Source organism: Pholis gunnellus (assembly GCF_910591455.1).
Source record: "Pholis gunnellus genome assembly, chromosome: 10".
NCBI lineage: Eukaryota > Metazoa > Chordata > Actinopteri > Perciformes > Pholidae > Pholis > Pholis gunnellus.
In genome coordinates, this window is record NC_136537.1 from 11,765,645 (window position 1) to 11,824,447 (window position 58,803).

The 58,803-nt window shown below is 43.8% G+C and overlaps 2 protein-coding genes across 3 annotated transcripts; both read right to left on the reverse strand.

Annotated features, from left to right (window-relative positions):
* Nucleotides 1-33,010: 33,010 nt before the first annotated feature.
* Nucleotides 33,011-40,921, reverse strand: reep2 (receptor accessory protein 2; the record flags this gene model as incomplete). Its single annotated transcript, XM_079167795.1, has 8 exons — nucleotides 33,011-33,082; nucleotides 33,519-33,685; nucleotides 35,410-35,590; nucleotides 36,496-36,609; nucleotides 36,718-36,838; nucleotides 37,099-37,175; nucleotides 38,874-38,946; nucleotides 40,890-40,921. 8 exons carry the CDS (start codon nucleotides 40,919-40,921, stop codon nucleotides 33,011-33,013), a joined length of 837 nt encoding a protein of 278 aa, XP_079023921.1.
* A 1,130-nt stretch (nucleotides 40,922-42,051) lies between these two features.
* kdm3b (lysine (K)-specific demethylase 3B) lies at nucleotides 42,052-58,540 on the reverse strand. Of its 2 annotated transcripts, none has more exons than XM_079167578.1 (25): nucleotides 58,110-58,540; nucleotides 53,583-53,750; nucleotides 52,869-52,982; nucleotides 52,372-52,477; nucleotides 51,918-52,042; nucleotides 51,597-51,650; nucleotides 50,721-51,419; nucleotides 49,425-50,613; nucleotides 49,133-49,349; nucleotides 48,790-49,004; nucleotides 48,518-48,670; nucleotides 48,266-48,373; nucleotides 48,008-48,135; nucleotides 47,625-47,922; nucleotides 47,275-47,528; nucleotides 46,903-47,175; nucleotides 46,632-46,803; nucleotides 46,405-46,495; nucleotides 46,085-46,215; nucleotides 45,727-45,846; nucleotides 45,547-45,570; nucleotides 43,892-44,031; nucleotides 43,507-43,683; nucleotides 43,266-43,400; nucleotides 42,052-43,067 (listed from the first exon to the last, which is right to left on the reverse strand). In XM_079167578.1, the coding sequence occupies exons 1-25, from the start codon at nucleotides 58,305-58,307 to the stop codon at nucleotides 42,987-42,989; spliced, it is 5,370 nt and encodes a 1,789-aa protein (XP_079023704.1). In that variant the 5' UTR covers nucleotides 58,308-58,540; the 3' UTR covers nucleotides 42,052-42,986. The 2 variants fall into 2 exon arrangements, with proteins under 2 accessions (XP_079023704.1, XP_079023703.1); XM_079167577.1 differs by having other exon boundaries at nucleotides 47,625-47,925.
* Between the last annotated feature and the right edge of the window lie 263 nt (nucleotides 58,541-58,803).

The window sequence follows — 58,803 nt, forward strand, 5'->3', positions numbered from 1 at the left end:
AGATAAAGTAGTATGTAATGATGAAGTAGCATGTCCCCAACTAATGCATCCTGCTTGCAATACTACGTACTCTGTAAAGGTAGCTCCAGTATGTATTAAAATAATTTAAAACACAGTGTAAGCTATGTGCAAAAAAGAACAGAAATGCAATCAAAGGGGAGGGGTTATAGTTAGCATTATTGTACCTCTGCATCATAAAATTGTCATTTGTTAATTGTAATTAATGCACCACCCAGCAAGTAAACATTCACGATGTTTTTTTAGGGGGGGGGGTTGTTTTGTATGTTTGTTGGGTAAAGGGAATCTGGTCCACACTCCAACATAGCGGGTGGTAATGCACGTTAACGCTGGATGGTTTGTGACCTGTACATGAGGAGCACGTTGGGTCTGGATAACATGCTGAATGCTAACATGCTTGCGGTGACAATCACCAAAGATCTTCTACCTCCTGTGAGGTGTGTGAGGACCTTCTGCTGTTGGAGCCTGTTGCTCCCTGATGTTGAACTCGAGTGGCGCAGAGAGGGTTACGCTCTGAGAATGAGCGAGAACCCGGAGCAGATTGTGGACGACTTCGCTGTTCATCAAACGGGTGAGTAGAACCAGACACTGCTGAACACTCGAGATGGGAACATCAACAATCACTGTGTTGCCTAGCAACATAGCGTCGCGTGTGTGTAAAAACTGCAGGCTCTCCTGTTGCTGTTTGTCGGGTTTGTATTTTTTATGTCCATGTTGTCGGCTTTGGTGATGTTTTATTCCACTGTTAATTTTAAAATAAGTTTCTGGCTATTTAATGTATGCGGCTCAATAATGCTCATAGCTGTTAGCTCTCTTCATTCATTGCCAGTCATTTTTAATACATTTTTCCTCTTTTATGGTTAATTCTTGTCGTTTATTTATAGTTTATAATCAGTGATAACTGACCACAGAGTGTCTCTATTGGACATAAGGTAGTTTTGTTGCTGATATTGATACAGTTGTGTGTACGTTGATAGTTTAATGCAATCAATTAAAAAAAAAAAATACTTTTTAGAGTACAATATTCTAGTACTCAAAAAAAGAAATCACTCAAAAAGGTGTCATAGTGGCTGAGCTGCTTCACAGTGCTCGATGACGAGCCTGTGTGGCATTTGCATGGTTTCTTTCCTCATAATGCTGTTTCCCTCCCACTCTCCAGGAAACATTAGATAGAAATTTGGATGCGAATATGACTGAGAGAGAGTTTTTGTCTATCTAGGATGGCCCTTTGACTGACTGACTGACTGACTGACTGGTGATCTTGTCAGAGTCCCTGGTGACTGTGAAAAGGATTGAGTGGGTAGAGACTATAAATGAATCCTTGACTTTCTTACCCAGTTCGGCGGAAATGCGATTGTGCAATGGTTTCTGAGGCTACGGTGAGAGTGAATCACTGAGAGCTAGTGCTGCAAAAACAGATTTTCATTATCTGTTGGGATACAACAAACTATTTCAAACGCAGAGAAAAATGGTGGCAGGAGCACATAAGTGTTTGAATAAGAGAACATACAGTGGTAAACACATGTTTCACTGAACTAATACAACCATAAACTGAACTGTTATTGTACAGTAAATGAAAACTGACAGCGATAACTTTGACAGCCTAAAGACAAAAAGGGAGATTTGGAGTTTGGAGGCCTCATTGTCTCCTCTCTCGAGTTTCCACAACAATAACGTGCACTCACACTGAGCAATGCACAATTTGAAAGCAGAGAGGTTGAAGGAAAAACAATTTGTGTAAACAGGTGAAGGGAAATGGTGAAATAAATGAAACCTGAAGAGACGAGATTGATAGGTGACAGGATGCTCCTCTACTCCTCTGTCTCTCCCTCTCTGGCACTCAGAGTGTGATGCCCTGAAGCAATGCCCACGGATACACTCTCCTTTTTTTCCCCCCACCCTCTTTGCCTTTATTTAACAATAAAAGCACACCATCTCCGTGACTCGTATGAACTTTGAGCTCTCTCTTTGCTTTTAGAAACTTTTCTCACCTGCACAAATACATCCCAAGCATCCTATCAAAACTGTGCATCACAATAAAAACATTATTTATTTCCTTACAATGACTCCAGAACAGACCCTCGCAGTATCCTGGAGCTTAAAAATGCTGAAATATTCATATACATACATATTTGCTATCTTCACTTCTTTTGCCCATTTTCAAAAAGAAACATTTTTCTGCACTTAGAGTTTGCTATATTTATGAGGAGGGGACGTGTCCCCACGGCAAAGCAGTGACTCATCCCAGGGTCCTGCTGCAGTGAGGAGACGAACCTCAGACCACACACTTAACAACTGCTGCGACATACAGACACACGCAAACACACAGGAGGAAGTCGAGCATTCTGTTGGAGGGAAGAGGTCAGTGTTCTTGGAAAGAGGTAGAGGAACAGTCAGCAACACAGAAGAGGTGAACTGTTTTCAAAGTGATTCAGTAATATGAAATAAAAGGGATTCTTGTTGAAAGCTCAGTGATTAGCCTGGTACGGTGGAGGATTTGCCATTAAATCCATCTGAATAAGTAGTAGAACAGTAACTTCCAACAACAAGCTAACTTTTTTTTTTTTAGTGCTGAGTGAGAGACAACTTTTGCTAAAAAGCACTAAACAAATGTACAGCTGAGGCTGGTGGCCAGGTCATTAGTTTGGCTGGTCATGATTCTGATGTTCTGTGGGTTTTAGTTGTTGAGCCACGATAAAGGCAATATGTTGCCCGCAGAAATGCATTTTACTACCAGGGCAGTTTTTGATCACTTGCAGCCCCTTCCGGTTAGTTGAGGAGTGAGAAGTCAGCAGTCAATGAGGTTATAAAGCAGTCAATAAAATAGTTATTTTCAAAAATTGAAAATCACCGCAACCACGAGAGGTCCATGAGTCATAAAAGACATATGAGATTAGGCCGATGGGTACAATAGTGTGCTAGATTAGCCAAGGATAGACAGACATGTGCATAATACACACACACACACACACGCATGACCAAACACATGATCTCCCCCACAGGTAGTATGAAAATGCAAAACAGACTTTGAGGGCACTATAGATTATCCATTCTAGAGGATCTGGTCTGACAGCTGCTGGTTATAAGAAAACAAAAACGTGCCAAAAAACCCCAAATTGAGCACAACGTCATGGTGGTCTTGGAGGAAAAGTCAGGGAATCACTTAAGTCTTTAGGATTCATCGTCTGGGAAACCATAAATGTCTGAACAAAATGTAATGGCAATCCATCCAATAGTTGTTGAGATTTAAGTCTGGACCACAGTGGTGGACCAACCGACAGACAATGCCATCCGTAGGGCTTGGCTAAAAATGCACTAAGATTGCAGACATTTTTAGGAGAAAGCAAACAAAAGTATCACGCCATCTACATTCTTACTGTGTGTACATCTGTCACTATTATGAACAGATTTACATGAAGGTCGTGCCATCACACACAGACCAGCCTTAGCCAGTTCAGTGGCTACACACGCCACAATTGTGCAGCAGTGAATATTGTAGGTATGCAAAAAAGCATGACAGGCAGCCATTTTCATTTCCTATTTTCATCTCCCTGCTAATCTTCTCTCCTCTTTGCACGCAAGCTGCAGAATACCTTTACCGTACTGTAAATGGAATACAGTTTACCATCAATCTCCCCGCCTCTGTCCCCCTCCTCTCCTGTTTCCCACAGAAAGGTTTAACACATAATGACCGCACAGTCGTATACTCGCACAAATGACATCTAATGCATTCAGCTCTGATAATGTGCGCCATGGCATGTTGCATTTCCATACTGCTGCTTAGTACATCACCGTCACAAGAAGTCATTATGGTAATACGGCACCTGAGGGAAGAGAGACGGAAAGAGGGAAAGAGTTGCTAGAGAGATGGAGAAAAAGGGAGCGACGAGTGGAAGAGGTAGATGTGTCTTCAGATAGGAGAAGGGTAAACAGGTGAACTGGTGAAAATGGTGTGCAAGACAAGGTTATGCGATTGTTTTGCAGTGCTTTGCAGGCTGATGATTGTGAACTATATCTTCTTTCAGTACCTTATGAACTGAGAGAATATATAAGAACCTTCATGCACAGTTTGCTGCTGCTTCCTCCGAGTTGAGCATGTTTCAGTTGGACATAGACTGAAACAAATCCATTCTCCTTGATTTGGGCACGGCTGTAGGACTCAAGTGTGTTCTTGGTTGTCTCGAGATGTTTTTCCTATTATTTCTGACTTGTCTTGGTCTCGTATTTGTGCTGTCTCCATCTTGGCCAAACAAAGACAAAAGACCAACCCAGTGTTTAGGTTTGCCCAGCCTCGCTGGCAGCTTTCATGGCAGGCTGGAGATGCTGCTCTGCTGTCAGTCAGCTGTCAGTTCCCCATATAGACACACACATTTCTTTAGAGTAATATTACACGCACTGTTCTCCACTGTCACTTGTGCTTTCTTTCTGTAGTGTTCTATGCATGTAACAGCCAGGCATCCCCATTTAAAATGTTTCCAGTTTCATGCACAAATATGTCAGAAGTAATACTTAAATAGTAGGTTTGTAACATTTTGCAAGAAACTTTAATCGCAATTTTAGTAATAATCCTAAATAGTAAAAAGAGTTTTTTCTTGTCTTGACTTGGTCAGAACTTGAACTTGAAAGTGATTAAAATATTACTTCAGCGGTCTTGACAAATAAGCTGATTTAACAATTTTTGGATTCAAATTTTAGGATTTATTATCTGTTATTTGATTTCATGCAGTTATTCTTAAAGGTGCTATATTCAGCATTCAGAAAATAATATAGTAATGTCTACCTTCTAGCGGCTAAATGCATCGTTATGCTAATTGGCTGTTTTTTTAAGCTTTTTACACTGATGAGAACTGCACCTCTGTGGTGATTCTTTATGGATTTGTCACTATGACTAGCAACTTTCATACACAATTAATTATATCATTCATCCATAAAATTGTTGATTATAGCCACATTACTGTATTTACATCGTACTTCTGATCGTATCTGTTACTGATTATTCCCATCATATCGGTGTATGTTAACATGTCTCCAGAGCTGATCTCTTTTTTTTGGAACTTGGCAAAGTTTTTAATTTCCTTGATGCAACTTGCTAGTGAAATACATTTATATAGAATAAAGAAAATAGAAAACCAAGGAAACTTTACATGTGTGTCATATATGCAACACTGTTTTCTTCAGGTTCAGAAAGGCTTTTCACAACTTGCTCATGAAGGGCAGCTTACGACACCTTTAAGAGAAAATACAACTTTATCACCTATGTTGCAACATCACTCTTCATGCCAGTAACTCACTCTTAATCCTTCGCTCGACATCTTTCTTTCACTCGCGCTCTCAGTTCACCATTATCACAGTCTCACCGTTCCTCTCTCGCTCTCTTTCTGTTTCTATCTCTCTCCTCCATCCCTCTCTCTCAGTCAATAACACACAGTGGCAGTTTATGTAACGTGCCAAATTCCAAACTCAACTCAACTCTCCTTGATCTGCAGCCTTTTCCTTCTTCTAAATGACTCACTTCTGTTCCAACATTTCAGCCTGAGTGAGAGACACAGCGGGGGGGGGGGGGGGGGGGGGGGGGGGGGGCAGACAGACCATGACATGAGAGGAGAGGAGAGGAAACGCAGGTTTAATTATTCATACCTACTGCAGCAAAAAGAGAGAGAGCGAGGGAGAGAGAGACACAGGGAAAAAGATGGAAAGAGAGGGCAAGAGAGAGAGAGAGATTGACCCAAATGGGGAGGTATTCCTAGGGCAGTAGTGCACTCTGGGAGCCAAAGTTGTGCCACCCCAGGGCCATGGGTGTGAGGGAACTCCACCATTAGCTGCCAGAGGACCTCAGAGAGGAACGTAGAGTGAGGGAGGGAGGGAGAGAGATATTCATGAATTCTATGAAAACTAGCCCATTAGTTTTTTTTCTGCTTCCTTAACGCACTTTTGCTGTTATCTTTGAATTCGTTTTTTTTACTTTCCCTCGAGTCTACCACACCCTGTGAACATGAATAATGCGGAGACGGGGAGTTTTGTCCGTGATGCTCACTCGGAACCACATCCTCCAAGGTGTGTGTGTGTGTGTCGGTCGGTGTGTAAATGTGTGTGTAAAACGCACTTGTGAACAAGGGTGAGAGCGAACCAGAGGACCCAACTCGTTGTTGTCCCACCCTGGAGTTGTTTCATCCCAGAGTTGGCGTGTCGCTACAGGGCTTAGTGCTGAGAGAGTGCAGGGCCTCCCCATTCGACGCTGGTGCTCCCCTGAGACCAGCTCTCTTTCATCTACCCGTCTCCTCGGGGTGCCCAACAACAAACCACCGATGGAGGAAGCAGGGAAAGAAACATAGAAGAAGAAAAGTTTTGGCCAGGGGGGCACGACAGCAAAGTGTATACATTCCCAGCTAGAGGTCAACCTGTTCTTTTTATCTTAGTTTGGCTGGTTTGTTCGAGACCCGAGTGTCAACTAAAACTTTTCCCCCCTATCTTACCAGAGGTCATGGATTTGAAACAGAGGTTTTATGTACACATCCAAAAACAAAATCTTCATTTTATCACTGATCCTTTCGCTGCAAGCACAGCAACTGCCTGGACGAGGATGTTGAAACTGTAACTTCTTAATATTTCAGAACGTGGGCCAGTGTGGCGGTAGCCCAGCTGATCAGCCGTGATGTCACTTTATTGATGGTGGGAGTGAGGGAGGATGGGATTGGGAGGAGAAGGGAGGGAGTTTTTACGTAGTTGAGTTGTGGCAGGTGTTGGACAATGACGGGAACAAAAGAAAGATTCGAACATTCACTTCAAAAACTCCTTTCCCCTTTCTATTCTGTGTGAGCCGTGCCTCATCCACCGCTGAGTCTTTATTCCTCTCCCTCCTTCCTCTCTTAATTGCTGCTCGACGAATCCCTTGTTCTTTCTTCTCATCCCCCCTGTGTTCTTCTTGTCTCCCTCCTCAGCTCCCTATGTCCCCGTCTGTCTCCTTTCTTTCATTTTAATGTTGTCCTCTTAAAAACTCTTTCCCCCTCCTCGTTTCCTCTGTTCTAACTCTCTCTGCTCCCTCTCTCATCTCCTTCATCCTTCTCTCCTTGGCTCTGCGTTCCTCTGCAATGAGACTCGTGGTTTTTTTTTTTGACGCAGGGACTAAACTTCCGATAAAATCAATGTTTAATTCAGATGACTGCAGGCCATTGACAGAAAAAGTGGAAGCCTTTCATCTATAAAAGGGCTGAGAAAAGAGAGGGATCGAGAGAGATGGAGGGAGAGGACTGACAGGATTAATGGAATTGTCATCAGTTGTATCTTTAGCAATGAGAAGGAACCATCAGCCCTCTGAGAGCGAGTATGTAAATGATTTCTGCTTTCACCTGCTGTTCATTCTCCCGCCTGTCTTCCTGTATCCATCTGTATCATCATCCCTCTTTCACATTTTTATTGTACTCTTCATGTCTTTCACAAATGTCTTCTCCTCCTTTTTACATGTTACAGATTTCGATTATCAGTCTTTATACAATACCGATCAAATGTTGCTGCGAAAGCTTATAATGAATATAAAAACTGACGGCAGAGTAAAGCTGCAACGCTCATATATGAAATATGGACCAACACAAGTAAGGTGAGCCATTTGCAGAAGGTTAGTCACACACATACAGAATCACCCACAACTGCCTGCACGTGCATGTGTTTGTATGAACGACGTCACGTGTATGTGGACATCAACCCTGCTGGCTCTGTGTTCAAATGTCAGACCTCTAACCTTTTGAAAACAACCCGAGGTGGTGCCAGTCGCCGACTACCACGCGCAGGAGACAAGATATAGACGTTAAAAAAAAGATAAAAGATAAAATGCCAACACTCAATCCTTCTATCTGCTGTACAACAGATTGAAGTGTCATGCGGAGAGAGGAGAGAATCTGTTCCCGTACAGGTGGTGAACAGAAGGGGAAGGCTGAGGGGAGGACAGGGTGGAGAGAGGGAGGTGAGGTGAGCGAGGAGAGGGAGGAGGGCTGTTACTCCCATTACATAATGAATGAGGTGAGAAGCCACATATTTGCTGTGCGGAGGCTTTATTCATTTCATTCTGCTGTTCGTTGGAGCCCCTGAACACGGCACCTTTATACATACAAACCTGTCTTACTATGCTTGTGGGGGACATTGCAGGCCTATAATAAGCTCAACTAGTCATAACTCCAACCTTAACTGGAATGCCAGCAATAAACTCGGTTGAGATTGGTGATTTTATCCTATTTTCCTTTCTACAACATGATTAATGAATACTGTACCCGCACGCAAGTCACACAGCTCATGTGTCTGCCTTACTGGATGCGAGCAGACACGCACGTGTATGTGCATGCTGCCGATATGTATGTGTGTGTCTCTGTGTGTGTATTCATGCACATGCAGTTGTGTCAGTACAAGTGATGAGCTAACAGGCTGCTCAAAGAATGACAGGTGACCACCCGACAAAGATAGAAATGTCAAGCTGAACTGGGTGATTGGGGGGGTTGTCAGGAGAGGCGGTGGGGAAAGGCAGGAAGCCTGCAGTGATGAGTACATCACCGCAGCCCCTGTCACTTCCTATTAGTACCCAATACACACAAACTGTGATTGTAATTAATTCATCAGGCTGGTTTGGAATGTGTGTTTTTAAGTGTTTGTGGGTCTGTGCACGTGGCAGTGCATGTACCACCAGTGTGTGTGCATGAACATATATGTTCACACATGTATGCGTGTGTGTGTGTGTGTGTGTGTGTGTGTGTGTGTGTGTGTGTGTGTGTGTGTGTGTGTGTGTGTGTGAGAGAAGGACATGAGCATCATTGTAAAGAATGAGAGCTGACAGGATCAGTGAAGGCATGCTGTGGGTTAGACCAATGGGATGCTGCTACTGTGACACCATTACTCTTCTATACGTTCTGTCATGACCACGTATGAAGCATGGATCACCAACTGGACAGCTTATAGCATCTACTGAGCATTTACCAAAAAGAGCATTCCGGTGAGTTTTTTTTTTTTTTAAATCTTACGAGCAGAAGTCTTCAGTCGGACCTGAGCCCAACCAACTGTTTTCCAAGCATTTACCCCGCTGACGTGTCCTTGAGTAAGACACTAAACACAGAGCCAACACCTCTGCTCCCAAACTGATCCTGTGCACACATTAAATACATATACCGGTTATTGGAACTTTTTACTCAGATGTTACAGTCATTATCTACATTTGTATTTAAAATGTAGGAACCTCTTGGCTGTTTTTTGCGTATCCCTAGATGAGAGATGCGGTTTTTATTGTGGTAGCTGGAGAATTGCTTTTGTTTTGCTATTGTGTTGTAGTTCGGCCATAGGAGATATTGAAAATAATTGTCAAGGGACTGCATTGTTTCTTAGCTCTGCAGGCCAGGATGGACCCCAAAATGAGATAGGGACTACATGCGAAAGGCTTTTTGCCCTTTTAGCGTTTTAATTTACATTTACACGTGCATTTTGGGCACACATTCGTTTCTAGGAAGACTTATGGGGAATGCTGATATTTAAAGCCCTAACAATACGAACTAATACAAGAGTTAGGTGCACACAAAGGTGACATGCCTTTTTTCAAGAACTGGCGGACACAATATGATATCATGGATGAGTGTGTCGCTCTGTAACAAAACAAAACCTCTGTGTCAGATCCAGGTCTGCCCAAAAACCTGTGGGTGGTGCTTCACGAGTGAGGCCCACTAATCTGAGAGCGGGCTCTGACCCAGATCTCACTGAGTGGGAACCACCCTGACCATCTGTGGGTCTCCACACCCTCCTGGCACCACACGCTGCACACACACGCTCGCACAATAACTGTAACACTAGAGACATGGCAGAAGAAAGACGGACAAGGAGGGAGAAGATAGAAAAACGTAAGGAAAAGATGGGAAGACAGAAATATGAGCATGTGAGAGAGGAAAGAAGAAAAGAAAGAAAATGTAATTTCCGTAGGCATTTATCTGGTTTTGTTTAACGGAAGGTCATTATTATATAGGCACCTGCTTAATGACAAAGATGGCACAAACCGGCTTTCAATACCATTTTCTGGCTCTTTTTCTTCCTCTGGCAGGGAGGTGTCGGTCTGGAAGGCGGCATTGCAGGGCAGGCGGGCGGCACGGTCGAGTCGACCTTCTGCGGTGGCTGGGTGGGAGGGCAGGAGGACACCCTGCGCCCTGGCCCAGGCCTGCCGAGAGGCCATCTGGACGGGGGAAACACATGCAGAGTACCTGGCCAGACCTGGAGCTCAATTCTGACTCACACAATTGCTCACGCACACACACACACACTTATACACCGACACATGCATATACACATACAACACGTGTCGCATGATTTGGAAAAGACACATAGTTACTCTCACGCGCACATATTCGAAAACTGGCATGTGTTACAGCAGTCAAACAGGGATGTATATCTGCGGGTGCTTATATGACACACACAATTATCTTTGAACAGTATATGTATAATCATGAATACATCAGTAGACTATATTCAGCCTGAAACTCCCACTCAAACCCACACATGCCTTCCACACAGCACTCGTGGGTCTGTGGTGATGCTAACGTTAAGCCCCTCTGATTCTGCCTGCCGATGAGTGTTTCACATTTGGTAAAACAGATTCTGCCTGTGCTGCTTTGGAGAGTGTTACATTTGGTTAAAAGCCATTATTATGGTAATGTGAGGGTGCTTGAGATAATGGCAAGATGAGAGCAGCTCGACTGCCTCTGACATAACAACCCTACTCTATCCATCTCTTCAGTGTCTTCTCTCTCGCTCGCTCTATACTATTTCTCTATACCTCGCAGTTTCTCTTCCTGACTCACCTCTCTTGCTGATCGTGAAGCTGTTGTTCCCCCCCCCCCCCCCCCCCCCCCCTGCTTGCAGTGGAGCTATTTTGTCATTAAAATCAAACATTATTGTAAGAGCTTTTGCTGTGGCCACATTTCAACAGTGTTAAAGAGATTGCCTTTCATCCGTTACCGTTTATTTGTGGTATTGCTGAATATGATATGGTATCCAGCTTCAGTGTGTTGCTGTTAAGCCTGGGTGCTACCTGTGACATGAGCAGCTAACAGAGTTAGGAGAGGGTGGATGGCAGAATCACTATCGGCGGCAGAAAACAGAGGATCAGAGAAAAGAAAAGGAAGCGACCGAATAAGTCTCTGGCAACACATTTTTCAGGTCACTGGCATTGAAAAAGCGGGAGGCGATGGTGATGATGACAGATAGAAAGAAGGACAGGAAGAAATGGAGTAAGAAAGTCAAAGAGAGAATGAGGGGAGATTGAGAGCAATGTAATGCCATGCACAACGAATTTCCCTTAATATGATTTTGTGTTCTGTGTCTATTCAAGTCAGCCCTGATTTGGTTGTGTGTTATAATCGCATCAGAGCAGGGATTTGCTCTGGCTTTTTCACCGCTGTTGTGTTGTTTTTTTTCCTCTTATATGAGTTGGCATCATCCTTCATGACACAAATCCCCTCTGATAAATTAAAAATGATTGATTCAGAGTCAAAGATGGAAACTGCACCGCGGGGAGCGAGCAAGTCTCCCCACTTGTGTCCACACACAAGTGCACGTTTTAAGTGCATGCATGTGCACGATGGCTGCGCTGTAACAACGAGTGCAAATCTGCGGTTCATGCAAGCGTGTGAGTGCTGTCGCTGGAGTGAATGCCTGAGTACAGTATGCATGTACATTTGTGGGTACTGCAAGACGCAAGGGTTGGCTTATAACATTGGATTCCTGACACTTTTAAAGAATGCGAGGAGATGGCAGATATCCGATGTGTGAACCTCAAAGGCATCAGCGTGCATGTAATGCTCTAAGCTGCGTATCTTGCCAACATCAACTAAAAGCGTGAAATTCTGGACCCGAAAGTGTGAAAATCCACCAAGAACACGGAGTGAGCTGTGAATACCGACATTAGCGCCATTACATACATTTATCCACCAACATACAATATGTAGGCTTAATTAAGTGAGCATATATAAGTCTACTTTGTCTTACATTCACTTACTGCTCCTAAAACAGATACACACTCTTTTTGACACACACACACCCTCATTGTGGGCTCTGGCTCTCCCAATTAAGCGGAGGAGTGTTGTGGAGCATCGGTGTCGGGGGATTCTGCTTTCTTCTCCTCTGTCAGGTCCCATCACAAAGGCTCCTCATTAGTGTCAACCTCAGCTGTGCCACCACTCTCTCCTTCCCTCTTCCTCTCTCCCTCTCCCCTATCTCTTTGACTTTTCCTCTTTCTCTCTCCACATCTCCATCTCTCCGTCTTCCCCCTATTTGACTTATTCACATTGCATTTATTGTTCAATGCCTTTCCCCGAAAGCCGCTGCTGATCACTCTGTTGTCACTCCTGTTGCGTCCGGAATTGCTTCGTCTGCCTCGCACTCTCGTACTAGTGAATCGCATCTCTCCCACAGGTGCCTCAGCTGCCGGCAGCGTTGCACTCTCGCGGTGAGAGCTGTTTGTCACGTTGACAACAAACAGATGTGTTTTCACGCCACTTTAATGGCAATGAGCGGAGAGACATTTCAACAAGGGTTGCCAAGTTAGTCTGATCATTAGACCAGCAGAAAGAACGGAAAGAAACTTGATTTGTGACTCGACATGCAGTATCACGTATAACGATGTTAATGATCAACGTGCTGCAGACGCGACTGCGGCAACAACATGTAAACAAGGCAACAGGGGAGTTGGCGTGAAAGCGCAGAGTTCAGAGATCACTAGATGCACGATGAGGACGAGATGTGGAGGAAAGGCAGCGAGATAAAACAGATGATTGTTGTTTGTTTGTTGTTGCCGTTTTTCCCCTGAGCAACAGTTCCCTCTACCCTTTTACACCCTGCTGTTACCCCTTTCTTCCATCCTTTCATTTCCTTACACCCTTTTTTCCTCCCTGTAGTCCCTCTTTGTCTTTATCTCCCTGCGTGTGAGAGTTTCTCAATTTATTCTGTAATTAAGAAATTGCGCTTTGATTTCAAGGAAGGGTTATGGGTGCCATATTGAGATGCAGCATAAGATCCTCCTCTCACTGAGTTCCACTCCCAAAGTCCCAAGTCCCAGTATGAACCTCTCTCTCTCTGTTGCTCGCTCACTCTCTCGCTCTCTTTTTTCTGCACAATTTGGTATCAAAGACATGATAATTAGGCTGAACAGAAGTTCATCTGGCTTCTATTATTTCTCTTTAATTAATAGTGTATAATAATGACATAGAGTTATTACAGTGCAGTGTGTGTGTGTGTGTGTGTGTGTGTGTGTGTGTGTGTGTGTGTGTGTGTGTGTGTGTGTGTGTGTGTGTGTGTGTGTGTGTGTATGTGTGTGTATGAGAGAGAGAGTGAACTTGTGCCTGTGCGCTTGTGCATGAATATCTTTTAGAGCACACATAACTTTAAACCCTGAGATGCTGCACAGATAAAAGGCGCCAAGTGTCAAAAGCTTGCAAACTTTTCTCTCCTCTCCTCTCCTCTTCTCTCCTCTCCTCTCCTCTTTCTCCTTTCTCCTCTCTCAGCTCTCCTCTCCTCTCACCTCTCTCCTCTCCTCTCCTCTTCCCTCTCCTCCCCTGTGCAGCATGTCTCTCTTCACAGCATTTGCGGAGACCTAATGAGGACATTTCTGTCACGCTCCTCAATCACAAGCGCAGCTGCCAGCCCTCGCCAGCTATAAGTCCCAGGTATCTGAGACTTCACTCCTTTTCCCCCCAGATGAAAAACAACAAATAAATAAATAAACAAATAAAAGCACATTTAATGCAGCGCAATGATGTGAAGAAGAAGAGGAAGGGGGAGTATGAGAGGGAAGACTTAAAAGGAGACACAGTGGGAACAGAGCAAGGCTGAATTCACTAATCTCCGAGGAGGCATAAAGTGAACATGCCAACCACCTTCGGCTCCAAGGAAATAGTCCATTGGTTTGGTGATAAATAGGATTTAAGTTAGGGTGACAGCTCTTCTGTATGTATGTGTGTGTGCATGTGAGCTTGAATGTAAGTGCGCGTTCTGTGTGTTTTTGTGTGCCTAAGCACATTCGACTGATATGCAGCAATGGGCATCCTTCCAGCGAGCCCCGGATGCTTTGCTCTGCGCTCGCTGTGACTTATCTCTCAGAAACAAAGATGGATGTGTCAGTGCGCTTATTAAAACATGCTTTTAGTTCTGGCCGCCACTCTTCAGGAGGAAATCGCTTTCTGGCGGCGATTGACAGAACAGAAAAGAGAAAACAACATCCTCATTTAGGCCCAATATCTCGGACATGATTGCTCGCTTTAAGCTGGGTGTTTCTATTGAGGATTTTTAATTGTTGTTTGCTTCTTTTGCTCATAGCTCCATATTCATCGGCCAGGCAGCCATGCTTTAATTACCTACAATACTTGTCCCCCTATTTCAAACAATTGCATGATTAAATGGGCGCTCTGCAGTGTGTGCTTTTTCCTTCCTGCGTACTCCAAAACACCACAGTTAAGTCAACAATTTTCCGTCGGTTGGCTTGTTTGTTAAACTGTTGAGCTTTTATTTTTAAAGCCACAGTGCACAAACCCACAAAGGCTTCGCTTGTTCGGTGGCAGAGTGGCAGCCTGGTTTTGTTAACGCATCCCGTTCAGATTCAATCCAGCTTCTCCTCTATCACATTATCGCACAGACATGATGGTGTCAGCTTACAGAGGAAATGAAAAGATTGTTGTTGACAAATCAATGCTGACAAGAGTAGCTGAAGAGATCCCTCCAGCTTCACACAGGATTAGCTGTGTGCCATCTTAAAGACGAGCACAGTGGCCCATGTGTTGCTATTTCCATCAGAGATGGAAACAAAGGCAGGGGGGAGAGGAAGGCTTGTTTTAAATCTTGGCGAGATGATGGGCTTTCTTCATTCAGTATTAGCAGATTAGACATGTTTTATGAGCCAATCACTCCGGATGATATGCGCTTGTGTGTAAACGCAGGAACACAGCGGGGCAAAGAAATAGGGGGTTTGGTTCACTTATAGATTCATAATTAAAGATGGAAAACAATATGGAATGAGAAATGTTGTCATCTGTTATGAATGTAGCTTTACAATAATGTATCTGCCTCAGCTTCATCTTCTGCGGGGCCTTTGAAGAGACTGTCATCTGAATTGAAGTTTTCTGTACGTTTGATCTTAAACGGATACTTTATTCATGAACCGCATGGCTAAAATGCCATTTGCGCACATATAGCTGTCAGTCTTGTCAGTTCTTAGCTTTTACATGCATCTGTTATGTTCCAGAAAAAACCAGGGGGAAAAAACTGAATCTTCTATTTGACCAAAGTATACTCCACTCTGTGAGATGGCAGTTGCCCGCCAGCTACGACAAAGCCACACTTTCAGTCATGCAACAGTAATTCTTTGCTTTCTTTCTCCATGTTTCCCGATTTCCTTCTGATGTCTTGCCAGAGTAATCGAGGTAATCTCTGGGAAGAGAAGAAAGGGAAGGAGAGGAAGAGTGTAGAGAAGGAGGCAGAGAGGGCCTGCCAGCACGTCAGATCAGGGCTTACATAAGTTCAGCTAAAACTCCTGGGATTCACCTCTCTCTCACGCTCCATCGACAGCCGAGGACTTTCGGTTGGTGCTCAGGTTTTGTGTCGAATTGAATGCAAAGATGTCACAAAGGTGTGTATGGAACTCCTGCAAACACCCATCACCCTGATCATTCACCAATGTCAGAACATACGAGACACCTGATGTGCAAAATGTTACTGTCTCTTATCTTCAGTTGTCCCACCTTGCCTTCTCCCCAACACAACAGTACAAACAAGCCAGAAGAAATGTTCTGCCACGCAAGGCTAATCAATTAATTCCAGATTGATGGAAGTCCTGTTGGTAATGAATCCGTCAAACAGTAAATCACTGATGGCTTTCAATACTGAATGCTTTGATTTGTTTACAAGACGGTATCCTTTGAAGCTGCATGCGATGAAAATGTACCCTGAATATAGAATTCAAATGATTCAATTTACACATAACAAATGGTCAATGTAAAAACTGTTGGACAACACAGACGGTACTATTTTCTGGTCTCGAGAAATCATGTCAGAAATCATGATTGGATGAGAATGGAGCTCATCAGTCTTTGTAGGTTGTACAAAGATGCTGGTGCTGACAAAAAGTTTGCACATCAGGGAAGCTGTGCCAAAGTACTTTCAGAACTTTCTCTCAGAGGCTTTGTCCACTAGAAGGTGCTGGTCTGGAGCCGAGATTGACAGTAACATGGTGGCTGCTTTCAGTATCTATACCGCCCGACTTATTTGGTGAAGACAATTTGCTTGTGCTGTTAGGTTTGACAGACCTTGGCAGTGATCTTTAGAAACACCACCGCAGAGGCACTCTTCTACTCTCTTTCTCTCTGCCACTCACACACTTACATACGCTTGTGTATCTACAAGGACCCTTTATATTCACTCCAGGCATAGACCCTATCACCGCAGCAGTAACCTAAACCATCCTGTTCTTACCTACTCGCAAACTCTAAACACTCCCTTGAAGTGAGGGATGACTTCACTTTGAAGTCTAAAACTCTTGGTGCTCACAAAGTTAGATTTACAAGAAAACTCACGCACATTATGCACACATGGCTTCATCAGGTCACCGCCATTATCAGCTCATAATCAATTTTGTCAGCCTTTAATGTGGCTCTGAGTTTGAGACAGGGCGAGCCGTGGTGGGTGCAATCTGCTGCCCATGTTAGAAACGCCTCTGTCTGCTTCCTGCCATATCCAGAGGGGACAGCCTCTACAAGCCAGTTCTGGCCTGTCCTGTGCCCTCATGTGCCACCCTGCCTAGTCGTGTGGACATCTGCCATTCTGACTGGTGTCAGCGCACGTTGCCTCTCTTTGGCTAACGGCTTCTGACACCCCTTCACCCCGGGGCGGGCATGCTGCGCTGAGTGGTGGGCATCTCGTTTGTGTAGCGCATCTACAAACCAGCAGACACATTGACCTATTCTTTTGGCTTTAGCATCAATGTCAGACAGCGGCCCGCCGCTTGTTCACTCCAAACACCTCCAGATAGACCCGGATGCCAGATAACCCCTTCAACTGAGAAACATCAAAGAGACAAATAAGCGTGCCGGCAAACATGTCTACCAGGGGAACGGTGGAGTTAACCCTTTCAGCGGAGCACCTCTGGGACAACTTCAAACACTTAAGGATGCCAGGGGCAGGAACAGCTAGTGATTACCACAGCAACTGCCTACAGTGGTTGCTATAGAGACAGCTAAGGATCCGAAAGAAAGTGTAAGTATGCAACTCAGGCCTCTTCCTAGATGGTGCAGTTCTGGCACTCAAGTACCGAATACAAACTTTTTGTAGAAGTGCTTTCAGCACAAGTTTCTTCAAAACTTTGAGGCAGTGGAAAATATTGTGGGATGCTTATGCACATCAGCACATCAGGCTCCTACAGGCCGGTATTAAATGACTCTACTGTTGACCAACAACAGTATGGATCCTTTGTGTGCTATATATCCTAGACATATTGTTATATAAGTGTTAGCTTGGGGGCATCTTTCTCTCTTGACGGTCTGCCCGTCCTGCTTTCATGCTTACCCTGAGCGCACATTTTGTATCAAACGACATAGCATGCTTCTACTTCTGTGCACGCCGCTATGAAGACATGGTTTTAATGCTTCTGCGCTCTGAAGCTATCCCTTGGTGTAAACTCACAGTAAGATGAGGAAAATGTGCTACAGTTGCACTGCTCGTCCTGCGCTGCTCACGTCTTCCACAAAAATGTGACACAGTCAAGAGACTGAAAATAGCTTTGGGTCATTGAATATTCCCACTAGTTTCAAGACTATCAAGCCCGGGCCTGTAGCTTCTATATTAGACCATTGTATACACATTATAAAAGAAAAGGGGCCAAAGTGTATTTGTATGAGTCCCAGGTATGGCAAGTTATGATTACCTATGGTGGGATAATTCTCAGCTTCATAAAGATGGTGGGTGCAGAGCAACGTCCAGAGGAGCGTGAGTGTGTGTACATGCACTTATATTGTGAGCGTGTACGCACGCATGTATGCATCGATGTGTGTGTGCGTGTGTGTGTGTGTGTGTGAGAGCTTGGAGGGCATCGTCGCACCAAAAGATCCATTTAGAGGTAATGTGGTCTTTCTTTCTAAAGGTGAGAAGGAGGGAGGGAGGTAACGGTGTACGGAGAGAGAGATGAGAGAATGTGTGGACTTGAAAGCCTCTGGGCCTTTAAGAGATTACTGCCTTATTGCTTTGAGACTATCCATCTGACATCAGCTGTGTAGCGCTAAGAACAGCTGACCACACATACACACAGACCCAGCAATAAAGATAGCAACACAAAACTCAGTGAAAACAGGCATAAAGCAATGACGCACAAAGTGATAGTCAAAGGAAACAAAGCAAGAAGAAAGAAACATGAGAACGGGTGATAAAAGAATACCGAAGGATACGAGAACTGGGGCTGTTGGTGCATGGTGGGATTGATATGAAAAAGAAAGTAAACCAAGAAGAAAAGCGACAAGTTAAGGAGAGCGGGAGGTTCAGGCAGGTGGGTGGAGAAAAGGTCTTTCCTCAGACCACTGCAGAGTTCAGAAACCTCCATTCAAGACCAGAGGGTGGGGGGCCCGCGTGGGAGACACACTTAAGGGAAAACCCATGAAGAGAAAGAGCGGCGGGACCGAAAGATGCAGGAACTGAAGTCAGAAGTAAGTGAAAGATTGTGTTGGTGGAAAAGACGAGGAAAAGAAATGGGGGAAAAAAGGACAACAGGAAGAGGGCGTGGAGAAATGAGTTGAAGAGACAGAGAGAGGGAGAGCGGTAGTCCCGTTCATCGCCCCCTCAGCTCAGCGACACTGTCATCCGGAGAGAGGAGAGCCTGGTTGCCGGTAGCCACCCACAGAGCAACAGTAACCAGGGGAGCCCTGCTTCTGCCTGCCTGCCTCCCACTCTACATCCAATAACAGCCAGTACCTTTCCTCCCACCACACTGCTACTTACAGACTCTATGAATTACCTCACCCACACACCCACACACACACACACACACATCACACTGTATCACTCCACACACAGGCACACGGCTGATTAGTCAATAATAGTGAGAATGAGTTCCGGAACAAATGGTGTGAAAACTTTGAAATGACCCTCCATGGGGGTTTCCTCTGGCATTTTACAGAGCGGGTGTCACGTTGACATGTTGATTCATGTGTCATGTTTTGGTTTGCGGTTCTGTTAGTTTCAGCACACTGGACAGCTCCACGGCCTCACGCGCTGAGATTAGATTGTGAAAATGTACACGGGACGATACGGTAGATATGAATTAGTGATGATAGGATTGGTAGTTTTCTGGTATGAGTGTCTTTTCCCTAACAAAGAGAGCCCTCAACAAATGCGTCTCACGTAGATTCATGTAAGCCGATTCACAACGCAGAGCAGTCTCGACTCATTGCATCGTTTAAATGGACTCAAAGCTGTTTCTTTGTTTTGAAGCTGTGTTTCTGAATAATGTTACGTGATGCAAATGAGTCATAGCTCAACTTATGTTGACCTTAACAGTGATTTGCTCTGAAAGAAAAGAACAATTGGATTCAAACAAGACTAGTCTACAGCTCGTGGCTCTGTGAAGCATCTTCTTCGTTATAAAGTTAACATGACATTTAGCGGGTATAAAGTTTGCCGTGTTCATTTCTTGAGATGTAATGGCAATCCATAAAAAAGATGTTGGACCAACCGACTGACAACTATTGCCATCATAGAGCTACACCACTAGCATGGATACAAATGATAACGCTAAAAGAATTATAAGTGATAGAACAAAAAGGTTTGATGAGACGACGCAAACCGGTCTGATAGCTATTCGTCAATGCGTGCATTGAAATCAAAACAGTAACTCAAGGTCCTCATAGCTTCTACCAGCAAAGCGTCTCGCGCTTTTTACATTGTTTTTGAACACATTAGCAAAGGGAGAGAAGCAAATGGAATATGATTTTACTGAGTGGATAGAAATTACTCGCTGCCTACAAATGTAAGTGGCTCAGGCCTTTTGAACTGCCGAACACACAGTAGAAGTACAGGCTTCTAAATGTGGTTGGTTCATAAAAAAAAAAAAAAAAGGCTTTTCAGGTGCAACCATTCCATGTCCACACACGCGTCAGCTCTCGCCCATAATATGTACTGTAAGCTTCACAGGAAGACAACAGAACTCAAGCCTTGTCTGTGCCCTCGGGTTGTAGAGTACAGCGGTGAGAGGAAGTGAGGGAGTGAAAACATACAACTGATAAAGATTTAAAGCAAAGGGCACGGAGGGAGAACGAGGGAGAAAGAGGCCGAGAGCGAGTGAGAAACCCAGAGGCCGACCCAAATGGATTGGGTGAACGTAACCCCTTAAAGCACACGCGGAAACAGAGAGGGAGACACAGTGATGCACAGAGAGGTATCCAGAAACAGTGAGTGGGTGGAGGTTAGCCCTTGGGCTTTCCCCAGAAACCAGCAGCCTCATTACGAAAGCAAACACACACACACACACACACATGCACACACACACACAAGTACACAAAGATGTTGAAGGGGCTTCCCCCCCCCCCATGCTGTAACAGCTGTGAGGCCTGGGATCACAGTGAGAAGTCAGAGCAAACGACAACACCTATAGCAGCCGAAAGCAGGTAGAAGATAAAAGATGTATTACTCACTGGCCCTAACGCTGAGTAAACTGATGCAGTACAAATGTGTACTGTCGACAAACACTTTTGGTAAACAGACTGTAATATTGTTTTCTGTAGGTCGTACGACATACTGCAGGAAGTGAGACTGGGTTCTGACTTCCCAGGAGTTTTTGTTGGTATGGCTGCTTTGAGCAAATAGGAAGGCAGGATTACATGGAAGCAAAACCCATTAATGTCAGATTATGTATGTAATATTTATGAAGCCATATCAAGAGGGTCGTGTTTCATTATTCAAGGCGGCAGTTGTAGCCTGTGTGCGCGTGTGTGTGTGTGTGTGTGTGTGTGTGTGTGTGTGTGTGTGGAGTCGGCTCTCGCTAACAGCAGCAGCGGATGTGGGTGGAAATGGGCTTTCCCGATGCCGTGGAACAGTGAAATGTCTGTTACTCTTATGTAAACATGGACTCAAAGGATCTTTACTGTACAGCACACACACACACACACACACACACACACACACACACACACACACACACACACACCCGGGTGCATGTTGACAAATAATGAAATGCCCTGCCTTAAATGAAGCCGACTGGAATACTCGATCACACAAATATACACACACCAATCAATATGTGCAAACAACAAACATGGAGAAGTTCAAACACTGGGCACTTGGGTAAATTCACAGTCAAAAACTACGCACATGCACACATACCAAAACCGCCAAATAGTATGTATCACCCTTAAGAATTAAGAATAACAAGCAAAAACAGGCAACTAACAGAAATAACAGGCTAAAAAAGTTGTTACCTAAACTCTGCTGGTGCATCGAATTTAATGAGCAACAATAGCAAAGGAAAGAAGAAGAAGACATGGTCGTATATTAATGGATACAGCCGGGATCTGATCTACTGTGAAAGGCAGGCCTGTAATGAAAAACACATCACTGCTACTTTTTTACACCTTAAACCAAAATTAATTACTCTGTGACAAAGTCTCAACAAGAGCTGCATGTCAGGAGCTTCACAAGGCCTTCAATCACAACACAGTGCAGCCAGCACAGAAACAAACTGAGGAGAGGTTTAACTAGATGAGAAAGTGAAATGATGAAGAATGTCTGCCGTTACTGTTGAACACGATCCGGGCTGCCGTCAAATATAATTCATTAGTTCCGATGATTACTTTGCATACTGCATTAGCTACTGCAGCAGTCTGGTCTCCTGAAAATTACCTTCCAGTTGAACAAAACCGCTTCGTCAATTACGTACATTACTAGAAAAGTATTTTCTACGGGATTCGTTTTTTACGTATCACAGATGTATTCCTAATGAGTCCACCTAAGTCTGCGTAAGGAGGAGGAGGAGACCATCCAGGAGACCCCTGTTCGTGTCCCTTGTGTGACATCCCTCCCCTTCCCGTGCACGGGGCGTCCCCGTTGCTTTGTGTCTGATTTTCTGTTGCAGGAGCTAAATGGTTGGTCATCAGCTGCATGAGCCACAGGCGGCGTGTGCTCTATCCATAAATACCTCTTTCTTTCGGGAAGCCTCGCTCTCTCTGGGGGAGATCCATTCTTCCCACCGGCACGAGACAGTTTTGGGGGGTTTTTTGGGTTCTGTTTTGTCATACACACTGCCACACACTCATATATGCACATAAGGAGTAGCTGATTTCTACACGCTGCGTTGTTTTTACTTGTGTTTTTTGCAAATAAATAGCTTTTCTTAGCAGCCAGCTCCTTTGGTCTCCCTGCTTTGTTGCTGCCTCTGAGACAACCAAAATTCAAAGTTTTTTGTCATTTTAATAATCCAAAACTGTGATGTAGTTTTGTTGCATTTTTGTTTTGTTTTGTGTTACTATAAGCGCATGTTTAAAAGTGTAACTGTAATCCGGGAGAAAATATGTTTCCCTTCAAACGTAATTGAGGATTTAGTTTAGTTGTATGGGAACGTAACAGGGTTGGCCACAGTCCCTGTAGACCATTAGTGGCTTCATGAGCAGCAAGATGAAGGGAAAGACTTTCCATTGTCTCCAGAGTGAAATCTGACATCCTACTTTTAAAGCGGCTATAATCATATACCACCTTTTGAATTGACGTGGCAGACTTGTTTGCAACCTGTTGCTTATTTACACATCCAGCAGTTACTCTGAACAAAGCTCGGTAGTTGTATAATTGCAGAGGTGGAATTTATGGAATTTAGATACAAATTATTTCTATGTCAGTATGAGTAACATCCTCAAGTTTAAATTACAGTATACAATAATTTTACAATTACATTTTATTTCATTCCTGTCAGTGTATACGATGTAATACTTACCTTGTAGCAGCAGATGAGGTTTATTTGTACTCAATGTTTTTTACACACATTTTGTTGTTTTTAAGGGCTGGTTATATAATATTATATATTATATAATAATGAAAGCAATGCTCTAGGGTTATTATTATTATTGTTTAGGTTTTTTGTTGAAGTTCGATCATACCATTACTCCTACTGTACACAATGTATTGCCATTATTGTCACCTGCCTATACAAGATACACAAATCTGAAGATTTGGGATTTTAAGGTGAAACAAAACCAATTTTGTCAAAATAAACTGACCCACCTTATCTAAATGTAGATTTCCTGCATTCTATTTGAATCATCTAATGTAAACATGTGATGCATGTTCTCCTCGTGCCAGCTTGGAAATAAAATGACCAGAAATGAACTTAACTTCTTGCTCTGTTTGAAGGGCTAACGCTGTAGCAAATGTAAGGTTGGCCGTGTTCTTTTCTAGAGATTTGATACTCATTTGTAATGTAGTTTTGCCGTTTTGTCAGCTTTGAGCTTTCTAATAACACACACACACACACACACACACACGCACACAGGTGTTAATGCTACCATTTGGCTGCCCTGTTCTCTGGATCAGTATGATTCATTTGTTCTGTTGTCTCTCTTCTTTATTATTGATGAACGCTGCAGTACTTTCTCAGTTCCTGGTGCGCTGTACATCGAGCTTGGTTTGTGTCTGTGCTTCTTAAATGCAAATTGAATGTCCCCATAGTAATAACAGCCTTATTAAAGTACAGATTATTTGAATGTTAATTAAATTCTGCTTTATGTTACATTATTATGTATTTATTCTCCAATCAAGCTGCAGTAGGCTTTATCTCTCTTTGTACACCGAAATCATCTGCCACCTCACCAACCTGACTATCATTCCCTCGTTCCCCCTCCTTTTCTTAACCTTGTCTATTTTTCTCCGCCTCCTCCAGTCTTTCTTCCCTCTCTCTTCATATTTCTCTCGTTTCTGTCTTTTCAGCACATTAAAGCTCAGCGGATGCCCAAAGATCTCGTGACTCCCCCCCCCGTGTCTGTTTATGTGTGTGTCTGCATGTGTATTGGCCTGGCATGGGGAAACGAAACAAATTGGTTTGTTTTCACTCCTCTGCTCCGCAGCCAGAGAGGTCTTCTAGACAACTGTCAGGACAAGCCTGTGTCGCTCATGCATGCCTCAGCAGGATATCTTCATTCACTCTCCGTGTGTTCAGACTACTACAAGCGCATCCAGAGTGGGTGTGCCTGTGTGTGTGTGTGTGTGTGTGTGTGTGTGTGTGTGTGTGTGTGTGTGTGTGTGTGTGTGTGTGTGTGTGTGTGTGTGTGTGTGTGTGAGGGAGGGGAGGTACGGGGAGCCATGAAACGTGCATTAAAAACAAGAGCTGTAGCATAATCATTGCGTCGTAGATTTCAGAAAGGGAATAATCACTATCAGAGTTTAATTACACATTACACAGCCATAATCTTTACAGTAATAACAATAAACGTTTAACTGGTTATAAAACAGTATGAATTTAATACTGAGTCTGTGTGGGGGAGACTGTCAGACCCCTGTTGCAGCAAAGTGAGATTTTCTAAAAGGAGTCTGGTGCTCAGAATCACTACCACTTTTGTCTACAGGGACTGCAACACGAAACAAAAGTTCTTGGTAGCAGCTTTGAGTTAAACAAGGTTAACTTTGTGAGCACAGATAATCTGTATCATCATAGCAATATATTAAAAGGTTTTTAAAAAAAAAAAGAATTTGAATAAACTGTCTTTGCTGCTCTTCTCTCTACAGGCAGGGGGAAATAATCTGCAAGACTCAAGCAGCAAGGAGGAACACAGTATGTTAACAACTCAACTATTTGAGCTTTAAATGTTATTACAAAAATCCAAAAAAATCAATTCTACAAGCCATAATTCCAAGGATCAGTAAAAATAAATCTCTTGTTTCTCAGTTCCCGTTAAGACGGTGGGAGCTGAATTATGAACCAGCAGAGAAAAATATTGTTTTACTAATTGAATGTAACACCCAGATTCTTGCAATGACGAGTTAAAGAGTGCCAGAATGTGCCATTATGGAAAGACTGTACATTATATAGTTTTGATACTGAACGTGTGGATCCATATCATATCAAAAGAGGACTGCTGCTTCTCAGCTGTATTTCTAAATTGCTCCGAGCATAAAGAAAGAAATGGGAACCTCAGCGTGGCCCCTTGTTAAACCTCCCCATGTGTACAACATTCAGCAGCAAGGGAGAGGATCTCCTCTTGTCTGCGCACACACACATTAGATTACCCCCCCCCCCCCATCCACCCTCCACCCATGGCCAACCTGCCCAACCCACCTCCCCAAATCTGTGTCGGTTATGTAAAACGTGGCACGAGGAGTATGGGAAAGGTCCCTGGAGAGCAACGTTGTCATCATACATTAAACAGCACCCCAGGTCTGACTAAACACCCGCTCATTAATAAACAATGAGGAGAGTGGTTAAATATAGATCCTCCCTCCACCCTGGTTCTCCCGTTCTGACAGGAGCTCCTCCATAAGGAGAGCAGAGGAGCAGGCCTGCCCCGCTCTGCTCCGCGCTGGGCTCCTTCATGTTGGGTTCAGCACCATGGAGAGCGCCACTGTGACGGCAGCGCGTGTGTGTGCGCGCGCGTGCGTGTGTGCGTGTGTGTACGTGTGTGTGTGTGTGTGTGTGTGTGTGTGTGTTGACAGCTCACCAGGTGTCCTCTCAGTATGAGTTCCTCCGTAAACAAGAGCGGTAAACACAAACCCCGGTGACGGTAATGATGTCAAACCCACATCTCACCTTATCTCCCCTCTTCCAGCTCTCTCATTGCTCACTCCATCCATCCTTTTCCTAATCAATCAGTTCTTTCCAGCTCCTTTTTCACTCTGTCCTCTATTCTATCTGCATCTAGCACTCTCGCTTGACCTCTCTTTCACCACACCTTTGACACATTTGCCTGCCTTCCTTTCTCCCTCTTTCAGCCCATATGGTACGTCGACGGCTCACTCTTTTTCTATCGCCCAACATTTCAATGCTTCCCTCACCTTGGAGCTCCAGTAAACACTTTAGTTTCCACCATCCACCTATTTCTTATTTCCGAAGGACCTCTATCCATTCTTCTGTCTGCTTTAAGCTGCAGGACTATTTTTTACTCTTTACCCTAAAGGGCAGATGGATTTCTTTTCATGAGCCATGAAGAACAAGAGAGATGAGGAGAATCTGAAACCCCAAGGAGCGATGGAGGGGATAGGATAGAAGAAGCAGGTGATGCGTAGAAAGTAGCAGATACTTTGGCAACCTTCAGCTCTTTGCCAGAAGGAATGAGAGACATGGGCAGTCCATGCAGAACAGACGCATTTTTGAAGATACATATTGTGGAATTTGTGTCTCAGAATATGAAAAGACTAAAATCAGACACTGCTACTGCATGGGAACCTTTTGATAATCCCCCTTTTACATTTAGAGTGAAATAGTTGTATTTTAAACGCGAATGAATCCATTTGTGTGTCTCGTTCAAAAACAGAAAAATGGAGATAAATACAAGTCAAGGAGAAGAGACAGAGGACAGAGAACTCTGACAGGATTAAGTCCCAGGCCAGCAGTGCCAGATGTAGTGCCAAAGGTGAGAGACTAAATCATTCCAGGCCGTCTATCAGTGGACACATGATTAAAATATTAAGTTTGGCCCCAAGTCACCTGAAATGTCTTCAAATCATATCACCACAAACTAACAACGAGCTGGTAAATGTTTGCTAAGTGCAGATAAATGTATCACTAAATAAAAACGGGTTGCACCAAACATTTTATTTCTTATGTAGATATTAGTTTCTGCAGAATATTTACACCCACTTACTGCAAGGTGTAACTGTAGCTGAAAGACTAATGTTAGCTTCCTACTATATAAGATAGGTCATAAAAATGTGGTCCACACATCTGATCTGACAATTGATCAAAATGCTTTTTAACAATGATTACATTTCACAAGAATAACACAATTGGCCTGAACGTCAAATTACAAAAATAAATAAAATGAATAACATTAATAAAATGTTATGCTAACAATCTTAGGCTAACCCTAAATAGGATCGGTTGATTTGAATATTTCCTACTCATTCTAAACTGCACAAATACTACCAACTCTGAAATATTTATTTCTGTTTCGTAAAACAAAGATTGTCTGATTTTTGACAGTTAGTTTACGTGTGATTACCCATTGGATAGATATTTGATTGCTTTTGGATGGTGCAACAGGATTTAACCAAAGTTTTTATTAATTTAATGTTATTTGATTGTTATTATAAAAAGTAAAAGCTTTTTATGGTGCACCCTAATTAGCAAGTAGTTATCAATAATCAATAAACTTAGTACAGATTAACAAATGTGCAAACCAATCCACTTTATAAATGTAGGTGGTTGAGCTTAATTATGAAAAAAAATATTGAAATAAACAAATATGGATTTGACAGCAGAAATAAAGCACAGTAGAGAAATTTTTCATGTGTAAGAGTTCAAACGCTCTTGTTCATCGCTGCCTTCTAAAGGCACAAAATATTCTGGGCAAGTTAATCAGATGCTGCTGTGGACTCCTGGAGGCTGTGAAGGTCAACAGCTCCACCCCTGGTTGTCAGCCAGCTGTCAGTCTGCCCAATCAGGTGGAGTGGATGAGGGAGGGTGGGGTACGATTTTAGGGCTGGTAGCCAAAAATGGTTACGATATTGCTCCCATCCACAACAGCAATACCAAGAAGTCACAGAGAGATGTGAGCAATGGTCCTTTAGCTGCGAAAAAAAAGACCGCGAGGAGGCTGAGAGGAAGATATTAAAAAAGAGAAACGGCGAAGGAGAGCGAGGGAGGACGGGAGGGTGAGATGTAGGGGTGAAGGTGGAGAAGCAAAGTTGTGAGCGGAGGAGAAAGGGAGCGAGGTATGTTGGAGGAGAGGGTGGTGGATGATGCAGGAAGGTGAGCCAATCATCCTGCTCACTTGACCCTTCCAATTACCACGGCGACGGTTAATTAGCGCAGAGGTAAGCTCCGGTAATTACCCATTGTGTCTCGGACAAGAGGCTACACACACACACACACACGCACACACACACACACACATGAGCTCGCACAACGCACTTGCAAACATGTTGCTATGGATACCTGCAATCCTTTCTATCACTGTGCTGGAGAAACAGATACAAAGTAGATGGAAATAGATAAAAGAGATGAGAGGAAATAATAAGAGAAACAAGAAACCGGGAGAGAGCAAACAAAAGCTCTACAAAGGCAAAGGGAGTAGGAACGATGTTTAGTTCAGAGAGGGCGGCTGGCTTTGTTTTGTCGGCCACGTTGTCGAAGACGCACTTTAACAACAAGCTCTGTCTAGGAATGTCAGTTAAGAAGAAAAGCTCCAAATGCATTAGCACGAAAAACTGTTGAGTCTAAAGCACGGATATCTTCTCAGGGAGATGAGCAAACAAAAGTGCATCAAGATGTTTCCCGATAGCAGGAAAAGGATGGATGAAAGTGACACTACAACACCACATGTCCATTATGAATTTTGAACTATTAACTATTCAACCCTTTTGTAGGATCTGACGTACTGACCCCAGCTACAACACGGAGCAAACACACACACACACACACACACACACACACACACACACACCTGAACACACAATACGTGCACACAATTACACACATGCACCTGTAACACCATGTGGACCTCCAACCAAAACGGACAGATAGGTCCCGACACTCTGACCCGGCTCCTTGCCCCTGCCAACACCTTCAACCCCCTAAAACATTGATATTGTATGTCCTGAAACACACGTGTGCACACACACACACACACACTCAAACACACGCGTACACACAGAAATGTCTCCCCCGTTTAGCTGACATGTTACATAAGCTGTCTAAAACTATATTTCTCAAAGGTTGAGTGTAGTAGGAACAGAAGCCTCCTTACACCTCAGTAGTGATGTGGCCAAGTAGCCTCTGACAGGCCAGTTTACGGGGCCATGTTTGGATTAAAAGACATCACCTTACTTGTGATACCTGCGAGGAGAATAAAGTGTGTCATGAGCACAAACTGACTGTGAAAAAGGTTGCAAGTGGAAATCAATGTGTTCTCTCCAATGAATGCTTATTTAGTGAAAGTAAAATGTCAATTTCCTGCAAAGATCTGACCAATTTGTTTTACATTTTCAATTAAAAGAGGCACCATATTGAGCCAACTGTACTCCACGGAGTGCGGCTGCCCCCTTCAGCTCAAAGCTGTCTCTGGGTTTTGTTGTCACCGTGTGCATATTATAACTCATTATCCTGCTCTCTCTTTCTTTGTTGGGCGGACAGCTCCACCAGGTGTTGAAAGCTCGTGTTACATCTGTTCCGCTCCCTAAAAATGTCACCCGATATTTCTTTTTTTTCATGAAATTATTATAAATTATGAAGCACAATTTTCAAATATTGCCAAATTAAAAAGTCCAGTTGTGGTTTCATTTGATTTCTCTAAACGTCTTTGTAACACAGACATGAAAGTGAATGTTAACATATACCTGCTTTGAATCATTCACATCATTGGTGATCGTTTGCTGCCCTCGCTCCCACATTATAAAGCAGGTTCACAGGGTCAGCTCTGACCTCAGTGTTTTGAATGATTCGTTCATTTTTCGTCGCCTTTTCTCGACATTACTTTTTTATGACTTTTTTCAACATACTATGACTTTTTTAAGAGTTTTTTGACATACTATACTAAGACTTTTTTATGACTTTATTTGTTGTGGTTTTCTTTCCCATTGATGATCAGCTTCTTTGGCTTTATGACTTATGGTGAAACTCAATACCTAACGGCTGGCTCAGTAACTGTAATCTATCTGACTCGTGGTCAGACCACACAGAGTCTCACTATTAGCAACTCAGTAACACCCACAGAACACAAGAGAGATTGAATTTTCTTCAGTTCACGCAGATTTATTTGCATCACAAAGTATACAAGTAAACCGAGCTGTCAACTAACACCCCCGCCCCCCCTCTGAACTTTCACCTAGACAAGTTACACTGTGTACCTCGGCCAAGTCATAACAGAGTTTTTTTTGGATTAACCACAGCCTCCTTCCCCACTCGTCTTGTCCCGTTTCCGCCTCTGGCCGCCCGTCACAGCGACCGGCTCCCGGTCTTGCCCTGCATTAGAAGTCTTGCACTACTTGTTTATCTACGTCATCCACCTCCATCTTCACCCGGGCTCCAAGGCCGCTACACTAGACTCTCTGTCTCAGTGACGTGAAAAACATGACAATGATACAGGCCGTTATCACAGGATGAATGTGAATATACATTTAAAATGATGGATATGATTGATTTTACACAAATGTATTTCAAGACACAAATACATTTTTCTCCCACACTGACATTTTCAACACACAATAATATGACTTTTATCCACATACTATACTATGACTTTTGTATTACTTTTTTCGGCATACTATGATTTGACTTTTTTCAATATACTAAGACTTATTTCGACATTCTATATTTTTTCGACATACTATGACTTTTTTGGGACCTGCTCTACTCTGTGAGCTACATGGACGCCCCCTGACATAAATAAAACCCATCTTTCTCTCTCTCTCTCACACACACCCACACCCCCACACCCACACCCACACCCACACCCACACACACACACTAGGTTGACGTTCGTCCACCCTACAGATAGTCACAAAGGGTTGTCCTTGATTTCCACTGTACAACAAGCAGTAACACTGTGATTGAATTTCCTTTATTAGTAGTTTTAAAAGATACACGACCTTGTTAGATACCATTGTCCCAGCACACATACTGCAATGCTTTTTGACAAGGAGCTTTGAGAATTGGCACAAACAATATACAAATGAACAATCCTGTATACAATACTGATTTCAAACAGAGAAAAAAAATAAACAATAAATATCAAAAATTGGCATGAACACAAGAATAAAATGCAGGCCTGTATCTTGATGAAAGAAAAGAATATATACGTTTCCTTTACATACCGTATTCTTTTTATTCAAAGCAAATGTTAACTTAAAAAAAAAAAGGCCATTTTCAACTTTTGGCCCAAAAATACTTGATAGCCAGTCTGAGTAGAGCATAGAGCAATATTTGAATATACAAACATCCGTTTAAACTCAGTCTAGAGGTTCCTTACTTTGTGTTTGAGGGGAGTTACAATTAACGACAAAAGGCAGAAAATAAAACATGTTAAAAATGCAAAAATAATTTCTTGTCTGAGCTTCTTCCAGTTTAAGAACATAAAATGTGTCAAGACAAAGAATCGTTTTGTTTTTTTAAAGCACACAAATGATTAATAAAGTCAATGGATTCAAGCCCAGAGAATGAATAAGGCAAGCAAGCTCATATTGTATATACAGTCAAGGTTACTATTTACACTTGGTTTAGTAACTCTGCCAAGAGTTGAGGTGGGGTTTGTCTCCCTCTACTGGTTCAAACTAGAGCCACACTACAGACAGCAGGAATGAGTGCAGAAGTAGTATCATGCTTTTAAATTGCTCATTAAAAGGACTCAGCAGAAACTACACCCAATGCAGTGGATGGCAACCAAAAGAGCCATTACCAAAACAAACGTCCAGTGTCTTTACGAAACACCCTGAGCCTGGTCTGACACTTCCTCCACATCTGGAATAACAGCACATCTCCTGATGTTGGTTTTGGTTTAATTAGTTCCATATTGCTTTGCTATCTCCTGGCTTCTGAGATTTCTAAATATAGCAAAGAGGCAGACTCTTACCACAGGAGTGAGAATGTGCAAAGCTTCTCCTTGACCTTCTAACGTTGAACACAAACAATATACAGACGTCACTACCATGGTGAAAGCAGATATGTTGCCTCAAAAGCACCGGCGACTCTTCTATGACTACTGTAGTTATTGGGAGTTACAGAATTACCTTAAGAGGCCCGGCTATGCACGATCATACTTATTACTAATCACATGACCAAAAGACAGAAGTGTAATAAATAAGAGAGTGAAGTCTAGATGAAGGATAACTCAGCCAACACTAAACAAACCATTCCCATCACCAGTAATGTAAATGATGTGAAAGTCAAATTAAAGCAGTCAGGAAGAAGAATGGCTGTAAATGAGACCTGAACTTAGCAGAGCCAGACTCAGAGGAATACAGACTTAATGAGGCCTAAGATGCAGTCAAAGAGTTTAAAATGAAGGTAAAATAGAAAACCAAGACAGGTTTGATCACAAGTCATCCTGTTAAACTACACAGGTGCACACATGGTGGTGATATTACGAGACTATTATGTCTGAAAGAGTAATGAGGATGTCTACAACTATTGGACAATGCTTGAAACGTTCAACCTTCAGGCACAATACAATTAAAGCCAACTGTTTTGGTGATGTTGTCCGTGCTCTGGAGAAGACTTCTGAGGATTGCTACCATCGGGTCCAGATGAAAACCCAGACTTGTAGCGTGCACACAACATGTGTTAATTGGAATCATGCAGGAGTAGGCCGGAGGACACAAAAGGACTTGAATCTAGAACTAAGAGTGAAAAATGTAATATTTCACTGGAGATCATTTAACCAACAACAGCCTAAATTGAGACTGTCCCAATGTCAGCAACAGGATGTGAATCAATGAGACTGGGAAACTGCAACATGGCCAGCTTACGATGTCACATACATATAGGTCTAGGGGTTAAAGGACAAATGAGCATTCATGGATGTATCACTAACCAGTAGTAGACTAAAAAAAAAACATCCAAGAAACATCCCCGACTGCTGAATCTAGGATGATCCTACAGTAAGTAAAGAGGCAAAATGTGCATCAACCCAGTAACTGTAAAAGAAGCAACCCAACATAAGGGTGCCCAAATACTGCTAAAAACTAAAACCTGCACTTTGCTCTAAAAAAACAGCAAGAGTGACACAACTTCAGTGCGTCTGTGTTTGTGAGGAAACAGAGGAAGAAGGGCCTGCAGGATGTGTGTGTGGAGAGAGTGTAGGCCGGTGGACAGCAGGCCTCACGGTGGCGTCTCTGCGATAGTAGTCGTGGCCTTTTTCTTGGTCGGCTTCTTCACCGTCTTTGTTTGTGTCTTGAAGAGGGAGGACAGGGACGGGAAGGAGGAGACGTTAAAGACAGATTGATACAGTTCATTAAAACAACAGAAGAAAAGTAGAGAGACAACAGTGAATTATGGAGAAGAGGTCCAAAAGGTCTGACTCAAATATCGACTTTTTTTGAAGGCCTTGCATGGAGAGTTGTATCATACAGTTATGACAGATCTGAAAATAACCCTGATGATGTCATCCCGGTTATATCGACTTAAGGTGAGGTCATATTACATTTCCTCTCAACACAACGTCCCCACACTCTGTCCCCAAAATGGACAAGATATCACGTTCCTGATGCGCATAATAAATAAATGTATTGATCACAAACTAAAGTCTATAAAGAGTGTATAGAGTGACCGTGCAGTTTGTAGTCTAGCATTGTGTGTGTGTGTGTGTGTGTGTGTTCGTTGGCCCTACCTCTGTCTTAGCAGCAGCAGGTTTCTTGGTGGCCTTGACGGTGGTACTACGTCTGGGGGGTTTTTCTGCTGCATCCTCATCAGAGTGTTCAGTCCTTGTGTCCGATTGGTCAGAGCCGTGTTGCGATGACGCGTCGTCAACAAGGGACGCGGCCGCCGAAGAGCGGGCTGCAGGATTGGACAAAAATGTATGATTAACCCGACAGCTGAGAAAGCAGAGCGATTGAGCCAGTAGCAGCCAAACGTAACTCAGCTGACTTTATCCTGTGAACAACATTAAAAACACACCAAGGATGAAACTCCTGAAGCAACTGTTAGTTGTCATTTATAACGTGTATTTGCAGACCAACACCACTGCAGTCACAGCCCCGTTTTTAAAGTTAATTTGTCGGTAAAGGAGTATCTTCTGCCCAGCCACCATACCAGAATGTGAAATGTCCTGGGTTTATAACAGTTTAGACAGGATCATCATAGGGACAGACTGCTTACAGCAACAGACAACCAGACTCCGGTGCTGGAGCATTTCACTAAGATTTAAAGCCCCTGATTCAAACGTTAACCACGCACAGCAGTGGTACGCAGCCTTGGTTGTGTTGTAAGGAGTCACAAGACTAATCTGAGGAGTCATAGGATGATTAACGGCATCAGAAAAAACTAAATTCTGACTTTTTTTATTATCATTTTCTTGTGCAACAGACAGTTTTATCCCTTAAGGCTACTTAAAAAATAATTAAATTAAACAATCTGGCGAGGGAAAAATCATTTGTAGGTTGATATATACTGAATTAGAGCTCGATAGCGAGGCACAACTAGACAAGGCTTAAGAGCAGTGCATGGTACAGCTGCAATTGTTTCAGCACTAGTGCACAGTCTGAGAGAGAAGGGCAATGACCACTGGCACTACATCATCTCATTCAAGAACGTTTTGAAGAGAAATAAATGAGGAAAACATGAGTCTATGGCCAATATTTTGTTGTTCAGTACAGTTAAGAGCATTAATATGACAGCAGTTCTAATTAAAAACCAATGTATTCATTGTGTTTTGTAAATGTATGTGGACAGGACACTTCAACATGTTTAAATCATGTAAAGGAGTATTAGCATTGACAGTTTTGCATGTTAAGTTTGGAAAATGAAAAAATATTTTTCTTGCTGGTTAATGCTGTGGTGGCTTAGCAGGAAGATAGTTATTTAATCAGTCTACTCCATTTATTGAATGAAGACTGTGAGATGTGATTGAAAGCTCTGAATCATAGTAAGTCCACCTTTGAGTTCGGATTCTCTTTAACATATACTGCATTGTACACAAAGGATTATCAAAAGGAACATCTGTGCACAAATCACCCTGAAAACTGGATTTGAACTCTCGCTGTTTGACGCATTCACTTCAGTGTGTTGTTCAATCTTCCGTCCAGACTGGATTTTGAAGTTGCCCGAGGTTTCTTTGTAGGTTTAAATTAAAATGTGCCACTTCGTTCATTGTTTCACTGCCTCTGTGTGTCTCTCTCTGTATTCACAGCTCGTCAGGCCCACACAGGCAGCAAACCGGCAGTTTAGTGAGACACAAAGAGCCCTCCTTCCAAGCTTCTCCTCCCACTGGAATCACATGCTCCCCCCCCCCCCCCCCCCTCCACACACACACACTCTGCATCTCCTCCTCTTCCCTGCCATCCGACAGCGCCTTAAATCACATGACTCTACTTGGCCCGACTAGCCCCAGTCCTGCTCTGATAAAAAGTTAAACAAAGGAAGTCCTCTGAGTGGCACCCCTGCCTAATCAGCACACTGGACACACAGTATGTACACAAGTATCCTGATGCGTACGACTCCATGGCTCTCCATGTGAAGCTGTTATTAAAGCAGTGTGGGTCGTGCGCGTGGAGAGGCCTTACTCTGCCGTGCAGCGGTGCTCTTGGTCCGGGGCAGCGTGCTAGACCCTGAGCTCAACTCGTCCATGGGGTCCCGTCTCATGCGGGCGTCTGAAGTGTGCAGAGACAGCTCGTCCTCGGCGTTGATCAGAGTCAGGTCCTGCATGCTGAAACTCCGCAGCTTGTCCGAGAGCACGCCCTGCCCCTGGGCATCACAGCAAAACCAAACACAGGCACGTCAGATAGGCGACAGCATGAGAATAATTATCCCTCACCTCTGCGTCACGCACTCCTTACAAAAGAACTATTAAATGAATGAGTGAATTCTTATGTTTGGTGATACACAGATGGATTAAGTCGATGGGACAGGATGTAATGGCAAATATACTGGGAAGCCACGGTTCCCGTTTTATTTATTGTACAGCCACAGTATCGCTTGTAAATAAGAAGCAATATTGAAAATATTGGCTTTTATAATTTGATGCAGATTACTGATTTAATTGTTGTGCATAAACAATAAATGTCTGCTTAAATGTCATTTAACGGAGCGGTTAGTGTGATCTGTTTATGTGGCAAATACTTGAACACTGGAATATAAACAGAAATGTGGAAGACTTGCATGATAATATTGAGCAGAGCATCAAATAGTATTGTGTAAATGGGACAATGTAAGTGTGAACAATGGCTTTAATATTTCTATTATTTGGAGACCAGCATGCTTGGCATCAGATATCATTTGGTCTAGTCGTAATTCCATGTTTGAAACTAGCGAGGGACATCAGAAACCAAGCCTAATAGACTTTGGGGAATCCAAGTTATGTCAAGTAGACATATGTAAATACAGCTGTGCACTCACCCCAAACATATGGAGAACGCATTGGGATGTGATCTCTAGTCTGCATTATGGTACGGATACAAGGCATCTTTGAACAAACTCTAGTCCTTCCTTATAAATGTGTGTACAGCAGCGCAAACCTCCCAGAGAACTGAGGTCATTTTGCTCTACCAAACAACTCAAAGCTTTGAAGCTCTATTTGAAAAACTTGTTACCATTAAAAATGAATCAATTAATTTGATAAAGGTTTATAGATCATGACGCATACAGCTCACCTTGGAGGCTGCGGTGACAGCAGCAGTAGCAGCCAGGTTGAGACCCCTCTTCCCAAACTTCATCATGGTCTCATAGCTCCTGTCTTTGGCCTGCGCTATGTACTCATCTATCTCCTAGAGCACATGACGAGTGGGGGGGAGGGGGACAACCATGTAAGCAATTGGTAAAAAGAGGGAAAAAAGGACAATCGGAATATTTCAATGTGGATGTTATGTTCCTACCTTCTCTTTGTTGGATAGCGTTGGGTGGACAAACTTGCGGTAGAGGACACTGGAGCCCTTGGTGTACGGGGACAGGAGCCAGATCACAAAGGCAATCTTTAGCTCAAAGTAGAATGGAAACCTGCGTAATGAAACAGAGTTATACCATCAGCAGAGAGGAAAAGAAAGCGCTTTAAAAATGAGTCAGACACCTGGATCCTACAGAGAAAGACTCAACAAAGAGACGGTAACAAGATGCTTCAATAAGAGTCACTGTACTAAAAATATCAAGAGAACTAGCACAAAATACACACATGAATGTGTCTATTGATATTATATAAGCTCACTTATTACAAGCTAGTTGGGCATGAGGGTCACTAGCATGAGCAGCTCCTGACTCACCATGAAAGGAGCAGGTCTGTGGCGGTCTCTGCTGTAGTGAACAACGCAAACACTATCCAGTACATCATCCATTTCACCTGGACACACACACACACACACACAAGTGAGGAGAGAAATAACATCACAATAACCCCTCAGCATCCAGTGTACACATGCTGAGACAAGTGGAGCCAAACAGACAGGGCAATGCAACATATGTTTTATCACATCAGATCACATCAGTATGCAGAGTAAACGTCCCGGAGACAAAGGAAACGTAGGGCGTCATCGACAACTCAATGAACCGCTATGAACCAGGCACTAAGAGGGAAAGAATACCAAACGCCTTCGATTTAGCAGAAAGACATGATCAATAATCTAACATACATTGGTATATCAAATGTGAAACATTTAGAGAAAAGCACACTGCATGGTCACGGGCATGAAGCCATATGAACACATAATGATGAGTCATTTGACTCATACAAAAAAAAAAAAAAGGAGCCAAACAAGAGGAGAGGGGAATGAAAACATCACTTCTAAAAATGGCTTCCTCCACTCCCACTCGTCCTCCATCCATCATTTGCTCCCTGGGAGGGGGGGGGGGTTGCCGTGGTAACCTGCTTCTCTCCTGTGCAAATCTAGGTGGAAGGCCAGGATGCTGCTATACCCCCCCCCCCGTCGATTGGTTAGTTTGTTTGAGTTGTTGTGTGAATTTTGTTGTTTTAAAAAAAAAAAAAGGTTTCAGCAAAGTCACACGATACAAACTAACCGATGGAGGCAGCGGTAGACCAGCAGCTACCGTGATCCGCAAGGTAACATTACAGCGTTTGTCAAATGAGTCTGGTGTCTTTGAAGAGATCACTGATGGATATTGCCGCTTCAGTTCCTGGTGAAGCGTACAGCGCTGAACACATTCTACATATAGCGTACACTTACACTGTTATTGTTGTTTTTTTAAAAGGTGAGTCTCTCTTTTAGGTGCTAAAACAAGTTTTTGCTGGCGACCCCGTCGACAGCAGTGCATCACATATTTTTCTGTGTTAATTATAATGCTGCCAAATCCCAAACTTTTCTAACAGCTCAGTTTTAATGCTTGTAGGACTCAGTGAGCTGAGACACTACAGGACGTCATGACAAATACGAATTTAAACTATGAATCATTTTGGTATCAAGGGATTGGGTAGTTTCATGCACGTAGCATCCTTATGGGCTTGTTTCCTCCTGAACGCATAATTCTTCTTTCTTATCTAGTAACCTTGTGTCCCATCACATGTATTGTGCAACCGCCCCAGGTTGGGAACAACTACACTAGATGCAGCACGGCACGCTGTAATGTAATCAGTAAGTGCACGTTCATATATTCTTTGCAGGTGTTGGATACAAATGATCAGCTCAAACAGATGAAAGACAACCTGTGTAACTGTCATGTTCCCAATTCATCTTTTATTCTAAATGGACATGAATATTTGGATGTAAAAGAAGAATTAGCAGAGAGACGTGGAGGTATTACTTTGTCGTTATGGAGCCTCACTGACCCAGTTTCATGAAGGTTGGTGTGCCCCAGTTAGCTACCATGCTCGTCTGTGATCATTATCAAACATTTTTTTATATTTTGGTATTCAGTCTTTGAGAGACGAGACAGTCGGTGTGGCCAACATCAAAACAAAAATGACTCCAAGTCCCGTTATCAAACTATGTCAAGTGTGTGCCTGGCCTACCTTACATCTGTGGACTTTGTGTTACATTCCTTATCATCTTCTGCGCATGTAAAAATAGCAAGGGGTGATACTCACATATTCCTTCACGTTCTTCGTTTTGACAGCCTTGTATGAGGAGTATGCTGGGTAGAGCGTCCCGAAGGATAGGCTGCAGAAAGCAGAGTACAGCTTGAGTACATGGCCTCTGGGTATTCACTCTGACACCTAACTAATGTATCCCTGCTTAAAAAGCAGGTTAGCCCATGTTAGCTCAGAGCTTATGTAAACACAAGCAGCTGTCTGTGTTATTGGGCTACTTGAGCATAGGTTGCTGGTTTTAACCTGATTGCTGTTGCCACAGTAGAGTAGAGTTGATGGGCAGTGGCTTGTCAAAACACACCGGTCTCATTATGGGATAAAAAAAAAAAATGGAATCGAGATCATGGAGTGAAAACGGAAACAACATACAAAAGTGGGCCAGGGGTGGGTCACCATGTGTTAGTGCATGGGAAGGATGGGACACCCAGCGGGGTGCTTGATGTGCATTTGGGCGCGTCGCTGTGCCACTGTGGCGATTTGTGCTGATGTGACAGGATGAGAAATGCTGAGTGAGGGGATAGCAGGGAGAATAGAGTTCAGGAAGTCACTAGTTTGTCTGTGTGCTGCTTTCAGTGTAAACTGCGAATTATAATATTTGACCTAAACTAAAAGGATTGAATGGTTTTCACGCACACTCCCAGCTGCATATCTAGTGTTAAGTAGCTCCCCTGGTCCCGGTTGGTGTCTGAGCTGCTCAGTCATGTGTGCAGCGCCTCTCAGCTTTGTACAGTAAGCTGAGGCGACTCGTAGCAGCGCATCTAGGCCAGTCGTCTCCCTTCAGCAGACGCCCTGTGCCTCTTTGTGTCCCGAGCTCAGGTTCAGAAACACAGACTTTGTGGGCATCCCATCCTCTCTGTGACACCAAGACCAGAGATATTGAGCACGTAGTAATTTACGCCGCTTATTCACCCCCAAAAAGACAAAGAGGCCGTCGCATGTTGAATGCATAGAGCAGAGATTACAAACTATTGATCTTGTGGTAGATATGCTGCAGCCATTACGGTGCATATCCAGTCACATTGTTTGTCAAACGCATGACTTGCAGAGGAGCTCTGAAGCCAGTAAAAGGCAACTGTTTGACAATGTTATCCTCTATTTATGTAATCCAGACAGGCAGAATATTTAAAGAGATAACAGATCTACACCTGGGCCTTTCAAAGACACCATCATAGTTATAGCCTGGTTAAACCCACAAGACAATGACGGGTACATCCAGTGTTTAGAAGACACAATATCCTATATATATATATATATATATATATATATATATATATATATATATATATATATATAAACTCAGAAACATTAATGCAGCATTGTACAAATGTCTGCTGAAGGGAAGATGATGGCTGCTGCTGGCTTTAGTTGAGTCATCCACTCTGTCCGGATGTAATGTGTACACACAGGTGGAAGTCCAGACCTGAACTGCTGATACTGCTCACATACAAAGAAATGTGTGAACTCATGTTGTAATATTGAAAATATCCACATTTATCGGGGGCTGCTGGGCTTTTAGCCTAGTCATCCCATTTGACTAACTCGTGTTGCCATATGGTGCAGTGATGCTGCGTCTACAGACCAGCAGCATTCCGCCTGTGGTGTTTTTAAAAGGGGGTTACTTTGTCTGCAGCGAGGCCGGCATGTTAAGCAGGTTTCACTTGAATAACGTGGGGCAGCTAACGGCCCTTTTCTGTGCCAACACGTCATCTGTCAGGTGGTTAGCCAGCAGACGTTAGCTACTAACGGCGGCTAGCGCGCGCTGGGTGCAGATTGTACTGCATCACTGTGTTTTTCCAAGCAAAAACCAGAGCAACGGTTGCCACGGTTTGTATACACAATTGCGTGGCGTGGTAACTGATTAACAGTTCACCCACATTATGTTTCTACATGTCTGAAAATGTCACTATGTAACGGACAGAAAATGGATGCTAGCTAGTTCTCGTTCAGCATCAGACAACTGATGAATGGAGCGCGTGAGGCTGACGTTAAAACACAACAACAGATGTTACTCACACGACTATCCGCGAGATCATCCAGGAGACCATCTTCCTGGACCGCCCGGCTGGGAGCTTTCACCCGCTTCTAGAGAGATCTAGGTAGTCAGCTGTAGCGGGCTAGGTGCCCCCCCCATTCCCCTCCAGGAACGTGGTGTGTATTGCGATGTGAACCGGGAGGCTGGCTGGCCCGATGCTGCCTATCCGCTCCGCGGTGCTGTCAGGTGGGCTAGCAGCAGCTGAGGATGTGCTGCAGTCTCTCCAAGCTGCTCTGTCTCACTGCTGGAGAGACGGGCTCTTAAAGGGCCAGGCCGATAAATGGTGCACTAAGAGTGACACACATGATCCAATGAGCTCAATTAATAAGTGGTCATTTATAGAAGACGCCAGGTGCTTCACAACAGTGACTAGTATTAAAGAACAGGAAACATAGCAAGATCTTGTTTGTAATATAAACGTATAGGTCTTTGTTGGTTTCATGCTTTTATCCTTCTTGGTCATGTACAGCACACTCAAGTCTCCCTTGCCCCATTTTCTGTGATCTACTTAGTAATTCAGCTACAAGCAGTTAAAGCTGGGTACACAGGACAGATATCAGAGCATGTAGCATCGGTAAAAATCTAGTGTATTAGGTGTTCAGTGTGTAGGATTGGGCCGCACATAGTGGTGAAGTTGCAGATTGCAATTAACTGAAACTTCTCCCGTATGCCAAGCATGTGCATCTAAAGCGAAGTGGACACAGTGTTGGAGGCAGTGAGCGGTTCGTTCCCATGAAACATCTTTTTGGGCCCCATGGCATCACATGATGGACCTGGAAGTTTTAATTCCACTGTTTTGCCTCAATGTACACACAGGACGTTACATTTATATAAGACAGACATTCAGACTTGTACTGAAACAATTTATTAATAGATATGTCAATAAATTGCCACCTATTTAAATGTTTGATTGTTTATTAAGACATTCTAAACATTTGTTTGCAGATGTTTTTTTTGCTGCTTTTCTTTGTTTTATTATTGTAAACGTTTTATTTTTTTAACTTTATCAAAAAGATGAATTGATGACAAAAATAACTTAGTTTCAGCCCTGATTCAGACATTTTAATACATATTTTATAGAGACCCTTGTTGAGGTGTTGTGGGTAATAAACAAACCGTGGACAACCCGTAGTTTTGGTAAACTTTAATGTGAAAAATCAGACAGACTGCTAAGATCAATATATATATATATATATATATATATATATATATATATATATATTGATACAATGTTAATGGCCAGTAGTTCTATTCAGCTGCAATTGTGATTCTTGAACAATGTTGTTGGAAGTCTGCAGTTCGTTCAGCCCATGAGACAAAGATAGGTGACCAAAAAAAATAAAAAATGAAACCTGCCCTCTCTGAAGTCCTCCTGATCATTGCCTTGTGGTGTATAAAAAGAAAAGACTTCTTACTCTAAAAGTGAAATAAAAAAACTAAAAATACAAAACTTTGGTCTGCTTCCCCTCACTGGCTGCTTCACAAATCCATTACAGCCACAGAGGGCAGAAGCAATCAGCTGTTTAAAAACTGCAACAACAGAAAATGTCTACAAACACAGGTTAACCTCGCTCCTATTTAAGAAAAATAATATCAACGTCAGGAAAATAGGAAAGTTAGCCCAGAACTTGCATTTTGTCAGTCACTTACATGGAAGCTGAACCTCTGCTCCAGAGGCAAGTCAGCGTTTACCTCCTTAACTCTCACATCTTACATTTACAATGAAAACAACAGAACAAACACACTGACCTTAAATACAGAGTTAATCCAAAAAAAGAAATAATAATTGGAAAACAACTAGACAAGTCTGAGCGAACTGTGTAACAGCGATAAAGGACTTCCTTCATCAAAGCGCTGATTAGCCCCTCCCCCGTCTAATCCCTCCCCAAATCAAATGTTCTCTTTCCCCAAAACCCAGACCTCCACTGCCCCAAAATAACTTACACTCTATCTTTGTACTCTGCAGCCTGCAGCCTGTACTTGTGTGTGTAGGTATTTAATGTATATTGTGTGTGTGTGTGTGCGTCGTGGAGTGGTTGTCAGAGGCTGGTTATTTTGGGATTACAGTAAGTGAGGAACTACGGGCGTGCTAGTTTAGGTTCATGGGCCTTCATTGTCCCAACAGCGTCCTTCACTGCATGATAGATGATGTTCTTCACCTGAGGAAAAAAAGGACAGGAAAAGTCTGTTAAAACAATGGCAAGGAAACAACAATGCCTCACACTGACTAGGGCTTCTTTTCATTTTTTATTAAATCACTCTAAGCAACTCATAAACCTAGTCTGAATGAATCTCTAGCTAGTTGAATGCATTCAAGTTGGACAGTGAAAAACGACATGAGAGAAAAGCACACGGACCTGTAGCTTGTCTTCGTGGTTTGTGTGAGTCGTGGACAGGTGTCTGAACTCCTGGGTCAGTCTGAAACAGTGCTTTACATGCTCAGGAGACACAAAGTCCTCTGCCACCTTGATACAGCTGTACAGGTTGTGAACCTGAAGGGGAAGAGCAGACAATTAACAAATACATTAATGAAACAAGATAATTATGCGTCTTGAATCCTCTGAAGGATATCAATAGCAAGCTTCCTAAATGTCTGACCTGGTGTGGAGCTCCAGCGGGGATAAACACAGCATCTCCTAAGAACTGTACAATGGCCCATCCCTGCACGCCATATTCTTCATACAGCCTGCGGCGGAGCACCTGGTCCAGGTACCAGCTCTGGTCGTGAATGGGGTCGTGGTCTGGAGGATTCTCTTGACCCTGCTCCTCTCCCACCTTGACACAGATAATCCACGATTAATCACAACCACACACGTTTAGCTTCGGTTGTTGTTGCTAACCAGCTGATGACATCTTGGTATCATAAATGAGGATGTAGTGGAGGGAAAACCGGGGATTCAGATGAACAGATTTATAGACTGAATGTAGTCTTAAGATAAAGCAGGTTGGGCAGAAAAGAGACCGAAATCTTCCGGCTGCTGACCTTGCGGAGAAGTTCTCTGATCTTCTCAGCGTCCTTGGCAGCGTAGATGTGCCAGAGAGCTCCAGGTTTCTCCTTCGCCTCGTACACCCGCCTCTTTGTCATTTCATCCACATCACCCTCCTCAATAGTGGTCATGACCTCTAAAGAACCAAACGTAAACAACACACACACACACATATATACACACACACACACACACACACACACACAAACACACACACACATACAGGGCACCAGAGGATCATCAGCCATGTTTTTATGATAACAATTGTTTTTGTTAATTAGGTTTGGAGCTGTGATTGCTGATGTTTCAAGAGAGTTGAAGACTACTCCGTTGAATTCATTCCAGTCTGATGACTAAACGTATCATGCCTCAGTGACTGGTACCATCAAGCTAATCTGCATTTCTCATTCTTCACAGCGTAATTCTTAAACAAATTAATTGATGTACATCCGTCATACTGTTTGATCAAATGGCAAAGAGCTGTAGTTCACAACTGGTGGCTCATGACTCAGTATTAGGTTGCAGGTCCATTATAAGTGACCTGCAAGATTGTTCTCTAAAATTACTGTTTACAGCTGCATCGTGTGGCTGACGTGACGCAAACATCACAAGCCGTTAACGCAGCATTTGGCAAAATATAAAATGCCAACAGGACTAATGTTTCCAGTGCATGGAAGAACTGTAAATTAGTCATTTTAAGAAGCTGATTCAAATGGTTCACATTTCCAATGATGTCTGCATTGTGACTTAAGACAAATGTGGATCATGTGGCTGGACCAGTTGAGAACCACTGGGGCAAAGAAAAGGACAGACATTTACTGACATCATGTTCACATCCACAGCGTCAGGTTAATCATACGGAGCAGCTCACTCTACTGCCTGAAATATACCGACCCCTCATTTAAAGTGTGTATTTATGAGTTATTCAGAAAGATGATAACGGTTTTTGCCTTTCACCTGCTCACAGCGGTTTCTCTTTGCTACCTAACCATGTGTATGCATTTAGCTAGGTAACATTAACAATGTGTGTGTGTGTGTGTGTGTGTGTGTGTGTGTGTGTGTGTGTGTGTGTGTGTGTGTGTGTGTGTGTGTGTGTGTGTGTGTGTATTGCATTTATTATTATCTGGTCAGTCACAAATGACTCTTTGTATGACATGGTCATACTTGTGGGTGGTTGCTCGTGTCACTGTGTGAAGGGATGCTAACTCTAGATGCTCTTCAATGAAGCTTTTCTCCCACCAGGTAAGGACCGGAGCACAGCTCATCAAAAGCAAAGATAATTCCATAAATTACATGAAATTCTTTGTGAACTTAATGTAAATTTGTGGATTTTCTGATGCTTTATTAGCTGGACCACAGAAGTACACAATGTTTCACCCAACCCTGAAATCTACAAAGAAGAGGAAACTCAGGATCTCTAAAGAGCAACAACAGAAAGGTAATTGCCGTCCGTTATTCATTGAAGTTGTTAATAAAGCTTTTACATAGAAATGTACAAAACATGCCACAGTAGAAACCAACAGATGGGTCCCAGTGCTCTGGCCCCGACAGCACAGATAATAACAGAAGGATGGGATGGAGCAGTGAAGAAGGGGAGTTAGTCAAAAAGAAGGGCATGCTACTGAAGTGATACAAGTGAAAGTCTACAGACCTTTGCGTCCATTGATATCTGCCTCTGAGAAAGAGAAATGTTGCCATAATGTAAATGAGAGAGACCCTATGAAGGGTCTTTTCAGTGTTTTGGATTTGGTATGGAGAAACAAAACATTGACATGTAATGCAGAACAGAACAAGACAAAGAGAGGGGGACAAAGTGCTTAACTCCACTGACCTTGCCCTGGGTCTCCCTCTATTTGAGGGATACCAACATAGACCATGACGTTGACGGCATCAGAGACATCCAGATGGAGATTAGTGGTTCCCACTTTCCTGTCTTCAGACGAGGTTAAGCCTGAGGGAAAGAAAGGCATTGAGGGGGTGAGAGCGAGAGAGAGCGAGAGAGAGCGAGAGAGAGCGAGAGAGAGAGAGAGAGAGAGAGAGAGAGAGAGAGAGAGAGAGAGAGAGAGAGAGAGAGAGAGAGAGAGAGAGAGAGAAGAGGATACAGTATATAGTATATATATAATAGAGGAAGGGGGAGAAAGAAACAAGAGATCTAACGGAGTTGAGAGGGACTGAGCCGATCTTCTCACCATAGGCGTTGTACATCTTGGGTCCAAGGTCAGGACGCACGAAGAAGTTGGGCAGACGGGCAGCGAGGTTTAAACGACCGTCTCTTTTTGTGTACTCGGGCAAAGGGAGGTTATCCATCAGATCGTCAAACCTGGAAAAAGTATGAAAGAATAAAACAACACAAATGAGATTCACAAATGTGTTTCGTAAAAATAATTAATTATTTCACAAAAATAAAGTTAAAGCAGTCTGGTTAAAAAAAATGTATTATTTTTCATTTCATATTTTAACAAGCTTATGTAAGGTAACAACACAGGCAACATATTTCTGGGTCCCTCACCGTGTGGGCATCATGTCCCTGAAGTCTTCCCCCGGAGGCCAATCCTTTAGTTTCAACACCATGGGCTGGCCCTCGCTGTCTTGCAGTCGCTCTGCATTCACAGAAAAACACTTTAGCTGAAACTTCTTAAAAGAAACTCTAGCTAAAATAACACAGTGCCACACGCATCAATTCATCAATCCAACAACAGATAAGAAGAATTATATAAAAATAGTGTGTGCACTCACTGGAGATGATCTCGAAGCCGTCCCAGAAGTCTCGCACCTTCACATCAGAGATGATGGCACAGTTTCTACAGTTGACCAGGTCTACATCCTGGTCTCCAAACTCCCTACTGAAGGCATCGGGCCGCCACAAATCCCCTTTCAGGCGTTTATGTATCCCTGACACCAACACGGGCTGGACACAAACGAGAAGAGATTAGACAGATGACAGTTGAGTCTCAATCTTTCTTGTTCAGCTCCATCATGTGGCTGCCACAGAGGCCTCTGTTCTTACTTGTCCCTGCTTCCAGCACTCTCTGAAGATCTTCCAGTTGTTGCTGTTGCTGGGATCCTGTAGGCAGAGGAGTCGTCCGTCACAGAGCCAGGAGTGTGAGGTATGTGGTTCCAAAACACTGAGGCCCATTACTCCGTCTTTGCGGCCGCCCAGAACACCGAGCTCGCCTCCCTCGGACGCCCCGGTCCGACGGCCTTCTGCCTTCTTGGTCTCCACCACTGAGGCGATGATGTGGTCCAGGAAGTTTGGGAGGCTGCTCTTCAGCTTGTCACTCTGACAGAAACAAAGTACATGTTTTATTACCCAGCTATGTATTTGTACTTTAGGTAAAGAAAAAAACTAACTATAAAAAAACATGAGCTTTCTACGTACCCCTGCTGAGGTAAAGACAGAGGGGAATGGCACCCCGCTCTCTCCGGGCCCCTGGGGGAGTTTGCCCGGTCCAGAGTTGAGCAGATCCCGGAGACTGGACCCCTCCGGTTTGGATTGGGCCATGCTGGAGCCCAGTAACAGACTGTTGAATAGCTTAGGACTGGAAGCAGAAGGCTTTGACAGGACACTGAGTGAGTCCAGGCCAAAGGGAGGCCGGCTGTCTCGACTCATCATTGAGCGAAGTGAACCGGATTCTGGAAGGAGATGGCGAGAGGACGGTGATGTAACTTGACTTTTTTTTTTCATGCACTCAGATTACACTGACTCAGCATTTCCTCTTTCCTACTTACCCTTGGTGTCATCCTTGGCCTTCTGTGTGGCCAAGTCTGCCAGCCAGTGCAGAGCCGAGCTGTTGCCCTCTCCTGATGAGCGGGACTCCTTGGCGGAGGACTGGGTGAGGTTACAGGGGGAGGACGTACCACTGGTTGAGTTGCTGACACCGCTCACGCTTTCTCCTCCCCCACTGTCTGATGGCGCTGCTGTTTGCGTAGTTTCTGTTTTGATGGCTGAAGTTTCTCCCTCTGGTTTTGGGGTGGTGCCGATACCAGGAGCTGCACCTGCGAGGATTCCACTACTACCTGTTGTAGACTGCTGAGACGAGCACAACCAGACATCAGAGCCTTCAAATTTAACACTTTTCACAATGCAGAACAAAAACAAAATATGACAGTACCTGTGAAATCCCATTGGGGGCACTGGGGCGTACTAGAGGCTTAGTGTGTCGACTGGTACAGGGACAATTGGCCTTAATACCCCACTTGCCTCTCGCTGAGTGCACCATGTCACCTATGTTGTAAAGAGCTAAAGGAGAAAGGCAATCAAACGAATCATTACAACTCTCACTCTACCAATACAAGATCATATCTAATGACTTGATGCCGGTGAGGTGGGGATTGATAGATTGATGATGTAAGCATCATGTACACGTTACCTGTCCCAGGTATAATCTGCGTCGGCATAAGGCTCTGTGGCTCATGAGGTTGACCTTTGGCACACTTCAACCAAGAGAAAACCTCGTCCTCTGGACCTTCATCGACATCTGAGACAAAGAACACAACAACCATAATAACACTCAACCTCTCACAAAGCAATAACGCCATCATCACTTCTTTGTATCATTTAAATGAAATGAAATAAACAAGTTAGGTTAACACTGTTGTGAACTGGTAACAACTGGACTCACCCTCCCTTGGCCGGTTCCTGCGGAGCCGATAGCAGTCCAGACACACTCCAAAGCCACACTTGCGACACACCCAGTGAATGTTGAACAGGGTGGTCTCACACACGTCACACATTTCTCTGACGCCTCGCACGGCACGTTTCCACGCCACTTTCTCTGAAGGACAGACCAAAAAAAAACCCACAGGATTATATAAACAGTAGACACTTTTGACAGTGAGTGATGAGCACAAATGTAGGGCAAGATAGTGAATAAAATCACGTCTTTGTACTCACGGTGAGGTTCCACCATCATCATGGCCTCCTTTTCAGACATGACCAACTGACAGAACTGGTCTCCCACATTGGCCAGGATGTACTTGGAGGTATCGAGGTCCAGGCCCTCTAGGACAGCTGGTGCAGGTAGCCACAGACCCATGGCCATGGAATCGCTCTGCTGAGGACTCAGGAAGCCCTCCACACGCAGTACAGCTTTACGAGTGAAAGCCAACCTGGTCGTGGGTAAAAAAAAAAAAAAAGGTTAATTCAGTAACACATCATTGCTCTGTTCTGATAGCTCTCTATAACTTCCTCTATGAAGCTCAAACACACAAAGCAAGACATTGAGCAGCACGTGTACCTTCTGAAGTGGAAGAACCGACAGGACACATTTGGGTCGTGATCGTCGTCACTATCTTCGCCTGTGGTGCGATATTTACGGTAGCGCTCCAGGCGGCACTCGCGGCACTTGTGCAAGTGAGGGGCCACGTTGATGCAGGAGCCATCCTGGAGAAAGGACTCACCAGACTGCTTCAGACGACGCACTTTGCTCTGGTCTTTTAGTACCGACTGGCCCACTGGAGGAGACAAATTAGTGTTAATTATATTGCTCAACTCGTCACCACAAACGACAAAGAGGGGACAAGACTTACCTTTGAAAGGCTTGTTACGTGGACGGCTTTTAGCAGCCCCTTGGATTTTAGTTTTCTGCAACATTGCCACATCCTTGGCAGGGTGAAGTGGTCCTCCTGGGATCTGGCCTTTCTCGGGGCCCTCTTCATTGTCACTCAGGTCTGACAGGTCGCTGTTGCTGCTGGAGTCAGAGTCACGCTTTGACGATTGGCCTCTTTCCTCCAGGCTAAACTTCTGAGACTGGCTCTGGTCAAAGGACACGGGAACCTCCTCCATTCCCCCGGGGCCAGTGCTTCCAAACATGGGGCAGCCTGAGGTGGATGTAGGCATCTCCCCAGCCTCCAGCTCCTCCTTTGTCACAGTCCCTTCACTCTGCGGCCTCTGTGATGAGGTCGGTGCTGGAGAGGAGGAAGAGCTGGGTGAAGCAGCTGCTGAGAGTACTGGGAAAGAGGAAGACAGAATCCCCTTCGGTGGCTCTGCCATGGTGAAAAGGTTTGGCTTGCTGTCTGAGGCAGGACCGAGGGTCTGTGGCTCAGCCCCAGTGAGGCCAGCAAAGGATGTGTGGGAGGTTTTGTCCCCATATGCCAGAAATGGATTAGCAGGCTCTTTGGAGGCCTGCAGGAAAAGGTTCTGGTGGCTATCTGAGGTATTAAAACCAGATTGCAGCCCTAAGCCCCCCACAGAAGTCCCATTATTACTGCTCTTCTTAGAAGTACTTAGAGGAGCTCCAGCAGCCCCAGTCAGACCACCAATACTTAGACCAGAACCTCTTCCTCCTGCAGAGCCACCCATGCCCTGGAAGGCCAATGAGGATTTGTTGAGCACACCATTTCCAGATGAATGGGTCTCAGGCACTTTGGGCTGCTCAGGCTTTTTCAGCCCTTCAGTAGAGGTTGCGGACTTGAAAAGGCTTGGGGGCTCTTTACTCAAGCTGTCAGACACTGCGGTGAAGTAATTGGTGTCCTTGGACTGGGTCGGACCAGCAGCTAGGCTTGGGCTGGATCCAGAATTCTGGGTCATGCACTGGAAAAACAAATTTTGGTCTTGTTGGGATTGAGTCTCGTTCTTCGCGCCGCCGAAGCCGAAGCCAAAGGGCCGGGGAGCGTCCTGGGAGGCAGTCGTAGTGGTCGGAGCGCCGTTGGTCTGTGAGGTAACATCTCCAAATACAGAAGCAGTGGGCAAACAAAAGCCTGATGCCGTTTTGGAGCCCTGGGAAACAAAACAATGTGGTACAATAACATTATATTAATAACAGAAACAACACCGTGACAACTTACAAAGGCAACATATGGTACTGACCATACGGATCGTCTTACCTCAGTCTGGCTTCCCCAGGCGGGGGCTTTAGGACTAAAACCCACAGACGCAGAAAGGGCCACACTAGGGCCACTGTCATGTGACCAAGAAATGGTGACGGGCCCCGGGGAAACGAGAGCAGCTGTTTTGGAATAGGCTGATTGGGAGGCCTCCTCTCGGTCTGGCTGGGGGGATGGGGAGGCCTTGGGGGCCGGAGCGCCAGGGACCAGGCTCGGCATCTGGCCGAGTGAGGGGAACGATGTGGTGGAGAAGGGAGAGGGGGCTGGTTTGAGGGGGGGAGGGGTGGGGGTGTGAGTAACTGCAGTGGTGGAATCTGCTGCTCCTTGTGTGGAGAGAGAACGCCCATTTTCTTTGACATGGGCCGGATGACGAGGAGCAGCGCTGGATTGGTCCATCTGGAGTGAGGAGTTGGTGTTTGGGGACGACACTCTGCCCTGAGCAAAGGTTCCTTCTGAGGAGCTTCCGTTTTTGGTTGTGCTGCTGACTCTTTCTGCAGAGTCTCCTCCCCAGATCCCCATCCCTTCCACTGGCAGTTTGCTGGAGTCGCCACAGTTTTGCCCATCGGCTCCCGCATCTCCTGCTCCTTTGAAACGTTTCAAGTTCAAGTCATCGTCGCCTTCGGAGGCCGTCCTACGTCTGCGTCCACTGTCACCCTTCATTGTCTCACTGTCCTTCCTTCGCCGCCCATTCTTACCAAGCTAGAAAGGGTAGTGCAAGAAGTAATTCTGTTAACACATATTTACAAAAAGAGGTCCGTCTAAAGCTGAAAATGCTTCAACGGCTTTAACCAAATATACTACGCAGTAATACAAAGTAAAATGTACAATTCAGTGCAACCACGTATGGAGTATAGATAGATAACATGACAGCCTTACCTCTTCTGCCAGCATGACATGTATCACGCGAGGATCTACCGTCTGATTTTCGCCCTACAGCACAAAAAACAGAAGGAGGTATTTGAGCAGCATCCTTTCACACCAAAACTGCGGGACTATATGGTAGCTAATGGGTATAGGAAGTGAGGCAACACAGTCATTTCAATCAGACCTATCCGGTCTGAAAGTGACATGGGACTGAAGTTCCATCTAAATCTCTCCATGTCATCAAGAGTTTCTAATTGTTTTGATATTTAGATTCCCAAGTATCCGATACAATTTGCGTCCCAATTCGACTTGTAACATAAGACTTTTTTTCACCTTATCTATTGTAATCTCCATGATGTGTGAGATGGGGTCGTGCTGTGAGACCAGCCCTGAAGCCCAGCACTCCTCAAACTCTGGCTGGTACACGCGAACCCTGCGTCCTTGAATAGTGTATGAACCTGAGGGCAGGAACAGGGGGAACAGCAGAGTTACATTCTGTCAGATTTAAATGAAACACCTCACAAAACAAGTCAACAATAACACAAGACAGAAAAATATAAAAGCATTAAAGTCCCTCAATCTAGCAAGTTGCTACTGCAGCATTAGATGGCCGTTATACTCATAGCTGATTATCTGTTATCACGCTAATACAATAATTAGCTATCTTTGCATGTTCTAATGAACATTAATCCCAAAACCAGAAACACATATGTGAAACATTGTTAAGGCACCACATGGAGGTTAGTAAATGAAAACAACATCAGACTTGGTGAAGGTTGAGTCTTACCCTTCCTGAAGATCTCCTGCAGCTCAAAGTCAGTACGCCAGCTGGAGATGGCCGCCTGCACTGAGGGCTGCTCCAGCAGCAGCGGGTGTCTTATGTCTTTATCAACCTGCACAAGGACACGAACCACACCGAGATATGACAGTGGCACAGCAACAACGTGAAACTCCACACCAGAATGTTACAAAAAAAACACCAGCGCTGAAACAGTGGATGCTGGATTTCTTTAAATGGCTAAAAGTAATAAATGTCCTGTCCAATAAATTGTTTATTCTGTCTGATAATTCAAATAAAAAAAAACACAAATGTATTCCATTTTTAATAATATGAAACAGAAAATAGAAAGGGAATCTGAGATGCTGAGATGTTTTTGGTACGTTTTGATTAATATCCTAAATAACAATGTTTTATTTGTCAACAAACTGATTTATAAACTAATAGTTCTAGTACTTAACACTAGTAAGAAAAAGTTGAACATACTGTATTACATAAGTACATACCTCAAACCTCTGGACAGTTTTGTTATCAGGTAGGAACTCAAAATTCTTGTTTCCAAAATACTCCACAGGAACCATCGATCCTAAACCCGCTCTGTCCACCAAGGAGCGGTAGGCCTGAGGAAGGAGTGAACAACACTAAATGATTTCACTCTGTAGGAAAATACTTGATATTTGTATTCAATTCAACAGGAACCGTACGTTCCTACACCTCAAAACAATGCAGATAACTGGATTTTCTAAATGTAATTCAAAGCATATCGGCTACGTTTACACCGAAGCGCTTCATGCCTTGAACTTTTTAGTGATGTTACAGTGAGTCCTATCTGCTTCCTGTGTTTCCAGTCATGATACCCACAAGAACACAGTAACTGACTTCAGACATAAACTAGAGCACAAGCACAGCCAAACGTCCATCTGCATCGGGCCCAAACAAGTCAGAGACAAGCACTCAAGCTGGAGGCTGAACTGGAGTGAGACTCTGGATTTCTGAAAAGCCTGAGTGGGGAGGCTGGGCCTGGGCAGTGAAAGGCATCGGTAGCCTATATCGGGGTTTAGGTAAGATATCAGATTACATGTGTCGTCTCCCGTGATTACATGTACACGCTATAGATATGTATATATATCTAACCTGTGCCACAGGTGTACAAATCTATTGAGTCTATTTGGTGGTCCGTGTCCTGAAGCTTATTCCGATCGTTTCAAGGCTAGACTCACCAGAGCGGGCCAGGCCGGGGACGATGCCGGAGCTCCAGCGGTCCCGGTACTCCCGTCACTTCGACTGGCCCAAACAATAGAGTCTTCCACCAGCACGGCTTTCACCCCCTTGTCGAACACCTGCACCCAGGAGCAGCGCTGCAGAGCGTTCTCAAACTCCACAAATACCTGCAGTTGGAGAAACAGAGAGAAGCAGAACATAAACATGAGGACTGTAGTAATTGCAACTATGGCAAATCTAATTCATTTCAAATGCAGAATACAATGAAAACAGTGGAAATATGTGCAAGTAACATAACAAAAACAGAGATACTGTAAGTGGACTGGCAAGCTACCATCTGTCAAACAGTCTCTTCAGCGGCCAAGAGCTCATTGGAGACTTTCAACCAGCAACTCAATGCCTGTGTGAATCAGCAACCCCGCTAAGAGATCATTTAGAACCGCGATAATGCACTCTACTAATATACTGAGTTTAAAAGAGTCTGTGTTCTTTATGCCATTGTGTTTGCATGACAGAATCTGGCTACATCTACAGCAGGTTTGTATGTCACTGGTACAATGATGATGACATTTAATGCCAGTCAGAGGAGCCCGTTTACTGTTAAAGCTAGAGTTGGATAACACATTTTCATTTTGCACAGAACTAGAAAGTGTCTCCCATGAACAGACCACCTGGAAGGATCCCAGGAGGAGCCTGTCAATCATCAGTTATCTAGCTACTTTGGTTTAAAGGAAAAAGTTGATGATTAATTGGCTTAAAATGGAAGACACAGCCTTTAAAAAAGAGAAACATTCAGGTGATGCTATGAAACACAGACCATAAGTCTACTTTAGCTGATGCCTGATGCCTGCGATATGCAAATAACAACCACAAACGTATTGGCAGTGCTTGCCACTGAGAAGCCCCGTAGAGCAGTTGTGAGTTTGGGACGCATTCACATGACAGTACCCCTGTGAGGAAAACACAGCCCTCTCATTCATTTGAATGGAGCCAGTTCATCGTTGCAGCTGGGGTGCCAGAAGAGGCAAAACAATGCAGGGTTGTCTGGCAAAAAAGTTGAATCTGGTTCACCTTCTGTAATGCAGAATCCCATTGGCCATTCTGTCTGTGATCATTACAAACCTCTGAGCAGCGCTGTGGCATCAGATACATCTTAGCCCCGTGATCTGTTCCTCAAACTTCACTTCCTGCATTGTATTTCATACAATAACCAAAACTGAACAATGACACCTCTTAGCCCAGGTTTCAAAATCTAAATGAACGACTGCAAAAAGTCAGAGTAAACGTATTCTCATGTCTGATTGTACTATTGACTTTCTTCCCCCTCACTGAAGACATCATGTCACCTCCTGTAAGTCCACAGCAGAGGTGGATTATTTGGTGGGCTCCTTGAGTGAAATAAAAACACCACAGAAGTATCTAAGCTATTGACAACCGCTACTTTATTTAACAGAGCAAGCTGTGAGAGACAGACTGGGCTTTTATCAGTCCGAGAGGGGGGGGGGGGGGGGTGGTATTGATTGACACCGTCTATGCAATGGACTCGCCAACTACCCACTGGCTTTGGTAGTAGTAGTAGTGGAAGAAGAAGAAGAAGAAGAAGATTCGCACAGATAATATCAACCCAGCTGCTGAGCTTGCAGGTACTCGTGTGAAGAAGATAATGATCTCAACACTTGTTGTGAGCACCGGTAGTGAGACACGACTAATAACTGGTCCCTGGTCCTAACAAATGACACAATCGATGAATGCCTCTGGCTGAGCACTGGAAGTAGTTGGTGATCGGAGATTGCCATTTTGTTAGGGATGGAGTAGGAAAGGAGGAGTAAAAGTTAACCAATAAATGGACATTTACATTTTGAGCTTCCAGGGTCAATATTTAATTACAATATATGCCAGATATCAACATTGTGAACAGCCAAAGTCTACACTGCAGTAAACGCTTTCATTGTTTAAAGAGCTTCTCCTTGGTCAGAAATTCAGACATTTGTTTTGGATTTCATGACATCGTCATGCAGGCTGTTTTACTCTTCAGTGTACTTTTACGTGCATCTGGACCTGCTGGTTAAATTTGAGTTTTGTTGTTTTCATTTACGGCATTATATATAATGTATACTGACATTTTGTCTTGATAATTTGCTGTGGCATGTGAGAAAAAGTCCTTCTGCTGGAGCCCCTTGTGAGCTTAGTGGTGCCACATTAATTGAAATGTTTCGGGTTTGATTCCAGCTTTCGGACCTTCGTTGAATGTCACTCGCATCTCTCTGCCCCATCGCCAGCCTGTGTGCCGTCACTGAGTAACTGACTGACTGAGTGATGAAGTTGCTGAGTGATGAAGTTGCACCACTGGTCAAAGTGAGTGATAAAGGTCATACCATTGCCTGTTGCACTTTCAAAATGACTAAGCGGTGGTGCCCCGGCTTTTCCAACAACCCGGGCGAGTAGTGATGACAAGCGGCCAGGGAGGAGCTCCAAAATATCGCACGTTTTTTCTGTGTAAATTGTATATTTTGAAAGAGGGTGGGCCTGCTGTTGTTTTCGTTCCGTTTCACATTTTAATTGTGATTTGCCCAGCTGTGTGTTTTGTTAGGAGAGGGAAACCTATAACCATACTCTATTATGTCTGCCTATTAATATAATTCAATATCGGTTTTGTATTTATTTTCTTTAAATATTTTGCAGCTGTATATTTTCAAACAGGGAGGAAACCTTGTATTTGCATTTGATTTGAATCACTGTGTGACCTCATGTGTCTTTGACTTACAACTGACGCCCACTTTGCTGAGGACACAGGTAGTTTGTTGCCATTCAGCCTAAAATACTGAGGTATGAATTGGGGTCATTTTGCACAGCGCTACACTGAGCTGAGCTGTGTTAAAGCTTCCTGCCAAGAGAATGTGCACTGACATCTTCTTCACAGACCACTGAATCGAGTCTCCCAACAAAACATCTTCACATTTTTTAGCATTTACTGATTTTGTATGTTTTTTCCTCCACATTCCAGTTGTCATGCTGGTTATTCATCAAACTTGTGTAACATCACAAAACTGTCTTCTGGTCTGAGTGGTTGAGATCGATGCACACGTCTGTAGAGTCGTGGGAATGTGAGAACTCAATTTAAGAAGAATACACGTCTTTTTTTCCCTCCTTCACAACCCTGGTGATCCATTCTGTACACAGTAAGGTAATCTGATTAATCTCAAACTCACTGAACAGGTGTGTCGGCCCACTGGTCCTGGTTTTCTTTTGTTTTTATAGTGAAAATAAGTTTTGGAAGAAGGAGACTAACACGATAACCTCCCCTTTGTCTCTGTAACTCAAAGATCGAACAATGATTGTATTGACTGTCTTGTCAATGTTTAAAATAACAGCAGGGCAGAAAAAAAATGTTCTCACAGAAATGTTTTTATATCTCAGCCCCAGTCCTATTAATGTTTATTTCATCGGCGGATCTCATTTCTCCAGTAAATGTCTATTTAAGGTTATTGCACACCTCAGAAGAGAGAGAGAGAGAGTTTAGTTTCTCAACAGGTGCACCTTCTTACTTTACAGAGAGAAAAGTTTAAGTATTCCATTTGAGTCAACTTGAACAAATAAAAAGGCTACGTCTGCAACAACTCAAAGAACCATCTGTAATCATTATAGTCATCTTTTCTTCATAATCATACAAAAGAACAAACTGGACAAATTAGATTTAATGTAAATGTCACTCTACATTATTTCAAACTAGGTTATTTTAAATCCAATAAACCTATGTTTCGAAAAATCCCATTTTTATTATATGTACATTTTATCCCTTGAATCTCTTAGTTTTCATATTAAATGAATCAAACATTATTAGTAAAGTTACTTTGCAATTGCTTGCTATTGTAATATTCTGTTGTAAAAGAGTCCATTTTATCTACGAAGTCACTCACCAACACCCCAAATCTCTACAAATCTCACCCAAATGTCTCTCTGCAGTGTATCAACTCTGCTAAATGTTACTTAAGCAGCTCGTGAAGATTAATTTAATGCATTTAAGATTCCATTAGATGACACAAAGGTGCGTTACACTGAACATTTAATAACCTGAACCCCCACAGTAAAGTCCTTGTTCACCCTCACATGAACTTGTTAGGCCTTTAACTAAACTAACGTTAGCTAACGATGGGAAAAAAACAGTTTGTGTCAATATATGTTCGTGTGGTTATCTGTTGCTTTAAAGCGTAACACTACGAGGCTACACGTACTACTGGCAGAGCTAAATGTCATTCGTTAACGAGCTACAAAAAAAAGCGAACAAAGCCAAGGCCAGAAAATCCCCGGCCTCGAGTTTAGCTTCGCCTCACTGCCCGCAACTTGTAACGTTAGCTTGCTAATCTATGCACGAGCGTACGTTAACTGCCAACACACGTACCACCGTTGACGGTTAAAAATGAGTTTAATTGGGTTAAAGGCCTACTTAAGAGGTGGTATACGAGCTACGTATCCATTGGAATGTGTGTATCCACGCAGAAAGGCTTCTCTCGTATGTAAACACTGACCGTCAGCCCTGCAGCAGCGGTGGTTGTTGTTGTCGCCTCTGCTCCGCTAACCTCCGGGACTTGCAGGCCGATGACACTCACTGCCCGCACCGTTCCCCGGAGCCATGCAGCCTGCTCTGGCTCGGATCCGTTCGCAGACCTGCCGTCGTCGAGGAGCAAAAGCAGACGCTTTCCTATCAGTTCTAATGAGACCTCCATGGTTTGCTCGCAAGCTACCGAGTCACCATGAACAGTGTAACTTCTCCGCTTGGGATGGGAACTCAAGAACGCTAGAAGACGAGCGGAAAACAGCTGCGGCGACTTTGTACTAAACGTTAGTGCACGAGAGAGCCCGTTACACACGTTGCACCCAGCAGCGGACCGGGTCACGCCGGGTATTCACTCTGTCGAGATGTTATTGTCCTCGGTGCTAACGCGACTATCCTGCTCTGTCCGCCATTGAGCCCTGCAACAATCAAACGCACTCCTCGTAGACGGGCAGCACTGCGGAGACAGAGAGCCAGCGAGTGGGGAAACAGCAACCTCTGGTGGAAGGCCTGTGAATCACGTTAGTGGTTACTTAGTGCATTGTAGATTACGTTTGTTTCAAGATGTCCCGCAGTGTTAAAGCGTGAGTGGACTACGTTTTGTTTATTGATCAATTGCACATATACAATTTTACAAATTGTCAATAAGAAACAGCAAAATACAAACA

Bases quoted from the DNA above. Each gene is read 5' to 3' on its own strand.
- kdm3b (XM_079167577.1), bottom strand. From the start codon at position 58,307: ATGGAGGTCTCATTAGAACTGATAGGAAAGCGTCTGCTTTTGCTCCTC. The intron at 53,751-58,109 runs GTCAGTGTTTAC...CTCCAACTGCAG, and splicing joins CCGCTGCTGCAGGGCTGACG to GTATTTGTGGAGTTTGAGAA. The intron at 43,684-43,891 runs GTCAGCAGCCGG...ATCTGTGTCAAG, and splicing joins TCAGAGAACTTCTCCGCAAG to GTGGGAGAGGAGCAGGGTCA.